At 40.0% G+C, this 72,089-nt stretch overlaps 1 protein-coding gene across 2 annotated transcripts; it reads right to left on the bottom strand.

The window, feature by feature from the left end:
* Window positions 1–28,773: 28,773 nt before the first annotated feature.
* On the bottom strand, window positions 28,774–71,552 carry DAW1 (dynein assembly factor with WD repeats 1). Of its 2 annotated transcripts, XM_053597503.1 has the most exons (13): window positions 70,662–71,552; window positions 61,452–61,524; window positions 56,847–56,991; window positions 55,375–55,433; window positions 53,154–53,276; window positions 49,017–49,116; window positions 45,448–45,555; window positions 43,198–43,304; window positions 42,236–42,338; window positions 41,374–41,488; window positions 33,288–33,364; window positions 31,188–31,350; window positions 28,774–28,985 (listed from the first exon to the last, which is right to left on the bottom strand). In XM_053597503.1, the coding sequence occupies exons 1-13, from the start codon at window positions 70,945–70,947 to the stop codon at window positions 28,951–28,953; spliced, it is 1,494 nt and encodes a 497-aa protein (XP_053453478.1). In that variant the 5' UTR covers window positions 70,948–71,552; the 3' UTR covers window positions 28,774–28,950. The 2 variants fall into 2 exon arrangements, with proteins under 2 accessions (XP_053453478.1, XP_053453479.1); XM_053597504.1 differs by lacking the exons at window positions 28,774–28,985; window positions 31,188–31,350; window positions 33,288–33,364 and adding an exon at window positions 38,272–41,296.
* Between the last annotated feature and the right edge of the window lie 537 nt (window positions 71,553–72,089).

Raw genomic sequence — 72,089 nt, 5'->3', positions numbered from 1 at the left:
TAGGCTATATCAGTATTCATTCATTCACTTTTTTCATTCATCCATAAATCAGTTATTAACTATTTACAGTGCTCTAGCCTGCCAAATTCTTAGAGAAGCTCAGAATAAAAACAGAAAATGTGTCTTCAGGTGGTGGGACCAGCTTGAAAAGTGACGATTACTCTCCTGCAGTTGCAGGTGTTTCTGGACATGACTGAGGTCCTGTACCACCTTCTAAGAGCTTCAAGGCTCATTCCAAAGATCGTTAGTCCCTGTGAGAGGAGATGGACTTTTGTCAAGACTGGGGATGTATACTTACCAGATCTTTCTCTGACCTTATCTCTACCCCAAGGACGTGTGCCCAAACCCTGGGCAGAAGAGGCAAACATAAAAGAGTTTCATCATAAAAATCTTGGTGAAAATGTGGAGGATGATGACGAAGTTTCTTTACAGCCCCAAAAGCAAACTACAACACAGAGACAGTGCCAAAAGGCACTTGAGGAGATTCTAAAATATCTATCAGAACAAGAAAAGTGAGGGTCATGATGGATGGAAGTAGGAGAACTTGTCACCTCACCTACATCCTATTTTGGAAAGGAAAGAATGTCTTCCAAATCCCAAGTGGTCCAAGGAGAATTCAAAGGCTACTTGCTTGGTTCATCTTGAAAGACTTTCCATTTTTCCCTAACCTCCTTATTTACATGTCCTCCAAACAACTTCCATGTCTTCCTCTATTGCTGGTTAGTCCTCTCATGTTCTGTCTTTATTCATTGCATTGCCCATTGAATAGTGAGCCAACACTGCTATTCTCATTGGAACTCTCAAGTCTGAACTCCTATCCTCTGTCCTGGTCTCTCTATAAACCCCCCAACCAGGGCCAATGTTACAATGTGCCTGCTTCACACCTGCACCATACAGCCAAGCACCATGGGAAAGAATCACACAATCACAATGCTGATAACTACAATAAATCTTTAGTCTTCCACCTTGGCTGTATGGTGCAGGTGTGATGCAGCCCATCAGCCCTTCATGATTCTCTTCAGCGACTATCCAAAGAAAATTGTTGCTATCCATCTCAGTCTTTAAGTACCTACCCTTTGGCAGACAGCCACACAGGAACCAAGGTCATCGGGCATTAAGCATCCAGGTGCTGCTATTGCTACTGGCCTGATACTCAGAGTTAGGCCAGGGTTTTCTTCAGTTGAACATAAATTACTTCACAGAACTTCACAGAAACAGGCTATTCTATGTAGATCAAGACAAAAACAAGACCATTATGCAGTCATGTCTTTACACAGACGAAATACAAACATTGTCCAAGCCATAGAAATGAGTGACAGCTGTTCCTTTGTGAATTACAACTTAATCCTTGCTCGAGTCTGCTTTCCCTATGGATAATTTATGAAGATATCCAATCATATAGACTTGCCCTCCCTTCCTGACCCCATGCTATCTAGACTAACTAACCTAACCCACCAGCACAAATTCTATAATAAATCCTTTCTAACAATCTCCCTCTGAAGACACTCCCATGGTTCCCCAGTGAGTGCATTCTCCCTCCAAGGAGCAATCACCCCAATGTTTTCATCTATAGACATGTTCCTGGTGGTCTTGGTTTGGAGGCATTGGCAATAGGACCAAGAAGTATTGCTATTATGGCTTTTGTTAGGTTCTGTACTAAGTACTTTACATGTGTTATCCAACTAACCCTTTAATGACAATGATGATTTTTACCCATTATAGACCTGGAAATGCTAAGATCAAGTGAGATAAAAAGCCATACAAGTCTCAGGTCCAGAATACTGGAAGGGGGGAGGTCTCGCTCCAGAACTCATGATCCTAATGATTTTAGAAATAACAAACTACTAATTTAGCAGCACATTCCCTTCCTCACAGCCTCCCCTCCAGTCTCAGAACATGAGTGTTTCTCCCTCTAATGCCAATGTCTCCCTCTGTTGACACTTTGAATCCTCTTTTGTCTCCTTTAGCAACTGGTTCCAGCAAATGCAAATTTTCTTCTAATTTTTCAGCATTTCTTTCTCCATTAGGATGATCTCCTCAGTCTAAAATCAGGTGGAAACCTTCATCTGATTCCCTCATCTTTTCCATCTCCAGCCCAACTTCTGGAAAACAGTCTACAGTGGCGAGAAGAGCATGATTAAAAGGCATGCACAAACAGAATTTGGGCAGACTATCTTTTCCAGTGTGGAGGAATGGGAATGGGTGAGAGAAACTCAGAAAAGAGTACAGGAAAATGATGATATCAGCAGTAAATTGTAAAGCATGAGGAGGGAGTGTAGGTGTTCGGGGGTCCTGGTTCATAGAATCCAGTTGACCTGGTTGGATTACTCAGCTGAGCTAGAAAATTCAACTGAAGTATGGTGTGAATTGAAAGCTAAAATGAATAGAAACTGAAAATAGAACTGTAGCAGCCTGGGCAGCATGAATAGAAAGTAAAAGTAACCTGCACAACTTTCAGTGTAACAAAGAGAAATTTTATTTAAGAAGAATAAGGAGAAAGCTTAGAGCATTTCCAAAGAGAGTTGGAAGTGGGTGCCTCTCATGAAGGAGAGAAGGTCAGAGATGTACACGAGAGCAGTGCAGAGGTATAATAAACACCTCGTCCTCTCGGTTTGAAATTCGTTGTAAGTCTTTCATTGGTCTCCTTGCACCACCAGTATTTTTCTATTGGTTGAGTAGCGAATGATCCTGTGGGCCCTCCAGAACCCTTGTTCCAGAGGCCAGGCTTTCCTCCCATCCCCCTTGACGCCTCTTTCTTGGTGTCCCTTCCCAGGGAGAACTGCCCAGTTGTAGGTACAGAAAAAACAATTCTAGAATAGATAGGTGAAAATAAAATCACAAAGAAAGGAAAGAAGGGCACATTTCTGAGACCAAATGAACAGTCCTTTCTTTTATACTCATTTACGAGGACCACCTTAACATACTACAGACTGCATGACTCAAACAACAAAAACTTACTTTCTCACAGTTCGGAAGGCTGGACAGGAATGCTTCTACCAGTCTGCTTTCTCCTGAGGTCTGCCTCCTGTGCTTGCAGAGGTCTGTCTCCTTCTCATTGTGTCCACACATGGTCTTTTCCCTATACACTCCCATGCCTGGTGTCTCGTTCTCTTCCTGAAGAGCACCCACCATATTGGTTTAGAGCCCACAGAACTACCTCTTTAAAGACCTTGTCTTCCAATATGATTACATTCTGAGGTACTACGGGTGAGCAAGTTAACACATAAATTTTAGGAGGGAACAATTCAACCCATAACATCTAGAGTATAGGGGAGAAGGAAAGAGTTGTCCACAAATGTAGATTAGGATCAGCTCACAAATGCCTTACAAGATAAAACAATGAGAAATTTGAACTTGTTCTTTACATAGTAGACTATATAAACCCCTGACATAACATGCTTCACCTCATTGGACTATTCAAAGTTGAAGGTTAAATTGGCTAATGTGACTTCTTACAAAGAAATTAACTATGTATGGTATAATGTATGTTTTGCAACAACAAAATTTCCTCTAACACACATTCTTCTATTATTCTATCCCCTTCTTTCGAACCAAATCTAAAAGGAAGACCATATAGATATTTTAAATATTATATGAAACAATTTTTTTACATTCAGCCAATGCTACAAAAAATGTTTTGATTAAAATTTGTGAGCATTAGCTGAAATGCTTAGCAAAGCAGATGATGCTATTCTAAATATAGACCATATAGATATTTTAAATATTACATGAAACAATTTTTTTACATTCAGCCAATGCTACATAAAATGTTTTGATTAAAATTTCTGAGCATTAGCTCAAATGTTTAGATAGAAGATGATGCTATTCTAAATATACTCCCCTGCTTTCCCCAGGGGAGTCAGAACAACCTGAGCAAGTGACTCAGAGAAGCACGATGGAGGAAGGAAAGCTCTGTGCTGCAGCATCAGCAAAAGGCCTTCAGGAAAGCCAAGGAGCTGCCCTGTGCTCTCCAGGAAGGCCAGCTCACCCAATATCGTCTTTCCCATCACACAAGGCAGCACTGACTCCAACCTTGCAAGGGCACATTCTCAGTGGAGAAAGGGAAGGGCAAGAATACTTATCTGCTATCGACTGTATTTTTCTTCAAGTGTATTATCTCATATCATTCTATTGTTATATTTCTATTTTATCGACAAGGAAACACAAAATCAGAAAAGTGAAATGGGTTGTTGATGAATGATAGAATGATATCTTATTCCACGCACCATGTGAAGAGAGTTTTCTCTTCTGCTATCAGGAATATCAAGATGCCTTCAGCCTTTGAATTCTGCCCTCAGCCCCCTGTTAAACACCAACCTGCAATAATTGGGAATGGCCACTATCAATGATCTTCTTGAGGACAAGCCTTGGCAGAAAATCTCTCACCCTGCACAAAAACAGGACTATATTAGGTTGAACCATATGCAATTATATTTATAGGCCAAAATTTATCAAAATTAGCAATTTCATAGGGTTTTAAATTAATTGCCTATGCTGGTAACAACCCAAGAGAACTGCAACAGTTAATCTACCATCTGTTGGAAATTTTCTGGCCAAGAAAATAAAAATGTACGTGTGCTTTTGTCTCAGGCACACTGGAAACTAGTCCCTCTTGCCTGAGGAAAAATGCCCAGTTTCATCCTCCACTCCTCCAGGCAAACAGGGAAAAATCATATCTGAATTAAGTATAAATTCAGGCATTATTGCCATAGTTAAAGACAAGGGAATGTGTCCTTGAAATACCTTCAGGTAATGAAGTATACATGAAAAGAAATCCAGGAACATGCTCTGTGGCAACAGAGAGTTTCAAGAGATCCTCACATGGGGAATGAGCCAACAGCTGGAAGGCTGAAGGTCTGCACACTGGAAGTGTCATGTGAAACCTGTCTGTGGGCATTTATTCTGAAGGGGTCCTGGCTTCTTTTATTGAAACTATAAGCCATTACAATTCAAATTTGGGGGCATTTGTCAACTCCTGTAATATGTGTGAATCACTGAAATTCAAATACTGGGGGATATTTCCACCTTTGACATGTTTTTAACATGTTTAATAAATTCCTTCTAATTTTTCTAATAAAACTGGAAGACTACTCATCTCAAGTACTAGGAAAAGGGTTTCAAGAATAATTTTGAAATTCCACTTAGTTAATGATATTCACATCTTCCCCTCACCAACAGTGACTTCCATTTCTGTGTAGGTTACAAAAGACGCCCTGTGCTCAGAAATGCAACTTTGCAAAGGGGAAAAGGCATCAAAAAATGGGGCTGATTCACTCACAACCACCACATGTTTATTAAGCTAAACTAAAACGTGTTGACATCCTTGAATACATAAGCATTCATGAATTGTAAGTGCTCACATTATTCCCTGCTTTTCTTTTGGTCCCCTTTGGTTTCCTAGAAAAAAGTATAGTGGAAGGTTTTATGTCTTTTATAAAGATACTCCAAAAACCATATATACTAATGAAAAAAAATTGTTTTAAATGTACAAACTCTTTCTTAGCTCTTAGACCCATCAAATCAAAGCTGCTGAAACTCTGTACACAGATAATATTGGCTACCATTATTAGGATGCTTACTGTGGGTCAGGCTCTTCAGATATCTACTAATTTATTTAATCCTCACAAATTGCCCCCTATATTATTAGTCCTATTTTATAAATGAGGAAACTAAGTCACTGGGTGTTTAAATTCTCAAGGTCCCAAAGCCAAAAAGTGGTGTAGCATAATATTAAGACAGACATTTTGATTCTAGAGTCCATATTTTCAATACCAAATACTGTCACTCATGAGAAATTGGCTATCATGGCAGCCACCCCTTCCCCAAAATAAGGACTACTACTGATGTCGACAAAACACTCACTCATTCCTGGAAACAGCCACCACAGAAGACCCGCCACCCATAACATTGAGCAATCCTTCCTCTCTTCCTCTTCCCTCCCCATCCCTCTCCTCCCCTCCCCTCCCCTCTCCTCTCCTCCCCTCCCCTCTCCTCTCCTCCCCTCCCCTCTCCTCTCCTCCTCTCCCCTTCCCTCCCTTCTATTTCTTCCTTCCTTCTTTCCTTTCTTCCTTCCTTACTTTTCTCTCTCTCTCTCTCTCTCTCTCTCTCTCTGGATTTTATTTGCATTTTAGAGCTTGTCAAATGAAAGATGGGTGATCCAGTTTAGTGTGCACTTTGAACCACCTCAAAGAGTAATAAAATACACAACCAAGTGAACGTGGCCGTACTTATCCACAAAGTATTTCACATAGCTGAAATATTTAGCTGCCTTTTTTCAATAATAAACAATCCTATCAAAAGGTAAAAGAAAATTCAAAAGAAAACTTCAACTAAGATCATCTATTTTATAATAATAGAACTTTTCAGTGAAAATCAAGCAACTTGATATTGAGGTTGGTAATTGGGATACAGTGGTCATTTCAAACCATATTCAAGGATTTTGAAAGCCAAATATCTGAAAGTAATTAAGCCAACAAACCATTTCTGCTAAATTTTACATCTCCTAAATACTGGAGATTTTAAAAATGGTAAAATCAACCTTCTTCTTTTAAAATGTCCCCAAACTTAGCTGGGCATTGTGGCAGGCACCTGTACTCCCAGCTATTTGGGAGGCTGAGGCAAGAGAATCACCCAAGCCCAAGAGCTGAAGATTGCTGTGAGCTGTGATGCCACAGCACTCTAATCAGGGCGACAAAGTGAGACTCTGTCTCTTAAAAAAAAAAATTTCAGTGGCTTCCCATTACTTTGGGCGGTGCCTGTGGCTCAAAGGAGTAGGGCAGAGGCCCCATATACCAGAGGTGGAAGGTTCAAACCCAGCCCCAGCCAAAAACTGCAAAAAAAAAAAAATGTCCCCACACTGCATGCTTGCCCCCTTGCAGTCACCCAAGAACAGCCAGATATACCTGAAGACCAATCGGAAAGTATCCTGGCTTCCAAAGCTCCTATCTCAACAGGACACTTGTCAATGAGAGACCACCCAGTATTTCCTCTTTCAACTCATAAAATTGAATTTCTGCTGTCTTGCTGAAAGGAACGTGACATTGCATGCCTTCCCTGTTTATTTAATAAGCAACCGTTCTTGTCCGGTCTCAGACTTAATTTTTATTTCAGACAAACAAATACAAGTCAGTTGAACTCTAGGTTTACAGACAGATAAAAATAATAAAATCCAAAGCATTCACAATTCCTACATTCTCAATCCATTCAAAACACAATAAACTTTATCAAAGCAAAAACAATCCATGCTTACTCTCTGATCAAGTACTAATATTAAAAGACATAATTGAGTGTTGGACTCCTTTATTGACTGGTTTCCAACAGAGAGACTGTAAAGAAAAATTGAGCTATCTCCTATTCATCTTACTGGTCTGGGTCCTCACAAATAAATGGGAAAATATCTCTGCAGTCCACCAGTCATGTCATGTGCTCCAGATCTGCCAAGATAGTGCTAAACTTTAAATTACACCATGGCATGAGCATTGTTATATATCTCTACATAAACCTGATCTGTAAGGGGCATTGGCTGTAAAGTTTACTCTTTGAACTCTTCATTTGTAGCTCTGAGGAAAGAAGAACTTAAATGTCTAAAGATAAACACTGCCACCTGCTGAGATAAGAGAACAAATACAAGTGGACAAGATTATGCACTTCTAAAACGTAGCAGTTTTCTAGTTTTCATTAGTTAGAGCAGTAGAAAGCACTCTCTTCGTTATTCAGTAAAATGCAAGAACATCTGACTTATGGAAATTACATGATTAAAATCCATAGTCCCAAGAAAATAGTAGCAAAAACAACTTTATTCAAAGCGTTCAATCCAACATTTTCCAATAGGTAAAACAAACAGTCCATGGCTTCACTGTATTTATAGCTGTTATGGAATTGGCATCTCTTGCATCATCACAAATAGTATAATTTTTAAGCTTTTAGGTAATACGATCTGAAACTCTAAGCACAAAAAGAAATTCAGGACTAGAGAGACACTGATGGTTTTACCTGATGTGCATAGTGCTCCACTCCACAACTTTATCATGTCCCCTGCATATTCTAAGTCAATATCTGTCCTGGGAATTTCTTATAAAAACCAAGGTGTTTCAAAAGAAATGAAAGAAGAGGACGGTGGGGAAAGGTACCAAACAAAGGGGTAAAAGACTCGAAGTGAAAATATCTCCTAAATACATTTGTGCATCAACTCTAAATTCCTACTTCCTTCCTTTTACTTGATAAACTAATGTAAGAAAAAATCTTTTAAATTATAAAATTACACAAATATTTGACTTTTTTGTTTATGTCAGAAGGAAGTAATCTGACAGAGCAGCTTACTTCACCTAACATAATATTCTCCAGTTCCATCCATGTTGTTGCAAATGACAGGATTTCCTTCTTTTTAAGGCTATATATCTTGAATGGTGTATATATACCACCATTTCTTTATCTGTTCATACATTCATGGACACAGGTGGATTATAAATCTTGGCTATTGTGAATAGTGATGCAATGAACGTGAAGTGCAGATATACTTTTGATACACTGACTTCCTCTCCTTTGGATACCCAGCAGTCATGGTACTGTTTTCAGCTTTTTATGGAGTAACTTCCATATTATTCTCCATAGTAGTTGTATTAATTTACATTCCCACCGTTAGTATACAAGAGTTTTTCTTTCTCTACATTCTTGTCAGCCATTACTGACTTTTTGACAAAAGCCATTTTAACTGGAGTGATGTCTCATTGTAGATCTGATTTACATTTCTCTGATGACTAATGATTTTTGAGCTTTTTTTGTAAACATTTTGGCCATTTATATGTCTTCTTTTCAGATATTTTGCTCATTTATAAATCAGATTGTTTGATTTTTTTCCTATTGAGTTGTTGTGAGTTCCTTATACAGGGTGACCATAAAGTTCTTGTGCAATAGTTGTTATTGTTTGTTGTAGTTATTTCTTTCTTTTCAGATGGGTAGTTTGAAAATATTTTCTCCCATTCTGTGAGCTCTTTTCCTTGTTGATTGTTTTCCTTTGCTGCACAGAAGCTTTTTAGTTGAAGTGATCCCATTTGTCCAATTTTGCTTTGATTGCCTGTATTTGGGAGGTATTAGTCAAGAAGTTATTGCTTCCTAGACCAATGTCCTGAAATGTTTTTTGCATGTTTTCTTTTAGTAGGGTCATAGTTTCAGGTCTTATGTTTAAGTCCTTAATCCATCTAGATTTGATTATTGTATATGATGAAGAGATAAGAGTCTAGTTTCATTTTTTACGTATGGGTGTCCAGTTTTTCTAGCATCATTTGTTGAAGAGACTGTCCTTTCCTTACTGTAGGTTCTTGGCAACATTATCAAAGATAAGTTCACCATAGATGTGTGAATTTTTTTCTGGTTTCTCTATTCTCTTTCATTGGTCTAAGTGTCTGTTCTTATGCCAATACCATGCTGTTTTGGTTGCTGTAGTGCTGTAGTATAATTTGAAGTCAAACAATGTGATTCCCCAATTTGAAGTCAAATGATGTGTTCTTTTTGTTCAGGATGTCTTTGGTATTCTGGGTCGTTTGTCGTTCCATGTAAATTTTAGAATTAATTTTTCTATCTCTATTAAGAATGACATCAGTATTTTGATGGGGATTACACCGAATCTGTTTTTTACTTTGGGTAGTATGGACATTTTAACACTATTTGTTCTTCCGATTCATAAACATGAAGTATCTTTTCATTTTTTATGTCTTCTTCAGTTTCTTCATCAGTGTTTTATAGTTTTCATGACAGAGTTCTTTCACTTCTTTGGTTAAGTTTATTCCTAGGTCTTTTATTTTGTCTGTAACTATTGTAAATGGAATTACTTTTTTGGTTTTGTTTTCTGATTGTTTACTGTTGGCAGAGAGAAATACTATTGATTTTTGTATATTGATCATACCCTGCAAACTTACTGAATTTTTTTGTTGTTCTAATAGGGTTTTTTTTTTTTATTCTTTAGATTTCTTTAGATATAAGATCAGATCATCTGTAAACAAAGATGATTTGTTTTTTATCTTTCCAACTGTGATGCCCTTTATTTCTTTCTCTTGTCTAATTGGTCTAGCTACAACTTCCAGTACTTTGTTGAATAACAATGGTAAAAGTGAGTGTTCTTGTCTCATTCCAGATCTTAGAGCAATGGTTCTTGACCTTCCTCATGCCGCGACCGTTTAATACAGTTCCTCACGTTGTGGTGACCCCCAACCATAAAATTATTTTTGTTGCTACTTAATAACTGTAATTTTGCTACTGTTATCAATTTTAATATAAATATCTGATATGCAGGATGTATTTTCATTGTTACAAAGGGGTCGCGACCCACAGGTTGAGAACCACTGTCTTAGAGGAAAGGCTTCCAGTTTTTCCCCCATGCATTATGATACTTGCAGTGACTCTTTCATGTACGACTTTTATCATGTTGAGGTAAATTCCTTCTACATCCAGTTTTCTGAGACTTTTTATTGCGAAGGGATGTTGGATTTTATCAAATGATTTTTCCACATCAATTGCAATGATCATATGGTTTTTGTTTTTCATTCTATTGATATGATGCATCGCATTGATTGATTTGTATGTGTTGAACCATCCTTGAATCCCTAAGATAAATCCCTTTTGATAATCATGAATCTTTTTAATGTGCTATTGAATTCACTTTGCTAGAATTTTGCTAGAACAAACAATTTTTGTTTGTTCATCAGAGATAGTAGCCCACAGTTTTCTTTTTTGTTGTGTCTTTGTCTGGTTTTCATACCAGAGTGATACAGGCCTCATATAATGAGTTTGGGAGTAGTCCCTTATACTCAATTATTTAGAATAGTTTAAGTTGGATTGGCATTAAATCTTCTTTGAATGATTTGTAGAATTTTGCAATAAGGCCATGGTGTCCCAATTTGCTTTGATGGCAGGCTTTTTATTACTGCCTCTGTCTCATTACTTGTTACTGGTTTATTTCGATTTTAGATTTATTATTGGTTTGATGTTAGTATATTGTATGTGTCTAGGAATTTATTTATTATAGGTTTTCTAATTTATTAGTATATAGTTGCACACAGTAGTCTCTAATGATTCTTTGATGTCTGCAGTATCACTTGTAATGTCTACTTTTTCATCTCTAATTTTATTTATTTGGATCTCCTCTCTTCTTAATTAGTGTGGCAAAAGGTGCATCAGTTTTATTTATCATTTCAAAAGTCAACATCTCATTGCTTGGGTCTTTGGTATGTTTTTTGTTTGTTTCAGTTTCATTTATTTCTCCTCTGATTTTTTTTATTATTGAATCATAACTGTGTACATTAATGCAATCATGGGGCAACATACACTGGTCTTATAGACCGTATGACACATTTTCATCACACTGGTTAACATAGTCTTCCTGGCATTTTCTTAGCTATTGTGTTAAGACATTTACATTCTACATTTACTAAGCTTCACATATACCCTTGTAAGATGCACCGCAGGTGTAATCCCACCAAACCCTCCCTCCGCCAACCTCCCTCCTCCCTCCCCTCCCTTTCCCCCTTCCCCATATTCTTAGATTATAACATAACTTACTTTCATAGTAAGGCTGAATACATTGGATACTTTTTCTTCCATTCTTGAGATACTTTACTAAGAAGAATATGTTCCAGCTCCATCCATGTAAACATGAAAGAGGTAAACTCTCCATCTTTCTTTAAGGCTGCATAATATTCCATGGTGTACATATACCACAATTTATTAATCCATTAGTGGATCGAGGGCACTTGGGCTTTTTTCACAACTTAGCAATTATGAATTGGGCTGCAATAAACATTCTGGAACAACAGCCTCCCTGCAACTGGGAACAGCGAGTCTGGGGAGACAAGACTCCAGGCATCTCTGGCTTGTGGGATCTGCCTATAATCATCCCTTTGAGGATACAGGGAGTCAGCAAGGGACTTCTGGACCCCAAGAGGAGGACAAAAACACTGGAAAACTGGCAAGTGCTTGAATGTGTACGATTGACCTAATCATGCCGGCAACCATAAGTACAAGCAGCAGTGAGACTGCAAACCGGAAAGGCCTTACCTGTGAACTGTTTCCGTGTTCTTGGACTTGGCACTCAGTTGAACTGCCTTGGGGAGAACTTGAGCAGGAGTGCAGAGAACTTTGAGCATTGTCTGGGGCCCCAAACTGAGCCACTGAGCTGGGCAAAGGAAGCCATTGTGAAAGAACTGCACAGGCAGCTCCGCCCTCAGGGTCTCAGAGCAAGGATTGGGTGGGTCAAAGTAACCTACTGACTGAGCAGCCTAAAGGCGGGGACTGAGCGGCCTTACAGCCTTAATCCTTAGGGGCAGAGGGAGACGGTTTTGGCACACTGGAGCCTTGGGCTGTTGCCCTGGGTAGAGTGCCGTGACGTCACAGCTCATAGCAACCTCAAACTCCTGGGCTTGGCGCTGCCCAGACCTCCATAAGAGCTGTGCAGTGACCCCCGACTGGTGACCCGCACCCACTGGGCCTCTGCATTCCCTGACCAGGAACTGCGGGAGCCACGCAACCCTGCATCCTCCCTCCTGTGTCCTCCCAGCTTCCACACTAGCCCGTTCATCTGGACAGGGACTCTGGTAGCTGTGTGCCCCTTGGAGCCCTCCCTGCCTCTGCGCAGAGCTCTTCTCCTGGCCAGAGACTGCTGGAGCTTTGGGCTCTCTGTGCCAAAGTCACTGGGCGCCTGGCACTCCCAGAACCATGTGCACCAACCCCAGCCCTGTTGCTGGATCCAGGTGTCACAAACCGGAGCTGCTTCCACAGCAAAAACTCCCTAGCTAGAGCAGCCCCAGAGGAACTACACAGGGTCACTCCCTACAAAGATCCAGCAACAATAGAATGATCCCACAACAATAGAGTGATCCCTCTGGGGTCTAATCTTGGAAAGACACCTCCCCAACTCTGAGGACAGCCAGAGGCAACGGTGAAAAATAATCATGAGGTGAAATCAACAGAAAAACTCTGGCAATATGAATAATCAGAGTACATCGACTCCCCCAAGGATCAATGGGGCAGAAACAGCACAAGACCCCATGCACAAAAAAATAGCTGAGATGTCAGAAATTGATTTCAAGATCTGGATAGCAAATAAGATCAAATTAGAATTCCAAAAGTTATCTCAAGAATTCAATGGAATCAAAGACCAAATGACCAAACATTTCGACACATTGAGACAAGAAGTTGCATCCTTCAAAGATCTGAGAAACACAGTAGAATCCCTCAGTAACAGAATGGAGCAAGCACAAGAAAGGATTTCTGACATTGAAGACAAAGTTTTCAAAAGCTCCCAAACCCTCAAAGAAGAAGAGAAATGGAGAGCAAAAACAGACCACTCTCTCAGAGAGCTCTTGGATAATTTGAAGAAAACCAATATTCGTCTTATAGGGATCCCCAAAAGTGACGAAGTGGCTTCACAAGGCACAGAGTCTCTTCTCCATGAGAGTATGAAGGAGAACTTTCCAGACATGACAAGAGATTCCGAAATTCAGTTAGTAGACAGTTTCAGAACTCCAGCACGACTCAGCCCAAATAAGACATCCCCCAGACACATCATAATCAATTTCACTAAACTTAATATGGAGAAAATTCTGAAAGCTGCCAGACGAAAGAAAACCATTACCTACAAGGGGAAAAATATCAGAATAACTGAAGATCTCCCTGCTGAAACCTTTCAAGCTAGAAGAGGATGGTCATCGACTTTTAATCTCCTAAAACAAAATAACTTTCAACCCAGGATCCTGTACCCAGCTAAACTGAGCTTTATTTATGGCAGAGAAATTAAATACTTCAACGACATTCACATGTTGAAGAAATTTGCTACAACTAAACCAGCTCTCCAGGACATTCTTAGACCTATCCTCCATAAAGACCAGCATAATTACTTCCACCACAGAAGTAAACCCACCCAAAAAATTTTTGATCAAATTCCAACTTCCACAGTCGCAAAAGGATTAAAAATGTCCACCGGTCTCTCAAAAGGCTTATCAATACTCTCAATTAATGTGAGTGGTTTAAATTGTCCTCTAAAGAGGCATAGGTTGGCAGACTGGATACAAAAACTCAAGCCAGATATCTGCTGCATCCAAGAATCACATCTTACATTAAAAGACAGATATAGACTCAAGGTGAAGGGATGGTCTGCTATGTTCCAAGCAAATGGAAAACAGAAAAAAGCAGACATTGCAATCCTCTTTGCAGATGCAATAGGCTTTAAACCAACCAAAATAATTAAGGATAAGGATGGACACTTCATATTTGCTAAAGGTAATACTCAATATGATGAGATCTCAATTATTAATATTCTGCATCCAACCACAATGCACCTCAATTTATAAGAGAAACTCTAACAGACATGAGCAACTCGATTTCCTCCACTTCCATAGTTGTTGGAGATTTTAACACCCCTTTAGCAGTCCTGGATAGATCCTCCAAAAAGAAGCTAAGCAAAGAAATTTTAGATTTAAACTCAACCACTCAACATCTGGACTTAACAGACATCTACAGAACATTTCATCCCCCAAAAAACTGAATACACATTCTTCTCATCAGCCCACGGAACATACTCCAAAATCGACCACATCTTAGGCCACAAATCTAACCTCAGCAAATTTAAAAAAATAGAAATGATTCCTTGCATCTTCTCAGACCATCATGGAATAAAAGTTGAACTAAATAACAACAGGAACCTGCATACTCATACAAAACATGGAAGCTAAACAACCTTATGCTGAAGGATACATGGGTTATAGATGAGATTAAGAAGGAAATCACCATATTTTTAGAACAAAACAACAATCAAGACACGAATTACCAGAACCTCTGGGATACTGCAAAGGCTGTTCTAAGAGGGAAATTTATACCACTGCAAGCCTTCCTCAAGAAAACGGAAAGAGAGGAAGTTAATAACTTAATGGAATATCTCAAGCAACTGGAGAAAGAAGAACACTTCAACCCCAAATGCAGCAGAAGAAAAGAAATAACCAAAATCAGAGCAGAATTAAATGAAATTGAAAACAAAAGAATTATACAACAGATCAATAAATCCAAAAGCTGGTTTTTTGAAAAGATCAATAAAATAGATAAACCTTTGGCCAACCTAACCAGGAAAAAAAGAGTAAAATCTCTAATTTCATCAATCAGAAATGGTAATGATGAAATAACAACAGACCCCTCAGAAATTCAAAAAATCCTTAACGAATACGACAAGAAACTCTACTCTCACAAATATGAAAATCTGAAAGAAATCGACCAATACCTGGAAGCACACCACCTACCAAGACTTAGACAGAACGAAGTGGAAATGTTGAACAGGCCTATATCAAGTTCTGAAATAGCATCAACTATACAAAATCTCCCTAAAAAGAAAAGCCCAGGACCAGATGGCTTTACGTCAGAATTCTACCAAACATTTAAAGAAGAACTAGTACCTATACTACTAAACCTCTTCCAAAATATAGAAAAAGAAGGAATATTACGTAGCACATTCTAGGAAGCAAACATCACCTTGATCCCCAAACCAGGGAAAGATCCAACAAGAAAAGAAAATTATAGACCAATATCACTAATGAATATAGATGCTAAAATACTCAATAAGATCCTAACAAACAGAATCCAACAACACATCAAAAAAATTATACACCATGACCAAGTGGGATTTATCCCAGGGTCTCAGGGCTAGTTCAATATACGTAAATCTATAAATGTAATTCAACACATAAACAAACTTAAAAATAAAGACTATATGATTCTTTCAATTGATGCAGAAAAAGCTTTTGATAATATCCAGAAGGGACATTTCTTAAACTAATAGAGGCCATCTACAGCAAACCCACAGCCAATATTGTATTGAATGGAGTTAAATAGAAATCATTTCCACTTAGATCAGGAACCAGGCAAGGTTGCCCATTATCTCCATTGCTCTTTAACATCGAATGGAAGTTTTAGCCATTGCAATTAGGGAAGAAAAGGCGATCAAGGGTATCCATATAGGGTCAGAAGAGATCAAATTTTCACTCTTCACAGATGATATGATCATATATCTGGAAAACACTAGGGATTCTACTATAAAACTTTTAGAAGTGATCAAGGAATATAGCAATGTCTCAGGCTACAAAATCAACACCCATAAATCTGTAGCCTTTATATATACCAATGATAACCAAGCCGAACAAACAAGTCAAGGACTCTATTCCTTTCACAGTAGTGCCAAAGAAGATGAAATATTTGGGAGTATACCTAACAAAGGACGTGAAAGATCTCTACAAAGAGAACTATTAAACTCTAAGAAAAGAAATAGCCGAAGATGTTAACAGATGGAAAAATATACCATGCTCATGGCTGGGAAGAAGCAACATTATTAAAATGTCCATACTGCCCAAAGTAATATATAATTTTAATGCAATTCCTATTAAAGCTTCATTGTCATACTTTAAATATCTTGAAAAAATAATACTTCATTTTATATGGAATCAGAAAAAACTCTCGAATAGCCAAAACATTACTGAGCAATAAAAACAAAGCAGGAGGAATCACGCTACCAGACCTGAGACTGTACTACAAATCCATAGTGATCAAAACAGCATGGTACTGGCACAAAAGCAGAGAAGTAGATGTCTGTAACAGAATAGAGAACCAAGAGATGGATCCAGCTACTTACTGTTGTTTGATCTTTGACAAGCCAATTAAACACATTCAGTGGGAAAAGATTCCCTACTTAACAAATGGTGCTGGGTAAACTGGCTGGCAACCTGTAGAAGATTAAAACTGGACCCACACCTTTCACCATTAACTAAGATAGACTCTCACTGGATAAAAGATTTAAACTTAAGACATGAAACCATGAAAATACTAGAAGAAAGTGCAGGGAAAACTCTTGAAGGAATCGGCCTGGGTGAATATTTTATGAGGAGGACTCCCCAGGCAATTGAAGCAGTATCAAAAATACACTACTGGGACCTGATTAAACTAAAAAGCTTCTGCACAGCCAAGAACATAGTGAGTAAAGCAAGCAGACAGCCCTCAGAATGAGAGAAAATATTTGCAGGTTATACCTCCAATAAATGTCTAATAACCAGAATCCACAGAGAACTCAAATTTATTAGCAAGAAAAGAACACATGACCCCATTTCAGGGTGGGCAAGGGACTTAAAGAGAAACTTCTCTAAAGAAGACCGATGCAAAATCTACAAACACATGAAAAAAAGCTCATCATCCTTAATCATCAGAGAAATGCAAATCAAAACTACTGTGAGATATCACCTAACCCCAGTAAGAGTAGCCCACATAACAAAATCCCAAAACCAGGAATGTTGGCGTGGATGTGGAGGAAAGGGCACACTTCTACACTGCTGGTGGGAATGCCCACTAATACGTTCCTTCTGGAAGGATGTTTGGAGAATACTTAGAGACCTAAAAATAGACCTGCCATTCGATCCTATAATTCCTTTACTAGGTTTATACCCAGAAGACCAAAAGTCACAATATAACAAAGACATCTGTACCAGAATGTTTATTGCAGCCCAATTCATAATTGCTAAGTCATGGAAGAAGCCTAAGTGCCCATCGACCACGAATGGACTAGCAAATTGTGGTACATGTATACCATGGAATACTATGCAGCCTTAAAGAAAGATGGAGACTTTACCTCTTTCATGTTTACATGGATGGAGCTGGAACATATTCTTCTTAGCAAAGTATCTCAGGAATGGAAGAAAAAGTATCCAATGTACTCAGCCCTACTATGAAGCTAAATTATAGCTTTCACATGAAGACTATAACCCAACTATAGCACAAGACTATGGGGAAAGGGCCAAGGAAGGTGAAGGGAGGGGGAAGGTTTTGGTGGAGGGAGGGTAATGGGTGGGGCCACATCTATGGTGCATCTTGGAATGGGTACAGGCGATTGCACTAATGTACACAGCTATGATTTAACAGTAAAAAATATATATATATAAAAAGAAAAACATTCTGGTACAAATATCTTTGATATGATGTAATTTTTGGTCTTCTGGGTATATGCCTAATAGAGGAATTATAGGATTGAATGGCAGATCTATTTTTAGATCTCTAAGTGTTCTCCAAACATCTTTCCAAAAGGAATGTATTGATTTGCATTCCCACCAGCAGTGTAGAAGTGTTCCCTTTTCTCCATATCCACGCCAACATCTCTGGTCTTGGGATTTTGTGATAGGGGCTAATCTTACTGGAGTTAGATGATATCTCAAAGTAGTTTTGATTTGCATTTCTCTGATGATTAAAGATGATGAGCATTTTTTCATATGTCTGTAGGCCATGCACCTGTCTTCTTCAGAGAAGTTTCTCTTCAAGTCCCTTGCCCAGCCTGCGATGGGATCACTTGTTCTTTTCTTGATTATACATTTGAGTTCTCTGTGGATTCTGGTTATTAAACCTTTGTCGGAGACATAACCTGCAAATATCTTCTCTCATTCTGAGGGCTGTCTGCTTGCTTTACTCACTGTGTTTGTGGCTGTGCAGAAGCTTTTTAGTTTGATCAGGTCCCAGTAGTGTATTTTTGAAGCTGCTTCAATTGCCCGGGGGGTCCTCCTCATAAAATACTCGCCCAGAAGGATTTCTTCAAGAGTTTTTCCTGCACTCTCCTCTAGTATTTTCATAGTTTCATGTCCTAAGTTTAAATCTTTAATCCAGTGAGAGTCTATCTTAGTTAATGGTGAAAGGTGTGGGTCCAGTTTCAGTCTTCTACAGGTTGCTAGCCAGTTCACCCAGCCCCATTTGTTAAATAGGGAATCTTTTCCCCACCGAATGTTTTTAATTGGCTTGTCAATGATCAAATAACAGTAAGTAGCTAGATTCATCTCTTGCTTCTCTATTCTGTTCAAGACATCTACTTCTCTGCTTTTGTGCCAGTACAATACTGTTTTGATCGCTATCGATTTATAGTATAGTCTTCAGATCTTTGAGGGCTGAAAATTCTTGCTTCAGTGCGGGTCAAAATCTTTGTGGTTTTTGTCTTTAAATTCGTTAAATTCTTGAGACAACTTTTGAATTTCTCCTCGAATTTCTAATTCCAACTTTTGAATTCCTCTCGAATTTCTAATTCCAAATTTTCCTCCATTTTATTAATCTTGTTTGCAATCTAAATTCTGAATTCAACTTCTGACATCTCGGCCAGCTGTTTATGAATGGGATCTTCAGTTACATCTGCCATATCGTTCCTTGGGGGGGGTCGATCTATTCTGGTTACTCATGTTACCAGAGTTTTTTCCGCTGATTCTGCCCCATGATTGTTTTACACCATTTGATCTTTCCCCTGGAGCTTTGTCAAGGACCCATACAGTGCTATGGCCTGAAAAACTGGGGACCTGTTTGGTGTGGTGGGGCTAAGTGGTTCTGTCTTGTTTTCAGCTGGTTTCTGTTCAACCCTAGTGAAACAGTTCCTCTGGGTTGAAGTCTCAGCTGTGGAGAAATACCAGCAATTAAGTCACCCCACCCCCCATAGGCTACAATTGGAAAAGGAAAATCAAACCTTCCTACAACCACACACCCAGGGCACTACCTGAATAGTCCTCGGGCGATTGGCTCAGTTCAAATGGTCCAACTCAATTGTCTCAGTCAGCACCTGTCTCAGGTGGGAGAGTTTAAAAGGTCCCTGGCAACTGGATCGCAGGGTTCTGGTGACTACTCAGATATGGCTTGTTCCAGTGCTCCGTGGAGTCAGGAGGACCCACCCAGCAAATAGATCAGTCTGGGAAGGTTGATGCCTCTTTCCCCACTTTGCACCTCTGTCACACGCAGTCACTGATAGTTCCACAGGGCTTTGACCCAGTTGCCTGTAGTGAACAGATACTCCAGGGTTTTGCACCTGCCTGAATCACAAGGAAATCTATTTCTGCTCAGCCAGGCCATTGCACTCTGCCTCTATCTAGCAGGGAGAGGTGAGGCCTGACAACCTCAAGTGCATGATGGAGGCTGGGGGGTGTTCACTCAGTTCCAGCCCCACCCCTGATTGATGTTACTGACAGAACAAAACAGAACAACTTTACGGGAATTTGTTTCTGTCCCTGCTAAATTCCCCTAAAGAAGAGAAGCTGTTTTGAGTTCCCAGATCCTGCGCCTTAGGACCTGTCTTTGCTCCTGCGGGTTCGTATTCGGTTACCTGTAATTTCTAGCCTCCTGCCTTCCTTTGTCTATAGGCTGATGATCCCCTGAAGGCTGGTTGCATCTTAGGCTCAGTTAAGAGGTCCTCTGGGTCAGCCCTGCCCTGGGAACTTCCCGGCTCTGCACATGCGTTTCTAGTCCCCGTGCTCCACCGAGGCAAACCCTTTACTCACAGGGCCTGCATTTCCGTCCCAGATCTGTTCTGTGGTGGTTGCCACCTGAGTAGATGCCTGGCCTCCTCTGGTTGCCCAGGGAGACAGGGGGTGTGGCTTCAGAATATCCAGGTGTGAGCCCTATTGTTGCCAAAAGACGGCTGCTGCTCTGCGCCTCAGGGCACCACCCCTCCGGTGTGGTTCCCTCTCAGCCGACCGTCCTCTCCTCACTCCTGTGCAGTAGAGTCAGCACTGACCAGCTGCAGTTTAGGCCCTGTCCACACCCCTCGAGAAATCACCCAAGTATCTGGAAACCTGGGGGACAGGCCTCCAGACCTCTGAGTGAGAGTGGAGGGGAGAGGAGTGCTGGGAGCTCAGAGTTGCAGGTAGAGAACATATACAATTTTACACAGTTTTATGCCTGGAAGGAGAACACCGTGGCACCCTAGGAGGGGAGGTAGGTCCAGTTTTTAGAGGGTCTCGCCCATGGAGTATAGTGGGAGGACTTTTGTACTCTGCTCTTTTGTTTGTGGGGCACTCCGAGCCATTCTCATGGGGGAGGGGACTCCCGTCCACTTGGTGATGGATTTTGTACCTTTTGTTTGTATCCTTGGGGTCGCAGCTCACCTCAGCGGGGTTGATGTGCGTTCTTCAACCTTCTCTCTTGGTGCAGCTCTAATCTACCAGGTTACTTGCTAAATTTCTGTCCTTTAACTCTCCTTCTGGATGGGAGCCTCTGTGGAAAGCTGGCTTCAGTCATCCATCTTGTCTCCGTCCCCCTCTGATCCTTATTATTTCTTTTCCTCTACTAATTTTGGATTTGTTTTGCTCTTGTGTTTATAGTCCTTTGAAATACATTGTTAGGTTGTTAATTTGAAGCTTTTGTATGCTCTGATGTTTGCACTTACTGCAATAAAATTTCTTACTGCATTTTCTACACCCCATAGATCTTGATATGTTTGTTTGCATTTCCATTTGTTCAAGAAATTTTTTAATTTTTCATTTTAAAATTTCCTTCTTAATCTCTCCATTGATCCACTGATTATTCTAGAGCATATGTTTTAATTTCCATGTATTTTCATATTTTCTAATGTTTCTCTTGTTATTGATGTCTAGTTTTATTCCAGTATGGTTAGAGAAAATACTTAGTATAATTCCAATTTTTTTTATTTTTCAAGACTTGTTTTGTGGCTTGACATGTGGTCAATACTTGATTCATTAGCTGAGGAGAAGAATGTGTACCCTGCAACTGTTGGCTAAAACATTCTGTAAATATTTCTTAGGTCCATTTTTGTCTACAGTGCAGCTTAAGTCCAATTTTTCTTTGTTAGTTTTCTGTCTGAATGATCTGTCCAATGCTGAAGGTGGAGTATTAAGATCTACAACCATTATCGTATTGGGATCGATCCCTCCCTTATCTCTGACAATATTTGCTTTATATAGATGGGAACTCCAGTGTTTGGTTCATATCTATTTGTAATTGTTATATCTTCTTGCTGAATTCACTCTATTAACATTATATAATTACCTTCTTTCTGTCATTTTTATATTTTTGTCTTGAAATCTATTTTCTATGATAGAATTATAACTACTCCAGTTCTTTACTTTGTTTGTTTCTATTTGCATGGAATGTCTTTTCCATCCCTTTCAATCTATATGTCTCTTTACAGGTGACATGTGTTTATTGCAGACAACATATAGTTGCTTCTTGTTTTTTCATTCGTTCACCACTCAGTGTCTTTTGATTCAAGAGTTTAGTCCATTAACATTCAATATTATTATTGATAGGTAAGAAATTATTCCTTCCAAGTTGTTGATTTCTGGTTCTTCAGTGTTCCTCTCTTTTTTCCTTCCTTCCTTCCTTCTCCCTTCCTTTCTTCTTTCTTTCTTTCCTTCTTTCCTTTCTTCCTGACTTTCTGTCATCTTTCCATTGTTAAAAGTTATTTTCTCTGGTACTGTTTTAATTTTTTTATTTTTATGTTTTGTGTATTGTAGGATAATATTTAGAAATAAACATATCCTACATCAAGCACACAAAGTAAATTCAGTGTGAGTTAAAATGACTTGCTTTTCTTCCAGAGGCTGAAGAGACCTGGACCCCCCTGGGTTACTCACAGGGTTAGGTTTTTTTGGAATTGTAAATTCCTTAGGCCTTTTCTCTGAAGCTGTACACCCCATAAAGCCTGAGATCCAAGGGCATGCCACCCTTCCTCAGAGATATGGGCCAGAGGGTTGACATATGTTAACAACATATTGTCAGAGGTCTGTAGGTGCTCTGCCCTGAAGGAAAGACACGGTTATTACTTCATACTGAGTAAACTGAGTGAAAGCTTGAAGATATTCAATTCCCCTGTGGCTACTTTCGTCTTTGTGACCTGCTCGGAAATTAGTCACTGTTTAGAAGAAGAGACTTACTACACAGGTGATTGCATTGATATGATAAGTATTTCCTTTCAAGTTAAATTTCAGATATGTAAAAAAGAAGATAAGATGATGATGAAACTAATAGATAATAGATTAAGTGTGTATGTGACTGGAAGAGTATAAAACTAAAACTTGGAATAAAAATTTTTGCTATATGCCATCCCACGGTGTATAGTCTGTTTCTTGACTTAATAATTACAGGAGCGAGTTTACACCCACGGCAAATCTGCTGTTCGTTCGCGTCTCCACTCACACAACAGTGTATCTGTTGTAGATTTTATGATTTGAGGTTAACATGAGGCTTGCAAAAACCACTTTGTAACCAATTATCATGTTTTAAGTATATGACAGCTCTGTTTAAAAACAAACAAACAAGCAAAGATAAACCCAGCAAAAACTCTATCCTTTAAACTTTCCCCCTTTTTTAACCTTTTGTTGTTTCTGTCCATATCTTTTTATACTATTTATCTATTAAAACATTGTTATAGTTACTTTTAATAGGTTTTTCTTTTAGTATTTCTACTCAACATGTCAGTGGTTTGTACTCAAGACATCAAGATATCACAATTACAGCAACAGAGTATTTTGTATTTGTGTACTTACTGTTAACAATTAATTGTATACCTTCAGATGATTTTTCATTGTTCATTAATGTCCTTTTATTTTACATCAAAGAACTCTTTTTGGCATTTCTTGTAAGGCAGGACTGGTATTGATAAAAATACTTCATCTTTTCTTTGTCTGGTAAACTCTTTATTTCTCCTTAATGTTTGAAGGATATTTTTGCCAGATATAAAGTTCTAGTATTAAGATTTTGTTGTTGTTGTTTGCACATTGAATATGTCATGTCACTCTCTCCTGACATGTAAGGCTTCCTTCAAGAAGTTTGCTGCCAGATATATTAGAGCTCCTTTTGCATGTTATATTTTTCTTTTCTCTTGTTTCCCTTGGTGTCTTTTTTTTATCCGTAACCTTTAGAAGCTTAGCTTTTAAATGTTGTCAGGTAGTCTTCTTTGGGTTAAATCTGTTTAGTGTTCTATGATTTTCTTTGACCTAAATATTGATATCGTTCCCCAGGTTTTTAAAGTTCTGTTATTAGTTCCTTAAATAAACTTTCTACACCAATCTCTGTCTCTATTCCCCTTTGAGGGCAATAACCTTTAGATTTGACTTTTTGAGGCTATTTTCTAGATTTTGTAGGGATGCTTCATTCTTTTATTTTCTTTTTTCTTTTCTGACTATGTATTTTAAAATAGCCTGTCTTTAAGCTAATTCTTTCTTCTTCTTGGTCAACTTCACTGTAGAGAGACTCTGATGCATTTCTCAGTCTGTCAGTCAAATTCTTCAGCTCCAAAATACCTGCTTGATTTTTTTGTATTATTTTAGTCTCTCTGTTAAATTTCTTTGATAGGCTTCTGAATTCCTTCTTTATATGTCCTGACATTCACTGAGCTTCTTCAGGATAGTTATTTTGAATTTTTTGTCTGAAAGGTCACCTATTTCCATCTCTTCAGGATTGGTCACTGACACCTTATCCAGTTCATTTGGTAAGGTCAAGTTTTACTAGGTCAGCAGTTCTCAACCTGTGGGTCTCAACCCCCAGGAACTGTGTTAATGGGCCGCAGCATTAGGAAGGTTGAAAACCACTGTTCTGGGTGTTCTTGATGCTTGTGGATATCTGTTAATGTCTGAGCACTGAAGAGTTAGGTGTTGAATCTTCACAGTCTCAAGTTTAAATCCATTCTTCTTGAAAAGGCCGCCCATGTATTCAAAGGAAATTGAGTATTATGACCTAAGTCTTTGGTCACTGCAACCACATCAGCACTGGGGGTGCCCCAAGCCCAGTAATGCTGTGATTCTTGCAGACTCCTGGTAGTACCATCTTGGCAGACTTGGATAAGATATGGAAGAATTCTGTAAATTACTAAAGTCTGTCACTCCCTTCCCTCACTCTCTGTGCTGGGCTGACTATTGGAGTTGAGGAGTGATGCTCAACTATTGGTGCTCCTTCAAAACAACCACAAAGGAACCGTGCAAAGTCATGCCTGAACCCATCCCAGTCTCACCCGAAGACAGTGGTGACAGTTTCCTGGCTACCTCTAATGTTTATTCCAAGTCCAAGGGCTCTTTAGTGAACAGGAAATGGATCCTACCAGGACTGAGTCCTTCCCTTCAGGAAAGCAAGTACCCGTCTGGACCAGAATACATCCAGAAGTGCCTTCTGAGAAGTAAGACCAGGACTCAGATGCTTCAGGGTCTACTTTGTGCTTTATTTTACTATGGCTGAGCTGGTGCCCAAGTTGCAAAGCAACATCCTCTGAACTTTTTTCTTTCTTCCAGTGGAAGAACATTCTCACTGCACTGCACAGCCTGAATTTGAGTGAGTGGGGCTTGACTGCTACCACTGGAGTCTCTCTGCGTCTATGCTCCTCACATCTACTAGCTCCCAACCAGCACAGCCATAAGACTTGCCCAAGGACTGTGGCCTTTATGGTCTAACTGCCTTAAGAATTTTGTCTTGGCCCCAGGCTGCTTTTTGTCAGGCAGTGGTGAGGTTATTGAGAACTCAGCTTGCAGGGCACAGGATTTCTCTTTAGCCAGGTTGGTCTAAATGCTCCCTCCATGGGCACCTGCAGAGTTCCACTTTCCAATGCAAAGTCCCACAATCATTTCACTCTTCTTCCACCAGGCACACAGATTTTCTCACCACTGGGTGTGCTGTCACAGCACTGCCTGCAGATGGGGGAGGAGTCGCCTAGAACATGCAAGACTGTCTTTTCTGTTCTCTGCAGTGTCTCTTCCTTTACATCATGTCAACAGCAGGTAACCAGATTGCTCACCTGACTTTTGGTTCTTTTGAAGAATAGTTGTTGTGTGAATAGTTGTTGACTTTTGGTGTTCATGTGGAGGGATGATCACTGGAAGCTTCTGTTTGGACATCTAGCTCTGCCCTCTTGAGGATCACTTTTAATTTCCTTCAGGAACTTTTGCTTTGCTTTCACAACTTGTCTAACTACTTGGCAAAAGAGGACTGTCTTTTGGCCTGTTTCAGATTTTGATTTGCCTTCCATCCTAATCTTAATCATTTCTAGCTTTTGATTTCAATCGAGAGACATGGGACTCTTCCTTTCACTTAAATACTTAGAGAGTATCATAGAGTTCTTCACTGGCCTAATTTCAGTATGGCTGTGTCTCAGGGAAATAGGGAGGCCCAGGAGAGAGAAAGAGAGATGAGGAATGGCCAGACAATGAAGCAGTCAGAACACACCCAACATTTGTTAAATTTGCTATCTTATGTGAATGCAATTTATGGTGCCCCCAAACAATTACAATACATCATAGGCTACTGACCACAAATCACCACAATAGATATAGTAATAATAGAAAAGTTGGAAATATTGCTAAAATTACCCAAATTTCAGAGACACAACATGAGAATATGCACGTATTGTTGGAAGAATGGCACTGATACGCTTGCTGACTAAGGGTTGCCACAAACCTTCAATTCATAAAAAACACAGTACATGAAAAGCACAAGAAAATGAACACAATAAAACAAGATATGTTGGTATACGGATATATTCAATGAAGTATCATTTAATCTTGAGGAAGGAGGAAATTCTGTCATTTGCAACAACATGGAAGAACCTGATTATGCTAAGTAAAATAAGCCAGACAAAGACAGACAGATATTGCATCATCTCACTTATATGTGGAATCCAAAATGTAGAACTCGATAGAAACACAGTAATGGGTAGTTACCAGGGGCTAGGGAGTAGAGGAAATGAGATGTTGGTTAAAGGACAAAAACCCACAATTATAAGAAGAATTAGTTTTGGAGACCTAATGTACAACATGGTGACAATAGTTAATAGTGATACACATTTAAAATTTGCTAAGAGAAGACATGTTAAGTATTGTCTCCATGGGGGGAGAAAGTAACTATGTAAGGTGACAAATGTGTTGATTAATAGTTTATAATTGATCATTTCACAATGTACACTTACATGAAAATACCAAGTCGTATACCTTGAATATACATATGACTTTTACTTGTCAGTTTATTTAATAAGGCTGAAAAACTAACAAAATTTATTTGCTTAAAAAAAAAAATACCCAAATTGTGGCAAGAATTTTCTTTGATCTGAACTCTCATTGGCTTCACAGTCTTAGAACTTCCTTATGCCAACAGCCACATCAAAGTTTTTGTTTTGTTTTGTGTTTTTCTTCTTGATCATCCATAGATGATCTATGTGGTTCTCAAGTCATCCTGATACATCTGATACTCTTCATCCTAAATCTTCTATCTAAAATGTGGTTCTCACCTCAAGTCATCCTGATACATCTGATACTCTTCATCCACAATCAAATCTTTTTTACTTAAGAACATGGTACAATGGGGCAGTGCCTGTGGCTCAGTAGGTAGGGCCTCATACATTGAGGGTGGCGGGTTCGAACTCTGCCCCGGCCAGCTAAAACAGCAGTGGCAACTGCAACAATAAATAGCCGGGCATTGTGGCGGGTGCCTATAGTCCCAGCTACTTGGGAGGCTGAGGGAAGGGAATCGCTTAAGCCCAAGAGTTGGAGGTTGCTGTGGGCTATGACGCCATGGCACTCTGCCAAGGGCGACAAAATGAAACTGTCTCAAAGAAAAGAACATGGTACAATCCTTGCCTTCTAAAAACAACTTTAACAGCTAATGTCTGGATGCCTTGCCAAATTTCTTAGTTCTTCTGTGACTCACCCGGCTCACTTTTAAATCAGGGTTTTTATCTACTCGGTAACAGTTGCTGGGAAGATTAAGTGAGATGATGAAGATGAAGTGGTGTAGCATTATTGGTACACAGTAGGGACCCAACCATATTGTCGACTACTTACCTTATTTTTAAAAATGAGAAGCTGGGTGCAGCGGCTTGTGCCGATAATCCTAGCACTGTGGGAAACCAAGGCAGGTGGATTGCTTGAGCTCAGGAGTTCGAGACCAGCCTGAGCAAGAGCAAGACCCTGTCTCTACTAAAAATAGAGAAAGCTGGCCAGGCACTGTGGCAGGTGCCTGTAGTCCCAGCTCTCAGGAGGCTGAGGCAAGAAGATTGCTCAAGTCCAAGAGTTTGAGGTTGCTTTGAGCTATGACACTGCAACATTCTACCTAAGGTGACAGCATGAGACTCTGTCTCAAAAAAAAAAAAAAAGAGTTCTAGACTAGTTCTAGAGATCTGCTGTACAACATAGTACCTTAGTTCACAAGACAGTATTGAACACTTCAAGATATGGTGAGAGGACAGAGCTCATGTCAAGTGTTCTTACCACAAACAACAACAAAACACAGTAACACAAGGAAATTGTTGAGGGTGATAGATGTAGCTAAAACCTTGATTCTGGTGATGGTATGAGAAGCATAAATGTGCATCTGCCCACACTTACGAAAATGTATCATTAAATACGTGCAATTCTTCTATATTCATTACATGTCGATGAAGTTTTTTTTAAAGAAAATGATTTTATAAGGTCTCACGCATTCTTTTGCTTTAGATGTAGGCATCGTTAACATTACTTTTAATATTTATTTGTGCATTTTTTTTGCAAAATAGCCTTTTTAAATCCTTTAAAAAATATTTTAGCAGTACTCAGGCCTGCGTGTGATCATTTTCTCTCATACTTCAATTGTTTTCCACTCAAATTTTAAAATTCAATAGTTTGTCTAGTCTGTTTAAATTTTTCTTAGAAATAAGCTTGCCAACATTTTTTCAGTCAACTATCTATCCTGCATATATTTACTGTTAAATAAGAACCAATTTGTTTTCCTTATATCGTCCCCAAAACATACATTGTAAATACAGATGTACAATTCACATGGAATTTCCTCCAAAAACTTTATTCAATAGAAATTAGAACAACAGCTTTAAAGTAGAATCTAAGAAACATTATTAAATCACTCTGGTTTTATTCATCGGCATCCTGATTCTATTAAAAAATAAGATACAACTAAAAATAAATGAGCTAAAAAGAATGCTGTTTTGTGTATCCTGTCATCCCCATCAAATAATATCAAGAAATGATATAACTTCACCAATTTTAATGGTCTTATCAGTGAAGTTAAGGACACAATATATAAATATTATAGTTGACTTAGAAAAAGTAGAAAGTACATGAGACATTAAAATAGCCTGTTGTCTGTGAAGCTCAAGTTCCTGATCACTGTTGCTGGCAAGTCTGCTCACAGACCGGCTTCCTTCAGTCAACGCCAGATCCTACAGGTATTATCTTTGCTGCCTAACAAAATAAATTTCACAGAGTTAATTTTTTATTTCATTTCATTCACTTCACTCTCTCTTTTTACAAGTTGACATGTCCTGAGTCACTGGTAATTAGCAATGTGCTAAATACACTAGATTCTCAGAGACTAGCTACAGACCCCTGAAGCAACTCATGTATTTTTCAAGCAGTTTTTTTCCGCTGGTTGCAAATGGAGCAGGTTCACATCCTGCTCACACCAGCAAGATTCAAGGGATCTTAGACTTGAGGAGGGTCTGAGAATGCAGGCACTTCAGCCACCCCTCTGCCCCTACCTCAAACATCATTACCCAGTGGAAATACAGTCACTCTGAAAATCCCCACGTTTGTGTGATAAGCATAAGAGGAAGCAGGACATCCCACTTGAGAACACTCAAAATGTCAATAGGTTTTTCTCATCTCAGTGGGAGCTGCTGGTGCTTTTATCCTTCAGGACCAGACATGTAATATATACAGAAGAGTAAGAGATATAGCAACCAGGAAAGCCTGTAAAACCTGTGCATCCCACAAAAAGACACTTCATATTTTTAAAAAGCAAAGACTATGCCAGCCACTTTTATGCCAGTTTGTAATTCTAAACCTGATCTCAGGCAGCCCACTAAATATCACCATTGCAGTTAATGACAATGTCAGAATACAAGGCAGATGATTTTAGAGTGATTGCCCTATTGATGGCCAGACACAGGTGTTGCCCTGTTCTAATAAGCTTCATCATCCAGTGAGCTAGTAGTGAGCACTTTGGTGCTTAGGAATACAGTAAATAAATCATTAACAACTTAAAAGAACTCAGGGTTTTAAGTGGCAGCACTAAAGCAAGGCAGAGATAACTAACACTCCTCCCCACCAGACTCTCTAGGGGATTCTGTGAAAACTGGTGGAGGGAAGGGGCTGCAGAGACGGCCTCGCTGAGGCTGCATTAAGCCAGCCCAGGCTTTCCTCCTCCCCACGTGGCAGCTGCTGCCTGCAGGGGCATCCTGCATCCTCTATCACAGGCCCTGCTTCTTTCCTCATTGTGGGGAAGGAATCAAGAGTATGTCCACAATAAAATAATATGGCTCATTATGGCCATGCTTTACAAGTACCTACATCTTAGTGAACACTTGAAAATCATAAACCAAGAGGAAGCAACCTATGGTTTTAGAACTTACTAATAATTAATTAAAAATTTTAGGCTGTAAACATAACTTTCAGCATCCCTGAAGTTATGTGTAAATCATTATCAAAGTTTTGAAATATACAAATAACAAGAAACATAAAATCTATGCAGACAGAAACAGAGGAAGCCCTGCCAGCAGCGCTGATAAGCTGAGCCAGCTGAAACTTACACAAGATGATCAGGAAGGATGCTGTCAGCTGTGTGTCTTGGAAGTGAAATAATGGATCATAACACAGTCGGTCTCAAAACTTTCATACTGACACTTCATCAGCCAATATGCAAAGCCAACCTTGGGTATGTGACATCTACCTTATTAGACTGCTTTGGAGACTTTAACTTTGCTGAACCCAAGGAGGAATCATGGGTAACTAGGTGACCCGGTCTTCCATGCTGGTTTAGGGCACCCCTGACTGTGGCACCTGCTCCCTGTCAAGACCTCCCCCAGAGGCACTATGCTAATATTATACCACAATTGTGTCACTCTTGACACCTTTCCATAATCTCAATTAACCTGTTCTCAATCCAGTTTTTATAAAATACTGAGATTAATTCTCTATAAATTGTTAAGGTTTGATAAATGCTCAATACATATTCTTTCCCAAAAATATTAGTGCTTTAGCAAAGGACATCCAAAGAGAAAACAACTTGGGTCAAAGAATAAATCTCTAGTAGGCTCAAAAGCCACCTGTGGAGAACTCTGGTCCTGATTTGTCTCTATTACTAATACTTACTGGCATCAAATGTTAACCTTCAATTGATGGATGACACCTGGGGAAACTGAGCAACCTGTAAGGCAGGCTATTAAATTGTTACCTTACCTATAGCAACTATGCCTCAGACTCAAAAAGCCTTGTACTCAATGGCAGAAGTCATTACCATGGGTTCTGATGCACCTAAAATTCATTAGTAGAAACAGAACAGCCAACCAAGATAAGCCGAGGCCAAGGGGAAAGGGTTGGAGTGGACTCCTTCAGAATTCAGCTTGGGGAACCCTATAGCAATTATGGCTCTTATTTCTCTCACACCTGTAATGACGATGTTGCCTTCATAGTTGAAAGCACATGAAAAGATTTCATCCGTGTGCCCCTCGAGAACCTGGAGGCACTGGCCAGTCTGAGCATCCCAGATTCTAGCCGTTTTGTCGGAGCTGCCAGTTAGAAGACGGTTCCCTTGGGGGTTGAAAGAAATCTACAAAAGAGGAAGGAAAAAATTGATCACAGGTTTATATAATAGGTCCAATGTATTTTTTATCAGTAAAAAAGGGGACATTACTAACACCTGTCCTGTTCCAAGCCTGGTATTTATTATTACACAGAACAATTTCTTCATGATGGAAAAAATATTACAGAGTCTAATACATGAAAGTCAAAACCCAGAGAGGAACATTTAAGTGTCTGCTCCTCACAATCCTAAGAATAAAGAACAAAGCACCATTATAAGTGTTTCCCACCCAGTTTCTTCCCAAAGACCTTAATGCCCTTCTCTGTGCAAAGAGTCAGGTTTCTATGTATCCAAATTCCAATGTCCTCTTTGTAATCAAAAACATGCAAATCCCCCTTTAAGCTGTGCCACAGAAAAAGTGAATGTCAGGATCAGCAAGGAAGGGCACTGCCATCTACTGGTACCCAAAGTACAGATAGCACTTTCCATGAATAGGAGTTACCAAAGGAACCCACTAGTCCTCCATTTCACTGGACATCACACCCATATCCCTCTCTAGTTGATATGGGCCACCCCCCTCCAGGACCGGAGGTTGTACCCATGTGTCACCAGTGCCTACACGATGCTAGCACAGTGCGTGCTCTCTGAAGTATTTGCTGACTGCATAAATGAATTAATACTTTAGCTTTGCACCACAAAGAAATGCCATCACTAGATGACACTTCCATAAATAATATATTCACTTAGCAAGCATAAAAACAGATGTGTATTTGTTGGGGAGACTTGCCACAGCTGTCAACAGTTGCCACACTCAAACACAGTCAGGGCTCTCTCCTCAGCTTGCCTCCCACATGCCCTTTCCCATCCCCTCCTGCTGCCCCTACACCTCCTAGCATGGGGTGGACTGCCATGGAGCCCAAACCTGACTGGCCAGAGGGCCACAGCCACCAGCAGCCGGTACAGAGGCAAGCGGGGTAAGAGAACCACGGGGGGCAGTGCCGGGGTCTAGATAGAGCTTCAGAGACCTGAAACCATCAAGCTGATATTTTACAAGGAAGGAGCAAATCTGATATCAGATATAAGGCCAAGGAATTGAGCTGAGCTGGGAGGTGAGAGACACCAAGTCCCAAACTACTCTATAATTTTCTGATAACAGGGCCAGGCTCAGTGGTTCATACCTGTAATCCTAGCACTCTGGGAAGCCAAGGCAGGTGGATTGCCTGAGCTCATGGGTTCGAGACCAGTCTGAGCAAGACCTCCTCTCTAAAAATAGCTGGGTGCTGTGGCAGGTGCCTTTAGTCCCAGCTACTTGGGAGGCTGAGGCAAGACAACTGCTTGAGTCCAAGAGTTTGAGGTTGCTCTGAGCTGTGACACCATGGCACTCTACCGAGGGTGACATACTGAGACTCTGTCTCAAAAAAAAAAAAAAATTCTGATAACACATCCAAACTTCAGATCGCTGACAGGGTGGCCTTGCTGTAACAAATCTTTTAGTGGGACTTAATGTAAAGTCCTAAGCTACACCTTTGGAGCTTCAAAATGGATATCTTTGTATGTACTTTAATTGTTAAATATTCCTAAGAAATGCTCCCTTGATCACCTCTAATTTGCAGAGCACTTGATACTTGCTACACAGCCTGCTTTTGAAAAATACAAACTTGTGCATTTACCAGCACTAGAAAATGCACTTCATAAACTCTTCAAGTTGCTGTTAAGCATTTTCAGCTAAATCTTTTGATGATGGTTGAGCAGAATGCTTTATACTTTTTAAAGGGTTTTTAATGAGTTTATAAATCATTTGTTATACTGAATTTGAGGAAACACTTTAAAATAAAGTCCAGGGCTGATTTCTAGAAAGAATGAGGTACCTTGGTACCTCAGTTCCAATAGAGATCTATTTATGCTGAGCATGCTGTTTATTTTTGAAAAGTAAATAAACCGCTCCAAATGTGAAAGGAACTCACCTTTGAAATTTCACCTTCATGACCTTCCAATTTGGCAATGCATTTTCTGGTGGCTGCACTGAAAACTCTTGCTGTTCCTTTTTGAAAAGGGTGGGGATATATATAAATTGATCTTAAATATAGAACTTTGGACCAATGACTTTGCATTATCTAAATTTCTATTCCTCTGATACACAAGCTCTTCTTGCCTATGGCAAGAGCCAGATAGTTAATACTTAAATGCAAGCTGGTCCCGCTGCAGAAGCAGGTGAATGGGAGCTCCTCTTTAGCCATAAGCTTATAAGAAGTGATAATTCATTCCAAGATAGAAAAGGAAATGAGAAAAAAGGAATCCAGGAGTAATAAATACATTTATGCCATTATGAGATTTGATGTGTTGATTATTTGTACAAATTGGAAAGAAGGAAAGAAGGGGAAGCAAAGAAAATTAGAAGCAGCAAGACCAGAATGCTACACCAGGTATGAATGTGAGTTTATGGGAGACAAACAAGGCCTTCTTGAGACAGAGCATCAGCCACCACTCAGTGTGAAAGGAAGAGGCTTTAGGAATGGTTTTCCACAGTAAAAGCTAAGTGCCAGAAGTGCCAGGCACATAATAGACAAATAGATGTAGGATGGATGAATGAATGGATGGACAGATGGATGGATGGATGGATGGATGGATGGATGGATGGATGGATGGATGAATAGGTGGATGGATGCATGGATGGATGGATGAGTGGGTGGATGAATGGATGGATGGATGGATGGATGGATGGATGGATGGATGGATGGATGGATGGATGAATGAATAGGTGGATGGATGCATGGATGGATGGATGAGTGGGTGGGTGGATGGATGGATGGATGGATGGATGGATGGATGGATGGATGAATGGATAGGTGGATGGATGCATGGATGGACGGATGAATGAACAGGTGGATGGATGCATGGATGGATGAATGGATGGATGCGTGGATGGATGGATGGATGGATGGATGGATGGACAGATGGATGAGTGGAAGGATGAGTGGATGGATGGATGAGTGGATAGATGGATGGATGGATGAGTGGATGTAAGAAGTTCTATGTGAATTTTCTTATAAATGGAAGACTTAAATAAGCATAAAAAAATTCAGTAATATAATAAAATTTTTGTCAGAAGAAAAGTTACAATCTATCTGGCCAGATGAAGGATGCATTCTTACCTCAAATTATAGCATGAGATACATGTAAAATACAGCAAGGATAGAAAAATTTAGGTACTTTATTTGCATTTAGAGAAAAAATATATTTTTTATTAAGTCATTTGTACATAGATCATAAACACATTTATGGCATTATGGGATTCGATGTGTTGATTATTTGTACAAATTGGAATGCTTACAGCCTACTAATCAACATAGCTTTCACTTCATTTACCCAATTACAGCATTAAGACATTTGTGTTCTACACCTGATAGATCCAACTTGTACTTGCATTGTGCTCCATAGGTGTGGTTCCCCTAGTAACCCTCCCTCTGTTGATAGAGGGGGATGGGTATAAAAAATATTTTAATAATTTTTTACTTACCTTTATAACAATGTCAACTTCAGGAGGAAATACACAAGATGATATTTTAGAATTAATTAAATTATAAAAATATAACTTGCTACTTTCTTAGACATCTTAAAAGCCTTAGAAAAGTGACCAACTTGTTTTTGAGAGTTTGTTAATAACATGAAAGGGCATGTCCTGGATAGGCCAGTACTCTATATTTTACAAAACCTTAATTTTAAAATTCAGAAAACACAGAAAAAAATACATAGCATGCAACTCTGTAATTTTTTTTAAAAAGATAGGAATGGAAATAAAGACAGCGAAAAAAAAAAAACAAAAACAGGCTTGATAATAATTCCAGTGAGGAAAGAAAAGAAGATATATAAAGAAACAGGTGTGTGCATAGGTAACTAACTGTTGAATGAGATCCAAGTTTCAAGAAGGGAATTAGGACAAAGCCTAGAGATAAATAAAAAGTATTGGTCTAAACATCAAGATGTCTTAGGAAGCACAGAATGAGAACAGGTTTATAAGACACACCGAAAGAAAAAAAGAGATTGTTTAAAGTTAAAGTTTTCTTGAGCAAGGAAAAAAATAGAATCACTGCTAGGGTGATATCAGATGAGGAAACAAAACTGGAATTGAACTTGTGTTTTATCCTCACCCATCATTGACCATTCTGACCCTCTGACTATACCTCTTTCTTATCCCACACTGCTGACTAACCTTTCACGTTCTCGCCCATCAAATGCTCTATATAATCTAACATTCTACATGAAATCCATATATGGCATTATTCATTCTTTGTTTCCCCTTCCTGACTCCATAAGGTCAGTGATTTCTATCTCTTTTGTTTACTTGTGTGTCCCACATTCCTCAAACAATTCCTGGTGCAAGGTAGGTACTTCAGTACATACTTCTGAATGAATTTTCTATACCAATTCAATTATATTTGAAACAAAAAGGGTGGACTAATTACAGTTGGGGGATAAGTTTTTAAAGCCAAGATTGGGCTGCGTGTAGTGGCTCATGCCTGCAATGCTAGCACTTTAGAAGGCTGATATGGGAGAAGAGCTTGAGGCCAGGAGTTTGAGACCAGCCCAGGCAACTTAGACCACACTCTACAAAAAAGTATGACAAATTAACTGGGCATGGTGGCATGCACCTGTAGTCCCAGCTCTTTCAGGGGCTGAGGCAAGAAGATTACTTGAGCACAGGAGTTGGAGGCTACAGTGAGCTGTGATGATGCCACTGAACTCTAGCCCAGGCAACAGAGCAAGAGCCTGTCTCAAAAAAAAATAAAATAAAATAAAGGCAAGATCTGTGAGTGGAAAGCCAAAGTCTGTGAGAAAATGAAAAAGTAAATAGTTACTTTAAAAAAATCAAATTATCTGGACTCTAGGGATTTTTGTGCATCACTTTGAGAAGTCCTAGTGAGTTAAAAATTAAGCGTGCAGATGTAATTTTGAAAGGGGAGACAACAATGAAATAAAGCATAATTAAAATAACCAGCAAAATTCTGTGATTAAAACATAAAGTATATGTGACTACTTAAAAGTATGTTAATCACAAGGAAATTTCATTCAGTCAGAATTTTTAAATGAAAAGATTCTTTGTAAATACATTTCAATTTTTTAATCTTTAATTGATAAATATTGTATATATTCAGGATGTACACATGATTATTTCATATACATATTATGAAATATATTATGTATATACATATTATGTATGTGAAATTATATGTATTATTGTCACAGTCTAATTAGCACACTCATCACAACTCATGCTATCTATGCAACTTAGATCTCCACAACTTGTTCTTCTTATAACTTAATGTTTATGCCCTTTGAACAGCATCTTCCCACTTCCCCACCTCCTTACCCCTGGTAACCATTCTTCTACTTTCTATTTCTATAAGTCCCACTTTTTTAGATTTCACATATAGGTACATCATGCAATAATTGTCTTTCAGTGTATAGCTCATTTTACTTATAATGTCCTCCAGATTCACCTATGTTGTTGCAAAGACAGCATTTCCTTCTTTTATATGGATTAAAATATTCCTTCATGGGCGGCGCCTGTGGCTCAAGGAGTAGGGCGCCGGTCCCATATGCCGGAGGTGGCAGGTTCAAACCCAGCTCCGGCCAAAAACCAAAAAAAAAAAAAAAAAAAAAAAAAATATTCCTTCATATATTCTTTATATATAAATATGTGTGGTTGATATATATGTATGTATATATGCTTATATATAAATACACACACACAACATTTTCTTTATCTATTTTTCTGTCAAGGGGCACTTAGGTTGTTTCTTATCTTTTCTATATTACAAAGCTGTAGTAATCAAAACGGTACTGGCATAAAAACATACATATGACCAATGAAACAGAATAAAAAGCCCAGAAATACACTCATGCATATATCATCAACTAATCTCTGACAAGATCACTAAAAATATACAGAGAAGAAGGAAAAGTCTTTCTTCAATGAATGATTCTGGAAAAAATTGAATATCACATGTAAAAAAAATGAAATTGGACCCTCATACTATATATAAAAATTAACTCAAAATGAATTAAAGATTTAAATCAGAAAGATCAGAAACCATGAAAGATCAGAAACCATGAAACTCCTAACAGAAAATATAGTGAAAAAGTTCCTTGGCATTGGTCTTGGCAATGATTTTTTGGATATGACACCAAAACCACAGGTAGCAAAAGCAAACAAATGAGACAAAATAAAACTAAAAAGTTGGCCAGGTGCGGTAGCTCATACCTATAATCCTAACACTCTGAGACGGTGAGGCAGGTGGGGCTCCTGAGCTCAAGAGTTTGAAAACAGCTTGAGCAAAGTGAGACTCCATCTCTACCAAAAATAGAAAAACTAGCCAGGCATAGTGGCAGCGCCTATAGTCCCAGCTATCCAGGAGGGTAAGGCAAGAGGATCACTTGAGCCCAAGAGTTTGAGGTTGCTGTGAGCTATGATGCCACAGCACTCAACCCCAGAGTGACTGAGTGAGAATCTGTCTCAAAAGAAAAATACCAAAAAGTTTCTTCATAGCAAAGGGACAATTAACAAAATAAAAAGGTGATCTGTCAAATGGGAGAATATATTTGAAAACAATATGTGATAAGGTGTTAATGTTCAAAATATATATCACACGACTCAATAGCAAAAGTAAATAACCCCCCCCCAAAAAAAAAAAAAACAATTAAAAATGAGCAAAGGACTGAATGGACATTTTTCCAAAGAAGATATTCAAATCAATAGATAAACAAAAAGGTGCTCAACATGACTGATCACCAGAGAAATATAAAATGTTGTCGTATGTGGTCATCACAGAGGATGTGGACATTGGGTAGTGTCATACATGGTCATGAGGGAGATTATACACAACTCAGCACCATATTGGCCACCACAGAGATGACACATAGTGTAGTGTCATATGTGATCTTCAGGGAGATGACCTAGATATAGTGTAGTGTCAAACACTGTTGACAAGGAGATGATACAAACACAGTTAAGATTCTAGGGATGAGATATGTACAGTGCATCACCAAACATGACCGTCAGTGGTGCAGATGTACCTGTGCACTGAAGTCCACCACTGGCTTTCCTGGCTCTCTAACTTGCAGGTGACATATGGTGAACTTCTCAGCTTCCATAATCACGTGACCCAATTCCCATAGTGAATCCATTTTTGTATGTCTAAAATATGTTCTGATGGTGCTGTTTTTCTGGAGAATCCCAACTAAAACAAGCATCACAGCTGGTTGTCATGGAGACGATGTAATCATAGCATAGCATCACAAATGGAGGTCAATGAGCCAACATACTTTATCAACACACGGGGTTATCAAGTGGTCAGCATGGATAGTGTAACATCATACGTGCTTTCAATGGAAATGATCCATAATATGTACAGCATCGTATGTAGTTCTCAGTGATATGCATAACACAGGACAGTGTCAGAAGCAGATTTCAAAGAGATTATCCAGACATAAGGCAGAATCATACACTTTTCTAAAGGAGGTGATGCAGACAGACTAAGCCCTGTAGATAAGTTTGTTAGGGAGATGAGGTGGAAATATTATAGCATCAAACATGGATTTCTAAGAAATGACTCAGACATCAGATAAAATCATACCTGGTTACACAGAATTAAATATAGTGTAGCATCCTACATGATTACAAAGGGGGTGACAATGTAAACTAAGATACAGTAGTCAGATATATGACAGATCCATGACATAGACACAACAGAGTTTCGTACATGGGCATTGCAGGAATGATACAGACTCAGTGCAGTAAGGGGTGTCCTTTCTTTCTCTGCTGCACATTGGAAGAGTAAGTGTTGTCTTGGGCCACATGTTAAATACATAAACACTAACAACAAAAGCTGATTAGCAAAAATCATAAAGAGTTCGTGCATACTTTTTATGATATCCAACACCAAAGGTAAGCAAAAAAGGTCATCACAAAATCAGCATGCAGCCCAGCAGGTTGGACATCCCTGGCACTATAGTTCCATACATGATCATAAGGTAAATAATACAGATGTAATGTAATGCCATTTGTGGTCTTCAGGAAGATGACATATGGAGCTGAATTGCACTTTGTAATCTAAGTGATAACTCATAGACTAGCATCGCACATGGCATGTGATGTCATGCAATGACTAAACTTCCTGTAGCATCATGTGTGCCTGCCAAGGATGGTGCAAACAGAGCATAGTATCACGGGGTTCTAAAGACATGGTGTGGAGAGAGTGTAGAGTTAAGTAGGGAGTGGTCAGGGAGATAACGCAGAAGTCGTACAGTGTTACACGTGCTTGTCGGGAGTATGCTACAAAGAGGAGCATCATAAATACTTGTCAGGGAAATAGCACAGACATAACAAATCACCGTACGTGGTTGTCAAGGAGATAGTATGTAGTATAACATCAGACATGGTTGTCATGAAGATGAGCTGTTGTTTAGTATCATAAAATGCTATCTAGGATACGATGTATACATAGTACACCAATATAGATGGTTGTCAGTGAGATGACACAGACATCACAGAGATGATACACACATCACTTTCAATGATGTAGGCACAGTATAGCATCATATGTATTTGTCACCAAGGTGACTCACAGTTTTGCATCTTACATGGTTATCAAGGATATGATGCTAACATCATACGTGTCATAAGTAGCAACCAAGTAGAGCATAACTTCACCTGTGGCTTTGAAGACATTGCAAGTACAGTGTTTTATGACACATGGTAACCAACAATATGATGTAGACAGCGTCACACCTGATAATCAGGGAAATGGCACACACATAATGTAGTTTCTTATTTGGTGATCAGAATATGGCATAGACATAGAATAGTATCGTGTGTCATCAAAGAGAATGCAGACATTGTAGTGTCAAAAGCAGATATTTCGTAGCATCAAGTGTGGTTTTAAAGGAATGAGAGAAAACGATATAGTATTAAACCATAACTTTCAAGGAGATGATGATACAGCGTAGAATAATACACGGTCCTTGAGGGAATGAGACAGACACAGTATAAGGCCGTACATGGTAACAGGGCGATGACAGGCAAGTGTAGTGTCACTTGTGAAGTTCATGGAATTGAGGCACACCTAGTTTGGCATCCTATGTGGATATCAAAAAGATGACACAGACGTGGTACAGAATCATAACTGGCAATTGAAAAAACGGTGTATAGCACAGCATCACGTACATCCGTCACAGAGATGGGGCAGACACGATGGAGCAGGTCGTGTAGTCATACAGCACCATTCATGGCAGGCAGGTTGACAAGGCCAACACAGTATAGCATCATCATGACAGCTGACTTTTGAGCAAAATGGGCATGACCTGACTAATAACATGGACTTTCTTCTGCCTCTGCCTCTGCCCTGCCTTCCACACAAGACCAACTCTCTGTCCTCCTTGTTCTCCTCTTTCTCCTCCTCCTCCTCAGTCTACTGAACATGACGGTAGCAAGGAGGAAGGCCTTTATGATGATCCATTTGTGCTTAATGACTAGTTATATTTTTTCTTCCTTATGATTCTCTTAAAAATATTTTCTTTTTCTAGCTTACTTTATTGCAAGAATACAGCCCATGGTACATATGGTGTACAAAATATGTGTTAATCAGTTACCTGTGTTATCAGTAAGGCTTCCCAGTCAACAGTAGGCTCTTAGTCATTAAGTTTTGGGGGAGTCAAAAGTTATATGCAGACTTGCAACTGCACAGGCATTGGTTTTCCTAACCCCTGCCCTGTTTGACAGTCGACTAGAGTTAATAAGGAGATGACCAAGAACCCATATGCATTTATTTATATATGTTACCAGGGAGGTATCACAGACTTTATGTAGCATCACACAAGGTTATCATAATATGATGTGGACATACTGTAGAGACAAATATGGTCACCATGGAGATGAAGCAGTTTCCATCCCAGCTGGTCGTCAGGAAGATGAAACCTAGTGAAGCATCAGGCACATTTATCAAGCAAAGTGTAACTGCCTCTATAAATGAAATGTATAGACAGATTACCTACCATCTGCTGAAGCTGTTGCAATAAGCTTTCCAGTATAATCAAAGCAGCTATCTAGTATTTCATCATCATGGCCTGTTAAAGTTGCCACACATTTTCCATTTGTAGCATCCCATAGCTGCAATTTTAAAACAAACAAACAAAAGCCAAAAAAATCTATGATTTTCTATCTAAAGTATGAAGATGCCCAGTGGTCTTCATGACATGCTTATGGATAGTTAAATAACTATGCTGTACCCATCACATGTATAATTTTCGAATGTTCAGTTTTACCTCGATTCATTACCAGAGACCACAGTCAACTTCGGTCACAATGAAGGCCAACATCAGAAATTTAGAATCTGCCACCATATTAAGGAAAGACAAGAATCTCAAAGCGATTGCTTTACTGGTGGGAATGGACGTGGCCTCTTTTTATAGGAAGAACATCTAATAATAAGAAGCTTGATCTAACACCACAATGCCAGAAAATTAAAAGTACATGATAAGATTATAATAAATCTGGTATATAATCAAATGATAATTCCAGAGTATATGCTCTTAGCAACCATTTTTTAAAGTTCACAAAGTTAGGAGCAGGGTGACACTATAGTTGAGGCTCCACGAGGGTCATGCTGATCAGAATTTCATAAATAATCTGTCCTTTAAAATAAGATCTTTAATACGTTTGAAGCAATTAAAATTTTTTGACTACATCATAATTTCCTCTAACTTAGAAAAGCTACAACTTGAAATAAAAACATTACCAATTATTACTTATAAATTCACACCGTAATCACCTTTGAAATGTGTTAATGTTGCAACAAATACCTAATGCAGTAAAGAGTACAGACATAGCACAAGCAAAGATGGTTCTCGAGCTCACCATGCAGGTTTTGTCCATAGAGCCGGTTAATATGAGAGAACAATCCCAATTGAATACAGCACTGCTAATCTCACCACAATGACCAATTAAAGTATACGCCTTCCTGCAAAATGGAAATAATTAAAATGGGTGAAAGATATCTTACTTTAGTATATGCACACAATAGGGTAAAGCACGTCTGTGCAATCTCGTCTCAATGTTGATTTTTACAAAATAGATGACAAAACAAAATGGATCGACAATAGCTCAAAAGGAAGCTACTAATAATTTCATTCCGACAAAACTGTACTGAAATGTTAAACAGTTAAGATAACAATACTTAAGGTAAGACTTCAAAAAAGGATGAGTAACTAGTGGTAAAGGTGTCTAAAATTCCAGATGAGTGGACATTTGACTGATCAGAAACTACGTGTCACACGACAGAGAGGTCCTCCTTTCTCCCCCATTATCTGCTGCATACCTCCTGGGCAGTCGCCCTGATAATCAGCCCCTCCATCAGAACACAGACAGATCGAGGAGGGGAGCTTTCCAACACAAATATGCTAATTTGATTAACTTCTTAATAACTAGGACCAAAAATCATCTGGAAGGAAATTGAAGTTCTTGGACTAAATTAAATTTTGGAAATGAACTACGAGTTCATGATATTCATGCCTGCCACGATGGTAAGCCACTGAAATTTGATTATAGAGTACATAGAATACACGATGGCTACGTATCCGGGCTACTGCTAACGTGGCATTCTCCTTTTACATTGTTATTGGGCATTATTCGCTCGGAATTCTGAGAGAGTGCATATTTTGTGGATCAGAAATAACCTTAAAGAATAAATTGTGTTTTTAATGTGTCCTAATCCTATGGAGTCCAAAGCAGAGTTAATCGATACAAGAATAAACTAATAAATAATAGAATGTCTCAACCCTTGATCCATGTTAAAAAAGTTCTTAAGAATTCAGAATGACCTTCCAGTATCAGCATCCCACACTGCCACTGTGTGATCAAACGACCCCGTGATGATTCTGTCTCCTGAAGTGTTAAATGACAAGGAGATGATTTCAGCAGAGTGTCCCTGGAAAAAGAGCAGATGTCACGTACACCTGGAGACCTGAAGACAGAAGCCCGACGGCGAGCACACCATGTCAAGGTCTAACGGGAAGTGTGGAGAAGGGCAGGCTCTAGGGCAGGAGCTCGGGGGCCGCAGGGTAGGGATGGAGAGTGCTCACAAGCAGGCAGGAGGTTTCTTCCGGGGTGATGGAAATGCTCTGAAACTAGATTTTGGAGAAGCCTGCACAGTTCTGTAAAGTTTACTAAAAATCACTGACTTACACTTAAAGCCAATTCATTTTAATTCAATAGTGGTTTTTATTTTATTTTTTTTTTAATGAAAGAAAAAAGAAGACAGCATGCTTGGGGAAACGAGAGGGCTGCCTTCACCTTATCTTGGGAACACTAAAAAGAGCTGTGTGCTTTAAGGAGTAAAAAGTAGATGATGTGCAAAAGAAAACAGGGTATGAAAAAGGAAAAAAAAAACAGTATATGAAGTAAAATTAACTACTTTTAGAAAGGACATCCTGGAGATAATTTGATATGATATAGCCTAATAGACACCTGCCTTGAACATGACTTTCACCTGGTTACAGTTCAGTGCAGGTGAATCAAACCGTGTGGGACAACAGGCAGGAACCCCCTCCACAGTGGACTCTGCAACTCTGATGAACGGATTCCCCTGGAGTATGTATGCCCCTTGTTTCCCTAATTATTTTAGGAAACTAACATAATTATGTCCTAAAATAATACAAAGAGTTAGAAACATAAATTCATTCACAAGTGGATTTTCTGGTTGATTTCAAATGAAATGAAGTGTAGCTAAACTTTAGCATTCTAAGTCCACAGAGCAAATGTACTGCCTGATAGCAGACAGGTGCGCAGACCAAGACTCATCTTGTCAAATGCTCTGAAGCACATCAGTAGAAAGGATGATTTCAGGTGAAACTGTAGGCATTTACACGGGCATTGCCAGAAAGAAGAAGTAGTAATAATAGTGAGAAATAATAAAGGCGGAAGACATGCAGAGCACACTTGTATTACTAATGCTCGGCACTCAGTTTTAAGAAAGAAAAGCCCTCGGGTGTTACTTCAAACTGGTACTTATTTTTCTTTTTTAGTCCACTTTTTAACTTTCCTAGAAAAAGCTTTCTTAGGAAAATAATCTGGTTTTTTAGAATTTGTTTATAATTTTTTTTTATTAAATCATAACTGTATACAATGATATGATTATGGGGCATCATACACTCACTTCATAAGCCATTTGTTTATTGCAGCCCAATTCATAATAGCTAAGTCATGGAAAAAGCTCAAGTGCCCATCGATCCACGAATGGATTAATAAATTGTGGTATATGTATACCATGGAATACTATGCAGCCTTAAAGAAAGATGGAGACTTTACCTCTTTCATGTTTACATGGATGGAGCTGGAACATATTCTTCTTAGTAAAGTATCCCAAGAATGGAAGAAAAAATACCCAATGTACACAGCCCTACTATGAAACTAATTTGGGACTCTCACAAGAATTTGTTTATAATTTTGAAAGGAGAAGAAAACTGGATTCCCCATGCAGCCGTCCCCCCCAATTACATCTTTGTCGCAGTAGCTCAGCTGGGGGGAGGGGGGGAGGCAGGGCGGGAGGCAGATCACAGGGGGTGCTGGACAGCGGTGATGACAGACACAAACGCACACTCAGCTTTCACTCTGTGGATGGCGCCCTTCGGCCTTTCCCCTCCCGTCCCTTGGCCCTTGTCATTTCAGACTTTCTGATGCAGGCGGGGTCTAAGACAGGGGGGTGGAGAAGAGAGTGTTTACAGTTGTCCCTTTAAGGAATCTCTGGTGTGGTCCTCCAGTTCTGCTGCTTCCAAAAAGTGCCAGCCTACACCTATTTTTCCCTTTAGCCAGATAGATGACAATGGGTTCTAAGTTGTCCTTTGTGTGTTTTAGAGACTAAAATTAGTCAAAATAAAATGCTTAACTGACTTTCCAGCCCCTCTCCCCCGACCCCCGCATCTTTTGGATTAGCCACCAAACCAATTGGATCACTCTTCCACTGCAGTTTGAAAACCAATAGCTCTAAAACATCTGACTTAGAGCACATTATGTAAGAAAAGTACAAACAAAAATGAACACAAATAGTAGGCTTATTAGCATCCTTAACATACTGTTAAAGTGAACACCTCCGTTCCGTTCCGAATATCCCACAGTTTTGCTGTTGTGTCCATACTTCCGGTAGCCACCAATGTGCTTTGAGGGTTAAATGCTAAACACACCTAAATTAAATGAAATGGAAGACATTTTAGGACGATAGAATTTCAAATTGGTAATTATGTATGGGAAAGCTTCAAGATGCAATTACCTTAGCAGATTCAGTTCAATTCTTAGCACAAGTACACAACAAAATACCAAATATGAGCGCCCTGCCATGCCCAGGCCCTCCCACGTCACACAGCTGAGGCTGGTAGAGCACTAACTCCCCTCACCACCCCCAGACCCAGAAGAACAACAAAAGCAAAGCCCACCTCCTGCGAGCTTCATACCTTCTGGCTGTCATCTTTCTTGTCACTCCCAATCATGCCCCACCTCTCTCTCACCAAGAATACTGGCTACTGGCTCACAGTCTCAATGACAATCCCTAGGGGCCCTTCACGTTCACTCTCCAGACCCAAGCCCTTGGGCTTCCTTCAGTAACCACTCCCACGGCCACAACCTAAACCTTGACATCACCTTCTCTAGAAGATTCACCACCAATTCATCAATATCTGATCACAATTCCCTGTAGTTTCAGCTTCCTTTTTCCTTCCCACTACCTGCCCCAGGATATCTTGCATCTCACAGAGACGCCTGCCTTTTCTGCTGGCCCATCACCCCCATTCTACTGACACACAAAAGCATCCTTCTGCCAGCACCCTCAACACTCTTAGTTCCTATCTTTCAGACACACCCTCCACAAAGTCCTAAAATTAACTTTGATAAAGCCAGAATTTTATCCAATCATCTGCTCTCCCTGTCTGATCACATAGTTAAGAAAAATGCACAGAACTGGTGTAGCTGGCCCGTGCCTGTGTGCTCAGTACAGCCCACCCTTCCCCAATTTAAGATGCTTCTGGCTCATTCTCCCTTTCCGTACTCTTGCCCTAACTTCGTCACCTTTCTCAACAGACAACCTGGAAAAACTCACCTGTCAAATGGGAACTTCCTCACCTGGCCCTTCCTCTGCTCCCCTTCAGACTCAGATGCAGAGGGGTCCCTTCACACCCCTGAAACCCCTTACCTGCACTCCTCAGGAGATGCGCTAACTTTGCCTTCCCTCTAGACTAGATCTTTCCCAGTGGGCTGTACATATACTTGAGTTTCTCTCACATTAAAGCAAATCCTCCCTTGACTCTAGGTACCTTTTTTTTTTTTTTTTTTTTTTTTTTTTGGTTTTTGGCCAGAGCTGTGTTTGAACCCGCCACCTCCGGCATATGGGACCAGCGCCCTACTCCTTGAGCCACAGGTGCCGCCCGACTCTAGGTACCCTTTTTAACTTCCTTTTTCCCTTTACAACCGCATTCCTTGGAGAAATCGTCTACCACCACCAACTGCCCATCTTCCACTCTCAACTCCACTGAAACCAGCGTGGCTACATGTCTACCCAGGAGGCTCGGTCAGTTGCTTCACTGAACTTCATGGCCCTGCAGTGGTGACTCCTGTGTTCGCCATGGATTCTTTCTGCTTGACAGCTTCGACAACTCTCTTATTTTCTTCTCATTTTTATTTTTCTTTTAATGTCCACTGATGGCTTCTCTTCTTTATCTTCCCAAGAGTCTGTCCTCCACATACCACCTTTTCTTTTGTGCAATTTCAGTTGCTCATTGGTTTCTACTGCCACCCAAATGCCAGTGACTTAAGCTCTCTAGGCCTACTATTCTAATCTGCAAAATGGGGAAATACCTACCTCTTAGGTTTGCTATAGGACACAACTAAGCTATTAATCTGTTTATGTCAAGAGCTGAGGACAGTGCCTCTCCATCATGGGAGTGTCCCTAATACCTTGCAAAGTACCTTGAACTTGAGTTCATCATCCAGCATGAGTTTCTGATGGATGAACATATCAAAGGATTTTAGGATAACTATAGACACATTTAATTTCTAAAATGAGATGCCTATTTTTGTTCTTGTTTTCTCTAAGGTGGGTATAAATTAATGGGCTAGAGGACCCTTTCCCAGCTTCAGGCACCTTCCTTACCCCTCAGAAATGCTTCCAAGCATGCTGCAGTCTGTTCCTAAGTTTCTTGTTTCTAAGATCCAGGGCCAGGCATTAGCCCCAAAACTAGGACCCTGCTGGCATAGGGGCTGTCACTGACTCTTCACAAAGGCTGTCACCACTGCAGGTCACTTCCCTCTCTCCACCCCTAACAGGTTCCTATTTGCTTTTTCTGGTTCACAGCAGATTTATCTTTTTCTACTCAACATTGAGGTTAAAGGGCCCATGACTCTGTTATCAATTTCCCCTCTTCATCTAATCATAGTTATTAGATAGTTATGTCTCTTTTCAATTCAAAAGGGACCGAGCTAGAGTTCCCTACTGCCAACTATGGGAAGAAGCAGTTACATGTTTTTCCTGCTTTAGCTCTTTTTTTCTTTGACCCTAAAAGTCCCTGTTATTTTTATGCCACTAGCGCATTGATGAAGTGGATGTACCTATTTGTGGGATCCCCTTTGGTGCGGTCCACTTAATAGTAATTTAACTGTGTCATTTAACTCAGTTCACTTACTGAACATGGTAAGTGAACATGCTTCAGTTGCTTGGTTCTAGGGTGGCACCTGTGGCTCAGTGAGTAGGGTGCCGGCCGCATATACTGAGGGTGGCAGGTTCGAACCCGGCCCCGGCCAAACTGCAACGAAAAAATAGCCAGTCATTGTGGCGAGTGCTGTGGTCCCAGCTACTCGGGAGCCTGAGGCAGGAGAATTGCCTAAGCCCAAAAGTTGGAGGTTGCTGTGAGCTATGATGCCAGGACACTCTAACAAGGGTGACAAAGTGAGACTCTATGTTTAAAAAAAATAATGGTTCTACCTGATAAAGACAACACATGAAGGATAGGGGTGTTCCCCATAAACAGGTCACAACATAACCTGAGAATTATTTAAAGTCCAATAAAATTGTCCTTACTTACATCTCTGATTAAAACAATATGAAGCACTTTAATTATTAGGAGGAGAAGCCTGTTTATTTTTAAGAGCTACCACTTGTTCTATAGCGTGCCAATTATCTTACTAATTGTATAAGATGTAACACAGAACTGACCAAGGGCAAGGGCTTTCCAACAGCACAAGCTATTTTGAGCATCAGATTATCCATGAAAATTTGAGTTATAACCAGAGAACAATTAGCCTAGATATCTCATATAACAATTAAAAGTTATTTTGAAAGCTATTTTAATAAATTTCATTGACCCTCATTAAGTCATAATTTTAAAAGATAATTCAATGAAAAAGAAAAATTTTTAAATTGGATATAATACTCACGTACTTATATATCTACTTAATCGTGCAGGATACAATTCTTTGATGATATTTGCAAGATATAAAAATTGAAGTAGTTTTTAAAATATGTCAACACCACCATATAAGATATATGCAGAATAAAAACACTGGGATAGAATTTGAAAATTAATTATGAATGTAAAATTAAATGGAATTCTACAAAGAAACAATAAAATAAAATATATAATAATATAAACATACTCACTATTTCTGCTGTATGGCCCCTAAAGGTATGGTAACATTTTCCTGTCTCCACACTCCATAGTTTACAAGTCTTATCAAAGGACCCAGTGGCAATTTTGTCACTAAAATTTAAAAACAAAACATGGATTATAAAAAAAAAGTTCAGCCACATTTATTAATACACTGAACTAAGACAAAATATATTAATACATGGATCTCCATTTACTTAAAATCATTTTTGAAACTATAAGCAATCCTAAATTTGTTTCAGTAGATAATAGACTACAGGTCTGATTTTTTTTTTTTTGAGACAGAGTCTCACTATGTCACCCTCAGTAGAGTGCCGTAGCATCACAGCTCACAGCCCTCATGGGCTTGATTCTCTTGCCTCAGCCTCCCAAGTAGCTGGGACTATGGGTGCCCACCACAACACGTGGCTAGTTTTTTCTATTTTTAGTAGAGACAGAGTCTTGCTCTTGCTCAGGCTGATCTCCAACTCCAGAGCTCCAGTGATCCTCCACCTTGGCCTTCCAAATTGCTAGGATTACAGGCATGAGCAACCACACCTGGCCCTCATCATTAAAGAGAACACTGAATATAAATGAAAAAAATCCCGTTAACCCTATAGCTCATACAATTTTGAGAAGTTAGACATTGAATGTCTTCTCAAGAAAATCATGCCCATATTACAGCAGTTGTAGGAAGGTTTAGAGGGGAAACTGGGGCAGGGCTCCCAAGAACACTGGAAAAGTGAGAGTAGATCAGCCTTTGTGACCCTGGATCTTGGAACTAAAACCTTTTCTTTCGTCCCTGGTTCACATCTGTCCTTTATAGCATCTCAATAATATGTTCACTCAGTGAGGTAATTTATAGTAAAACCTTATTGTTCAAAAGTGTGAGATAGCTTAAGAACCAAAACACATATCCTACAGCAAGTTACAAGTGCCCGGCAGGGTTGCAGAACCACTCCACACAGACACTGACGTCTGGCTCCCTCCTTTGTTCCCAAGACACCCGCATTTCTGTGGTCTGATGCTAAAGGAAAGCAGAGAGGCCCTTTCTCTCAGTGCCCCAGGGGCAGCCTCTCCTGAAAAACACCCATCGCCCTTCCCGAAGCGTCCTTGAGTTCAAGGTTGGTTTGCCCCCCAGCATCTCTGAGCTGCGTTTTCCCTCTGCCATCAGTCTAGGCCATTTCCCATCAGTTGCCCACATCTTTCAGCTTCTGCTGGAGACAAACTCAATGCCCTGCGAGCTCTTTATCAATCCCTTATTCCATTTTTTCATCTTCCCTGCCCTTCGAACATACTAGTCTTGAGTTGCTATTGTTTCTTTATAGACTTCTGCTCTCTATATCCACATGACACCACATCATAAAAGACATTACTAATGTCAGTGTTTCTTAGAGTTACTTTGTTGAACCAAAGCTTATCCCTGCTCTAATACATAGAAAAGATAAACACTAAACTGGTCCAAGTTCTCTCTCTCCCGCCCTCATTTCCTCTCTTCCCTCATATCTCTCTCTCTCTCACACTCTCACACACACACACACACACACACACACTCCCTCTTATTTTTGGTGGTTGTCTTGAACTCACTTTGTTAAAACCCCAGTAACCGCGCAAGTGCGATGAAAACATCAGCCTAAGGTAACTTATCGGACAGGGGGATTTTCATTAGGGGTTCTTGGTAGAATCCACCGTAAGGGCCAAATTCCTCCCCTCTCCACCCATAAAAAAAACCTTATTCTCAGACTGAAGCTCCAAAATATTATATCTGTTAAATAAGACTATGAAATGATACATTATTATATCACACAGAATATCCTTTAAATAGTATTGCAATGAAAGTTGGCTCGGTGAGTAGGGTGCCGGCCCCATATGCCGAGGGTGGCGGGTTCGGACCCAGCACTGGCCAGACTGCAACAGAAAAATAGCCGGGCGTTGTGGCGGGCACCCGTAGTCCCAGCTGCTCGGGAGGCTGAGGCAAGAGAATCGCGTAAGCCCAAGAGTTAGAGGTTGCTGTGAGCCGTGACGCCACAGCACTCTACCTGAGGGCTGTACAGTGAGACTCTGTCTCTACAAAAAAAAAAAAAAAAAGAAAGTTGGAATTATACCAGAAGTAAAATAGTGTCATTTATAATTTCAATAAAGTCTCTCTCTTCCACAAGTTGGAATAATAAGGTATTATGAAAATTGTCATTATCTATAATGTAAAAAGGCATAGATCAAAGTAAAATTTTCTATAATTTAATTGGAATATTTAATCATTTTAATGGACAAATTAAGTTTAATAGTGCCATCACAGTTAATGTGTTTTGAAAGGGCATTACACTTTAAAAAGATATAATGGCACTAACAACTTAGATATAAAGGTTTTAAAAAACTGTAGTGTAAAATATCTACTCTAAGTGCATCAAATCTTTATAAAAATTCCTCTGTTCCTTCTGCCCCTATTCTCACCTCCAACCTCTGACCCCTTATTTCTGCCAGAACAATCCTTGTATTTAAAATGGCACTTTTGCTGTCCACTTCTTTGTTCATTGACTCTTAAGGGCAACTCATCCTACGGATAGAGCTTAAGCTCCACAGAATGCCCCGACCTCACCCACTTACATTTCTCACCACAAAATGTTCACTAGAAAGATTGACCCCTGAACGTACCTGACAAATTCACCCCTTAAAATGCTGAGCTGCTGAGGCCCCTCACTCAGCACCACCCCCTCTCCTCCCCACATTCCATCCCTCAGGCTAATGCTTCAATCTCACATCGACTTTAGAGACACTTTAATGAGGAGAAATCACCATGGTCTCTTTCTCTTCTTAATTTTTAAACCATTGATTGTTTTTTTCTAGTCATCATAACACTATAAAAAATAAGCCATATTTACTGAGCCAGCTTCATTAATGGAAAAAGTCCTTTAAAGTGGGCAATGATGAAAAAAACATCTGCTTATCTAAAAATGTTTACTCAAATACGGTAGAACCTCTGTGAGTTGACCACCCAAGGGACTGTATCGAACTGGTCAAGATACGGAGGTGGTCAACACAAGGAACTAGCCTACTGTACTAATACGTAGATGTGGTGCATGTCCAGTCTATGAAAATGAGATCAACGTAAGGAGGTGGTCCCTGTAGGGAGGTGGCCCACTATAGAGCTTCTGCTATATATGTAAATACATGCTTCTTTGCCAATCTTTGCCCAAGAGGTCAAGGTCTTTTCTTTGACTATGAGTCAGCTAATTGATTCATCATCTGTCTAACAGAAATCATACCAAAACTAAATTTCTAGTTTTCTCGAAGATGGAATGAGAACTTAAAGAACTTAAAAATGCTTACAGAACAATCTCAGTGAGAATTTTGGGGATGTTTTCACATTATGTTTCTAACTTCACAATGATCTCATCTACAGCTACATTTTGTTACAATTTTTTTCAAAGATTTTTCTTACCTATGTTTTCATAGAAAACCACATCTTTATTTTCACACTCTATTTCATTAATTTATGTGATATTTAAGTAAGTTACACAATTGCACTTGAAAGCGCAGCCAACATAAGCAGGCTTGTGGACAAACACAGCTAGATCTTGATGAGCTTAGACACTGACCAGTGGGAAGAGAAGGCTCTTGTCAGTGGGTAGCCTGGTAGCTACAAACTCTCAGAATGCCGCTGGGCTCAGCAGTATGTCGTGTGAAAAGACAGGGAATAATGGTTAATATACTGAGTCAGTTAACTAGAGGTTGGTTTCACGATGCTTCCATGGTACTTGGTCCTGTTGTTTAGCATGTCACCACACCACCGCCCTTTTCTTCTACCTGGCGAGACTGTAAAGTCACCTCTAAGCGAAGTAAACCAAGTTACTAAGCCTGGTGTCTCATTACCCGTGATGCACCTCACCAGGAACTGCCTACAGGTCAAAGTCAAGTCTTTACTACAGTTTGACCCTGGGAAAAGTACTTGAACTTTGTTTTCTATAGGAGGACAGTTAGTAATACCCATCTCAAACGCTCTTTTAAGCATGGAGGAGGTATTTAAAAGGTTTCCAAAGCACATACCCAGAACTCAAAAATTTTTAATATTCTGCCCACTTCCCTTCCTCTGCCAATAGACGGAGGGGTGAATAAATGAATGAATGAAGAGACAAGTGGATGGATGAACAAACCCGTAAGGATTGTTGAAGGCTATGGCATAAACGACGTTCCTGTGGCCCTCCAGGGTGTGCAGCTCCTCCCCAGACGCCGTGTCCCACAGCTTGCAGGTGCGGTCATAGCTTCCTGTGATAAAGCTAACACAGAGCGTGTAAGCGTGTTGGGGGGAGAATGGCAGTGTGAATAATGGTTTCACTTTTTACCTGTAGGATAAATAACTCCATTTATTTTATCATTTACAATAGAAATCATGTATACAGGACAGTTAAATTGAGAACAATATCTAAATCCTTTAACTCAGAAACTTAAATCAATTTTACCTCAAACCCAAAAAGGCGCTGCCAAATAATGAGTAATCTTTCCAATAATGGTCACATTCCTATAATGTACATAATTATATAATTAAGTAATATGTAAACTGATCAGTGATGTTTTCTGAAACTCCAGTTCTCTCTCTGTGATAGCATCCTTCTCCCCCAGTTACCAAGACCATAAAATCTTGGCATCGGCACGGCCTCCTCTTTTTCTCCCAACCCTACACACGGTCAGAAAATTCCATTAGTGAAATCTCAAAACACATCCCTCACATGGCCACTTCCCAGCAGCTCCATCGACTCCATCTCTTGTCTAAACAGATGGAAACTTCTTCTCTTGGCTTATGCATGGTCCTTAAAAATCTATTTTCCTCTCATAAACTGGGGCTATTTTTTCAATCTTCATTAAATGGTTCCCTGGCAATGGAGAGGGAAATTGAAACTTCTGCTTCTGGTCTATAAGCCCAGCAGCCGCTCGGACCCTCGGCCTCTGCCCACAGCACACCCTCATCAACTGTGCTCGGATTCTTGCTCATCTCTGAAGGACCAGATGGTTCTTTCATCCGTGCCAGTGCTTCTGCCATCGGTCTACAGCATCTTCCCAGAACCTAGGACAACGCCTGGCATGCCAGTGTTTGATAAATACATTCTGTTTAATAAATAAACGAGCATGACTACGCCACGACATGAAGAGTTGATGCACTGACATCTAATCTTCTAATCACAGGTCACTATGAAGGTTTTGAGATGCACTGTGCTATGCTCCATTATTTCCTTTCCAAGCAACGCAGTCGACTGTGCCTTCTGATTCCCCCACGCCAAGCGTCAACTTGCTCGGCTTATGGGTGTTGCTGGGAGGGCTTCGATTATTCCTGTCTGTGCAGATCTTACATTTCCTGATTTTTGTGCATCTCTAAACTTTTGTAATGGCCCACATAATGTGAAATAATAGCATCTTAGTCATTCCTTAAATGTTCAAAGACTGTATTTTTAAATCATAAATAGAAACATTGCTGCAAAAGGTATTTCCCCAACACAGGAAAAAAGTACACAAAATTGAAAAGCCAATCTGAATATCAAGTGGTAATGATAAAAGGTGAAAACAAATCGTTACTAAAACTAAAACTCAACAGGAAGGTTGACAACCAGTGGTGTCTTTGATTTTCTCCAGACATTTCTTTCTAGCTTCTTTTCCCTTCCTCTACCTTTGGATAAATTTAGACCATTTATAACTATACATATCTCTACGACAGACATTATGTGAGTTGAATTGTGCCCCTAAAAATGCATACGTTGAAGTCCTAACCCCAGTACCCTAGAATGTGACTTTATTTTGAAACAGAGTCATTACAGATGTAATTAGTTAAGACAAGGTCACACCACGATAGGGTGGGCCCCAAACCCACAGGGAATAGGGACGCAAACTCACACACTCACGGAGAAAATCTCCTGAAAATGAAGGCAGAGGTCTGGGTGATGCTTCCACCCACGAAAGATTGCCAGAAAACAGCCAGAAGTGAGGACAGAACATATTCTTCCATGCAGCCCTCAGAAGGAGCCAGCCCTGCTGACAACACACTGAAAACCACTGAGCTAGATGGAAAACACCACCTCATCCTAATCAGTCAAGGCCGAGGAGAGCTGACCCCACCCAGCCCATTCCTGAGTCAAGTTATGCAGCATCTCCCGTGTTTGCTGAGATGCCTACACACCTCCCATTTGCAATGGCACAAATATTATAGAAAACCCAGAATGGTGTGAGAAAGGGCTTTAGATATTTCTCCTCAATACTCAATGGGGTACTGAAATCAGAGAAATGAACACATTATATGCTTAACTAACTAGAATCTTTGACAAGTAAACACTTCAAAGTTTTTTGGCCCTTGATTGCTAAGGATTAGAAATGAAAAGGGAATCTTACCATGAGCCCGATTTGTTAAGTGCAACGTTAGTCAGTGGCAATATATGTGCCCTGAGGACCTTCAATAAGAGAAAACACCATTTTTCAGACTCATGGCATATTAAGTTTAATTCATTCATTTTAATTTCAAATCAAAGATACTCAATAGTGCCTTAATTATGTCATAAATAGATAATATATAATGTCCAAGAAAATGAGAAAAATTCATTGTACCCTCTATTACTTAGGCAAATAATACAATTGACACTTACGGGTAATTACAAACACATAATTTGCTCTATGTTTTCATCAATTTAAGGTAAATTGTGACTATTAAATAAGATACCAAATAGCACTAATTTGTAACATTTTCTTTTCCATATTTTTTATAGTTTCATATATATGTATGAATAGTATATACAGTAAATATACTGAACATGTTTAGAACATGGATTTTACAACATATCATTACTCTTTGAATCCTAAAGTTCCTTCAGAGTCAGGATATGCCTTATTTGTCTTACCACCCTACAACGTCTAGCAGATAGTGACTGCTTCCTGAATATTTATTGAACAAATATATATATATATTGAACATATATATATATATGGGGTGGTCTATTAGTAGAGTTATTGGCTAGGTGGGGACAGCCCAGTTGAGTCTGCTGCCAGAGCACAGCTATTAATAGTATCCACTTTCACTATGGAAAATGTTCGTCTGGTGGATGAAGTAACAGATCCCAGGAGCTGGAGACCTCATATTTGCAGTTAAACAGCGCCATCTTCTGGACAAGGAGATATTAACGTACACCCTCATCTAGAAGCTTGAATGGATGGGTGGCTACCAGAGTACCTGGATATTTTGTATCAGACAGAATGTGTGATTATGTAGATATTAATAATATTTATATTTTGTCAAAATAATTATATTTAAATCACACAAGATAAAATCAGTACAATATGAATCAATTCTGAAATAAACTATTAAATATGTTTAAATGATAAAATATAAAAGCTTGTTCTGAAATACTAAATGACATTTAGTATATTTTTAAGTTAATCGGCAAAAAATGGTACATAAAAACAAATGAATTTAAAACACATTAAAATTTTATAATTCATACAAATAAATACTTTACTGTGTTGTATTTTAAATTGCATGAAAGCAGACTATATGGAATGTTCATGTACTTTAAAAGACAACTTCTTAATCTTACTTTAACGAAAAAAATTTTAATTTTTTAATAACATCAAACAACCTTAATAGAAAATGATAATCCTCTAAATTTGTCATTTATTTCACTCATTTGTTTAACAATTATTGATATTTACTCTTAGCAAATACCTGATAGGCACTGAAATAAATTGCTCATAAACTTTTTTGTGTAAAATATGCTTTGGGAGAAAGAAAAATATTTTTAGAGAAAGACATTAATAAAAATCAACTATTTCACTGAAATTATACTATCTAGTATTTTAAAAATATGTATTACCTTAAAAAGATAGAATTTGTGGTTGCCGTGCTGGCCAAGTTTCTCTTGTAATCTGTGTATTAAAAATTTGACTTGCTCGGTTCGCGAAGCTGTGATTAGAGGTTCTGCTTTGCGGATTTCTTCAACTAAAGCATTGACATCAGTGCTGAAATTAACCGAAAAATATTAGTTTATTTCACATAAAAAATAGCATATATGTTTATTACATGAAGAATCGCACTCCTTTATAAAGCACATTTATAAAATGTCAAAAACACCACCATCTTTCCTAAGAGATGCCTGAGAGAAAGGTCCCGTAGACAGCGGGGGGTGGGGGGCACCGAACTAGGGAGCTTCCGTTTTCTGTAACTGATACTCGACTCGAGGAAGGAAAGCTGAGATTCTGATGTGCTCGCCCAGGACTGTGGTCCGACTCTTTGCAATTCCTCCGAAAGTCATGGTGAAACTTTATCAGCCATGTAACAGTGTTAAACGGCGAGGCCTTCCAGAGGTAACCAAGTCATGAGGGTGAAGCCCTAATGAATGACGTTAGGTTCCCTTAAAAAAGGGCCTGATGCAGGGAGTTTGTCCTTTCTGCGCTTCCACCTCTGGCCATGTGAGGACCCTGAGCTCCTCCCTGACAAGAACACAGACCAAGGCTAATGGAAGCCCAAAGCAGCCCTCACCAGAAAACAGAACCTGCTGGCACCTTGATCTCGGACTTGATAGCCTCCAGGCCCGTGAGAAATACATTTCTATTCTTTATAAATCACCCATTCTTGATATTTTTGTTACAGCAGTACAAAAAGAACGAAAACCCCGAGGAAAGCCAAGAGCACGCACCCTGACTCTAAACGCCGTCTCTTTTTCTTTGCCTCTTTCCTGTGTCTTTTAAATGACTACCTATTGGAGGTGCCTGGTCCTGTATACTTTTCACTTTCACGTCTTCTCGTCTTTCATCCGGTAACAACCTGCTAATGTAATGTTCTTATAATAATTATCTTGCAGGGGAAGAAACTGAAGGTCAGAAAGGTAAGGTTTGAAATATTTTTAGGGAAACAGATCATGCCTAATCATAAAGAATGATAAAAATTATTAATATTTCTTAGGAATATTGATATGATTTCCCTAAAAAAAGAAATGCTCTGAAAAAAATGTACAGTAGATCAAATGTTCCCCAGTATTCAAATAATCCACAGAAACTCTGGTACATTTTGCAGGGCCAGAGTAATATTTGTTCAAGAAAAGCATTCATGGGGCAGCGCCTGTGGCTCAGTGAGTAGGGTGCCAGCCCCATATGCCGAGGGTGGCGGGTTCAAACCCAGCCCCGGCCAAACTGCAACAAAAAAATAGCCGGGCGTTGTGGCAGGCGCCTGTAGTCCCAGCTACTCGGGAGGCTGAGGCAAGAGAATCGCATAAGCCCAAGCGTTAGAGGTTGCTGTGAGCTGTGTGAGGCCACGGCACTCTACCGAGGGCGGTACAGTGAGACTCTGTCTCTACAAAAAAAAAAAGAAAAGAAAAGCATTCATGTATATATCAAGAGACATCCAAAATAGAGCCAGTTTTGTAACAAATGTGTCTGGATGGGTGCAGACATACAGTTAGATAAGAGTAACGAGTCTGAATGTTCAGTAGTACAGTAGGGTGACTATAGGTAACAACAATATATTGCATTTTCCAAAACAGTTAAAAGAGAAGATCTGAAATGTTCCCTACAAAAGGAAATTACCAGTGTTTGAGGTAAGGGATACCCTAAATACCCTCTCTTGATCATTTCACATTCTATGCACAAATACCACATATATCCCATAAATAACATACAAATATTATGTGCCAATAATTTTTCTTAATTTAAAAGAAAAAGAGAGAACTCACTCGCAGCTACAGAGCAGAGGAGAAGCTTTGCTGGCTGACAGTCTCCAGCTGTAGGTCTCAGGCTTTGCTTCAGCACAGAGGCCAGGGCAGGCTCTTCCCCAGGCCCCCAGCCCACCGCTGGGGAGCAGGAAGCAAGGAGCCCAGCGACCTCTGCCCCCAAGGGACGCCGCTCACTGGCACACTTTGCTCCAGAGTTCCCCTTCAGATTGCCAGAGATTCTCCCATCCCATCCCGCTGCGTCACTATCTTCCGATGGGTCCTACTGCCAGATCTGTTTCAGGCCCTGGACTATCAAAAGGGTCGCTGCCCAATTAACATTTTACCCACCCACCTCTGTTTCAGCATCTGCTTCTCAGAAATGCAATGCCTGATAAATCTCCCTCTTCAACTCATGATGAAACATTCTCTGAGCTCCAGTCTTGTGCCAGGCACAGAGCTGGGAGCTCACTCTTTCCATTATTATATATTGACTGGCTACTATTGGTTAAATGGTGGAGTTTACATGATCCTGTCTTAGCTCTCAAGAAATACAATCCACTGGAGTAGGGGTGAGTATTTTGAATGGAAATGAATCAGAAACTGTTCACAGAGATGACTTGGATAAACTCTAAGATATTCAAATGTCTAAAGAATTATACTTTCACAAGGATTAAAAGCATAAAATTACCTCTTGGAAAAGTTTTGAACAACTGATATGAGAACCTATCTCCTACCAAGATCCAAACTAATCAGGTAATTAATGCAGACACCCCGGCCCTGTAATATTCTCATTGCTGTTTCCTCATCCTGTAACTCTGTGTGTTGTCAATGAACCAGGTGTTTTTATAAGCACAATACTTCCGAGTCTGTTTGCAGAATCACATACTTTTTTTGAGACATTTATTTACTTTCCCCCATCACCAAACTGCCATGATTATGGTAGATACAACTTACGTCTCCTCCAGGAAACACAGCACTATCACGGGACTTCTTACAGAGAACTTCAAAGGGTCAAGACTGTCTGGATTCACTACCCAGAAGCCCTTTTGAAATGACTTAGGGACCCATATTTGTTATGTATCAAACCCATGTTTTTGCTGAATGCCTGGCTGGAGGTTATTCGCTTATACAGAAGTTTATCTATACCACCTGGGTGGTGTTTTACGTTGTACAAGTTGTAGCACCTGGGTTACAATTAGTGTCTTCAGAGCTTCTTCATATAATGGATCCGAGAGCTCCCCATGTTGGCAGAGCACCCACATAATTGCTGACTAAATAAGTGAACATCTATCCAAGAAACTTTCTGCACATTAGCAGTCGCACAATCGGTAACATGTTTCATTTACAAAAACAACAAGTTAGGTTTGATCCTGAGCCTCATCTCCCTTGAAAGTAGATTAAACAAGGATTGTCGTAGATACAATTCAGTGACACTATTTGTGCCACAGTTTCTTCTTAGATTTAAAAAAAAATAACCGGGCAGCGCCTGTGGCTCAAAGGGGTAGGGGGCCAGTCCCATATGCCAGAGGTGGCGGGTTCAAACCCAGACCCAGCCAAAAAAAAAAACCGACAAAAAACAAAACAAAACAAAAAAAATAACCTATTGAGTAACTTTTCTGCATCAGGCACCTAGACTAAACTTGGACCCTACCTAGACCATCATCCTCTGAGCCATGCTCTGTTCTCCCTCTAAGACAAGTGTCCCCCTGAAATGCCAAGACTCTAAAGTGGCAGCAGCTTCCAGATTGGGAGAGTCCTTCTCACCAGCTGTGGTGCCGTTTGGCCCATTTTAAAACCATAGAGAAACCCTTTTGTAACCTACAACCTAGAAGAGGGGTCCCTTGGCCAACAGTCACAGGCCAGAGTCTAAAACACAATATTTTCATTCTATTTTTTGTTTACATGCATGCATTGAGTATATCTCACTTTATCTGAAGTTCACCTCCCACAAATATAGTCACGACTCTGACTCAGTCTCTTGAAGTGGGTGTTCGCATAAGATTTCCTAAACAGAAGAAACTCCTGGCGTTATCACTTCCTGGGGGACTTCCTCTGGGCTCACACCAAACTTCAGAGATAGACGTTACGTTTCCCAGGTCTGCACCATGACAGTGAGGGAGGAGGGACATATGCAGTCAACCTTGTGAAATATTTATTTACTACAAAAATAACAGGCTTCGTAATAGTCTTAAAACTCAAATAACAAGTGCGTTAACTCCAAATGTTCTCAAAAAGGTTAAGGTTGTCAAAATTAAGGAAGGTCTGAGAAACGGTGACAGCCGAAAGGAGCCTAAGAAAACGTGACAGCAACTATCACATGGGATCGGGGTCAAAAGGGAATAGAGTGTGGACCTTAGCTAATAATTCTGTATGAGCACAGGCTCATCTGCCATGACAAATGTGCCGGATTAACCTGAGATGTCTTTGATAAGAGGGGAAACTGGGTGTGAGGCATCTGGGATCTCCACCTTCACAATTTTTCTAAAACTGTTCTAAACTAAAAGGTTTCTTTTTAAAAAAAAAAAAAAAAAAAAGACGTTTTTTGAAAGAAATAAAACAGCAGAGGGATGGCCCTTTTCCTCCCCATTCAACAAAATGGTCAAGTACAACTCACTGCAATAAACAGAAAATAATATACCACAGAAGAAAAGTTTTTCAGAAATACTGTATTATCTGCAGCTCATGCAGCTTATCCCCTCATCACTCCGTGCCAAGGTTTTCCAATACAAAATATGCATCTGAAATACTGGTTGCATGATATAGCCAACTTACCTGGGCTCAAGATCAAGCAAATCTATGGATTTGGTCTTCAATTCTCCGCTTTTTTCATATTCCAACATAATTCCTATTAAAAAAAAGAACATGTTCTAAAACACTTACTATGACTCCCTATGCCAAAAGTTAATCTGCTTTGCCATGAGTTCTTTCAATATTTATTTTTATTTATTTAAAATAACTTTGTATTTTTAAAATGTTAGATTATTTATTTTTATTTTTTTATTTTTGAAATGTTTAAACTTTTTCCAAAACATATGCAGTGATGTCTGCTTCCAAAACAAGATTGTGGTGATTCACTTTTCTCCAGTCCTTCCCTCTAAAGACAACTAAATGCCCTTGAAATTGTTTGACAGACAAGGATAGTTGAGAGTTGGTAGAAGAAGATGACCCGGCTAGAGGCATCAGGACGTGAAGAATGACACGAAGGTGAGACCCCTGGACTTTCTTTTTTGTTCCTTACACATCTCCTGATGGGAGCCTGGGGAACCTAAGTCTGAAAGCACAAAACCCACAGCCTAAAGATGTCACAAAAATGTTTCAACAGTCATTTACAAATTCTCTTAAAACAAATGAAAAAAGTGGAAAATCTCAGAAAATAAAGTTATTAAAATAAACCAAATGGAAATCATAGAACTGAAAAATATCATCACCAAAATTAAAAACTTATTAAATAAGGTCAATAGCAAAGGTGACAGGGGACAGAATCAGTGAACCTGGAGACAGATCAATAGCCTGTACCTGAACACCACAGAGAGAAGTGACCAGAAAAAAAAAAAAAAAAAACCCTGAGCAGAACCTCTTTGTCTTTCATTGGACTAACTCTATGGATAGGGATGAGTAGATCTCAAAAATGGCCTCGGGACCAACTTACTGAGTACATTGAAAAGTTTTTTGTTTTTATAATATTTTATTTATAATATTTTCCATATTAAAAACTAAAATTGAGGAATTTTTAAGATATTAGGTTATTTAAAAATAATAAATATTCAGGTTGGCATAAATAGTATAGTTTTATAAAAATAATCATATTTACTCCTTCACAAAGGTAAGAACAGCACCATGTAGCCCAACTCTCTAATATCTGGCTTAATCAAACACAGCCGGACCATCTCTGCTTCTTCATTCAATCTGCTCTTATATGTTGTTTCCAATAATGTACAAGAAAAAAATATGGTCATACGCAAACATATAGTTGGAAAAGAAAGGAGTTTTTAATTTTTTTTTTTTTTGAGACAGAGCCTCAAGCTGTTGCCCTGGGTAAAGTGCTGTGCTGTCACAGCTGACAGCAACCTCCAACTCCTGGGCTCAAGTGATTCTCCTGCCTCTGCCTCCCAAGTAGCTGGGACTGCAGGCGCCTGCCACAATGCCCGGCTATTTTTTTGGTTGCAGCCGTCTTCGTTTGGCGGGCCTGGGCTGGATTCAAACCTGCCAGCTCAGGTGTATGTGGCTGGTGCCTTAGCCACTTGAGCCACAGGCGCCGAGCCAGAAAAGAGTATTTTAACTGCCAGTTAAGATAATTATAAATATTCTTTTTATATTCTATTAAAATTCAGTAAATGATCATTTCTCGCACTATAGAATCCGAAACCATATAAGTGGACTTTTCCAAACACTGATACACTAAAATCCACTGCCCTGTCTTGTCCTGTCAATGAATCTTTCATCCAGGCATGACCAATACAAAATCTTGCACTGGACATTTGAAACATGTAGGTCTATTGAGTTATGCATATTTTCTAAATGTTGACATATTTCATCATACAATATCAAAACACAAATACTATCACTGCCAGTATCTGTCATAAGAAAATTCTTACGGTTGGTCAGCTGTTGAGTTTTGTGTGGTAAAATGAGAGTTTTCTGAAATTGTAAGTGTTGCTTGAAAGCTCAAATTTCTCACTGTTAAGAAATGCTGACAGTTTTGCTTGAAAGTTTCAGACCTGGTTTGTTCATTTTCAAAAAAAAATAAAAAATTTCTTCCAATGTACACATTTGAAAACCACGTTTGTTACTCAGTCTTTCAAGTAAAATTGTTCTTCCAGGAAAAAAGAAAAGGTTGATTCATTTCAGAACTCAAGCAAACACACAGATTTTCCTTCCCTAAGACAACCATTAGACCTCAATGTGTGTAAAAGTTTAAGGGTACTTCCTATTTTATCACACAGAATATTTTAAAATACATGTACTTGTCTGTTGATATTTCACTATGTTAATTTTTACTGCTGTATCAAGGGCATTTTTAAGTGAAACGGGGTTTAGGGTTTTTTTTCTCTACTATGAATGCGTGACAGTGATGAATAAAGTGATGATTGTAAGAGTTGGATGTGAGTAAAGCACCAGCGGTCTCACCTTCATTGCTTCTGTAACATTAGTGACAATGTCAGCACAGACAGAAAAGCAAATAACATCATATTGTTATAACGAAATTAAAATTTGACCATGAGACCCTGCTGAAAGCACCCTAAACTTTGAGAATCACTGATGGAAAATCAATGATCAATGAACACATCAAAACGAAGTTCCCAACTTTATCAGTAATAAAAAAACACAAAATATAATAGATAGAATTTTTCTCTATTAGATTAGCGAAGTTTACAAAGACTGATAATATTCAACATTAGCAGGGTTGAAGAAACAGGCATTTCACGTTGCTCCTTCTAAGTCACTGACTCAGTCCTGACGATCTTTGTTTTTTAAAGTGTAAAATCCCTAGTTCTCTCCCCCTAGAGAAAAAACTAAATAAACCTCAATTAAACTAGCTAATACTCTGAGCACGTTAAAGGTTTCTATTGATTGAATATGATCTAAGTAAATAATACTAACATCATTGATGCAAACTCTATTAATATGGGCCATCCCCCTTTCAAGGGGCCATCTCAATTTCAGAAGGATAAAGGGCAATCTTAGATATTCTTTGTTTTTTTCATGATTTGGCTATGAGTAAATATTTTACAATCCAAAAGTAAGAGAAAAATAAGAAAATGGAGAAAAATGGGGTCACACCTGTGGCTCAGTGGGTAGGGCACCAGCCCCGTATACTGAGGGTGGCAAGTTTGAACCCAGCCCCGGCCAAACTACAGCAAAAAAATAGCTGGGAGTGGTGGCGGACACCTGTAGTCCCAGCTACTCAGGAGGCTGAGGCAGGAGAATCCGGTTGCTGTGAGCTATGACGCCACAGCACTCTTACTGAGGGTGGTAGAGTGAAACTCTGTCTCTAAAAAAAAAAAAGAAGAAGAAGAAAATGGAGAAAAGTGATAAAGATAAGCATTATAAGAATATAAACCCTTGAAGATCAAGATCCCTATAAGATGATTTAAAAATTCAAATAAGATACCTACTTTAAAATATGCAAAATCTATATCAATGCGAGGTGTCATTGTCATCAAGAACTGTTTCTTTCCTGATCTGTAATTTTAATTTTTTCACATTATACATAAGAATATTCAAATGTACTATTTATTATTGAGAAAATAAATATTTGAAGAAATAAATTATGGACATAATTAATAAGCAATATAACAATAATTTGTAACTCGGTTTTAGGTTGGAAAAAATTAGCACTTGACAGCTCACACAGCATAATCTAATATCCAAAGACAAGGCATTTTTTAATTTTAGCAAACAAATTAACAAACGTCTGCTTTCTCTATTCACTACTATTTTGTTCCAAAATAAAATTTTTTTAATGTTCAAAGTCTGTAATACAAGTTCTAAAAACTAGTTGGGATGCTGAACAAATTGATCCAGAGAATAAAGTGTAAAATCTAAAACATGAACCTCTGACTTCTTCACTGGGACAAAACATCAAGGCAATATGTTCATCTGTCCCGTAGTGACTGAGCTCCGACATGAGCAAAAGGCTTTGATATGTGATATGAAGAACAGAAACAGAAAATAGACAAAGATGCTGCCAGAATATATTGTTTCCCACAGTGTCTATTTTCTTACAGACAGGGTCTCACTTGGTTGCCTAGGCTACAGTGCACTAGAGCAGTGGTTCTCAACCTTCCTCATGCCACAAACCTTTAGTACAGTCCAAAGGGGTCATGACCCACAGGTTGAGAACCACTGCACTAGAGCAATTATAGCTCATTGCAGCCTTGAACTCTTGGGCTCAAGGAATCCCTCTGCCTCAGCCTCCCAAATAGCTGGGGCTACAGGCATGTGCCAACACATCTGATTTTCTTTTTTATTATTTTTTGTAGAGATAAGGTCTATCTATGTTGCCCAGGCTAGTCTCAAACTCCTAACCTCAAGCAATTCCTCCACTTTAGCCTCTCAAAGCAGTGGGATTACGGCCTCCCATAGTATTTAACAGCCTTGATCTTCTATTATGTAATAAATATTAATTTCTGAAACACTTAGGTGAGAAGTCTCTATTCTCAAAATTCTTTACTATATTAAAAAGGTATGCTTCAAATGATACTAGAATTCTACTTAGGTCATATTCAGTCAACAGAAACCTTCAAAGTGCTCAGAATATTAACGGGTTTAATTCATGTTTAGTTAGTTTCTTCTCCTCATCAAAGAACTGAGGCCAGAACACAATTAAATTAAATGTCTACACACGCTAAGCCATGCGACCCCATTAAAAGATAATAATTTAAGCAATCGTGGCAAATATGAGTCTAAAGATTTACTTGAATCTAAAATTGCTATCCAAACACTAGACTTTAGAGCTGAAGAGAACATCAAAGATCCCTCTTTCACATCTCAGGAAGAGTCAAAGGCATTCTTCTCAGCACACATCATGTCATTAAGCTCATCTAGTCAACAAACATATCAGTGTTTATTTTATGCATCATACTCTCGACGCTACAGACACAGTAGCAAACAAAATAAACCAAGTCCCTACCTTCACAAAGCTTTTTGCTTCTAGTGGGGAAAACTAAGCAAGATAAATGAGTAAAATTATGGTCTGTTGAGACAGTGCTGAGGAGAAACAATAGATTAGGGAACAGGACTGAGAAATATCTTGAGACAAACATAGAAGTTCTAGAAAAGGCCATCTAAAGTTTTACTTTACACACGTTTGAGAAAAGCGTTTTTAAAAATGTTGGGGTATGAGCTATGCATATGTCCAGGGGAAGATTATTCCAGGTAGAAAAACCAGCAACGGCAGAGACCCTGAACGGGGACATACACATGTCATGTCAAAGAACACTAACAAGAATGGAAAAGCAGGTATCCAGCCTACTCTGTGCTAACATGAAACCAGTATATGAATAACTGCATTCAAACAGGGAGGGAGGGAGGCGGGAAGGGCTGTGGTGTGCCCTCACCTAATGGGGACCATGTAGGGGTATATGGCACACCTCATGGGTGAAGGGCTCAGCTACCACTCCGACTTTACCTAATCATTTGTACCCTTAAATCAATCTGAAATAAATTTTCAAAAACGAAAGAAAGAAGAGTAATGTTGCAGGCAGAGGAAGTAGGAAGTGGTAAGGTCCCAGAGGCGAGGCAGCAAGGAGATTCTGCAGGGCCCTCGGGGTCAGGACACCTTTACTTTAAGTGAGGTGAAAAGCCGTGGGAGGGTCAGATTCACATTCTAACACAGTCATTCTGCTGCTGTACAGGCGGAAGTGGGAAGTAGAGGGAAGGGAACATTAGCCCTAATGGGAATAGTAGTGTCCGAGTGGGAAGAAGTTGTTGAATGCTGTCTATATTTTCAAGGTGGGGCTGAAAGGATATGTCATTGGACTAGATATGGAGTGGGAAAAGATGAGGCCAGGATGAGTCCCAAATTTGAGGGTGAGCAAGTGGAGAAATGAAGCTGCAATTTACTGAGACAGGGAAGACCACGGGAGACCCCCATCTAATGTGTACACAAGGCCAGAACTACGGCTTGCCCATAGATTTAGCAACGTGGAGATCATTGGGGATCTTGAAGAGGGTAGGAGGTTCCATGAGCAGTGAGGAAGAGAACACGATAGGAATGAGGTCAAGAGAGAAACTGAAGAAAATACTCCTTCAAGGAGGTTTATTTACTCTGAAGGCAAAGAATTGTGTGAGATAGCAGCTGGAAGGGGTCAGGAGACCGGGGAGGTGTTGCTATTGTCACCCTCTGACCCATGGCGTGACAGGTCAAAACACATTACTCAAGGTAAAAATAATAATAATAATAATAAGTTATGCATGGTGAGAGCCAGTCTTTCTGATCCCAGAGTCAGCTTCTGAACCTCCGCTCCACAACAAAGACATGAAGAGCAGACCTTCATCTGTCGTTCTACTTTTGGGATAAGCACTGGCTAAGGGCAAGTTTAGCCAAAAAAAACTACTTAAAGGGAATACGCTATTACTCTCAATTTAAAATTTCCTACATACTATATATCTGCATATAATTTAGATTTCCTAAATACTTGCATATCTATAGTCCTTTTGGGTTATTTTAACTGGAATTCAATAAGAGAGAAAATGAATGCTTTTTTGACAATGTTCTCTTACACTGGAAATGGTTGCTCTCCAGGCCCACTCTTGCAGGGAGGCAGAAACAGCTGTCTCTCCCTTTAAGTACTTACTCACAACAACTCCCATGCTTGAAATAACCTCTTTCATCAGACCTATTCATTTATTCACATATACACTCAACAAACACACCTCCTGTGTTCCAGGCTCTCTTCTGGAAGCTGAGGATATTACAGTGAAGAGTTTGTATCTCACAATAACTAAATCACAAATGTCTTGGCACAAAAAAATAGGTGATGTAATGGTTATGTTAATCAATATTATTTAAGCATTCCACATTGTATATTAAATCATCACACTGTGCCCCATAAATGTATATACAGTTATGATTTAATTTTAAAAATTTGAAAAAAGAAAGAGGCAGCCATTTGAAAGATGGTAAAGTTTCAGAAATGACCCCAAAAATAATAAAAGCAAAAAACTAAAAAAAAGACTCTACACCATAGAATAAAATTGGTGTGTGCTACTTTGAATGAGCAGGAAAGGACGGTCTAGGTGGTTGACGTTGAAACTGAATAAATGGGGTGGCGCCTGTGGCTCAGTGAGTAGGGCACTGGCCCCACATACCGAGGGTTCAAACCCAGCCCCGGCTGAACTGCAACTAAAAAATAGCCAGGCGTTGTGGTGGGCGCCTGTAGTCCCAGCTGTTCAGGAGGCTGAGGCAGGAGAATCACTGAAGCCCAAGAGCTAGAGGTTGCTGTGAGTCCTATGTCATCATGGCACTCTACTGAAGGCAATAAAGTGAGACTCTGTCTCTACAAAAAAAAAAAAAAAGAAAGAAAGAAAGAAAAAAGAAACTGAATAAAGAAAAGGAGCTCGGGGGCTCACACCTGTAATACCAGCACTCTGGGAGGCAGAGGCAGGAGGATGGCTTGAGCCCAGGAGTTTTAGACTGGCCTGAGCAAGAGCAAGACCCCATCTCTACTAAAATAGAAAAAAATAGGCCAGCAGCCCCTGTTGCTCAGTGAGTAGGGTACCGGCCCCATATACCGAGGCAGGCTTTGTGGTGGGCGCCTGCAGTCCCAGCTACTTGGGAGGTTGAGGCAAGAGAATCGCCTAAGCCCACGAGTTGGAGGTTGCTGTGAGCTGTGACACAACGACATTCTACTGAGGGCAATAAAGTGAGATTCTGTCTCTACAAAAAAAAAGAAAAAGAAAAAAATAGCCAGGTGTAGTGGCAGGCACAGCTACTTGGGAAATTGAGACAGGAGGATCATCTGAACCCAGGAGTGTGAGGTTGCTGTAAGCTGAGCTGACACCACAGCACTCTGTCTAGCTTGGGCAACCGTGTGAGATTCTATCTCAAATAAATAAATTAATTAATAGAATGTAGTTATTCCTAGGTCTGGGGAAAGCTGGGCCCAGAAAAAGAGCAGTGAGTGAAAAGCCTTCTCTTCAGTCTTGGAAGAGCTGCTGAGGAAGGCTGAGGAAGGCTGAGGAAGGTGTGAGTAGAAGAGTAAGGTTCTAGAACAGTGGTTCTCACCCTTCCTAACCTGGTGGCGCTTTAATACAGTTCCTGTGGGTCACGACCCCAGGTTGAGAACCTCTGTTAGAATCAACTGTGCAGGCTGAGCCAGATCCTGCAGAGTGACGGGGTTATTCTAATCACGATGGGACACGGATGGGGAGCTCCAAGGCAGATCTTTCTGCCTGCTAGTGGCAGACGGACTGTAGGGATGAGGAGTGAGATCAGGAATCCAGTTGGCCAGGCCAAGAAGTGGCCCAGCCAGAGGAGACAGTGGCCAGGACAGAGAGGTGGACTGGGTTGGTAGCTGGAAGGGGTGTTGAACCAGAAACCTGTGCTATGGAATGAAGGATAATCTGACGGATTCGCACAATATTTTGGAAGAAGAGCTGACAGAATTCGCCAATGGGATGGGTAGGATAGCACAGAGAGGGGAGTGAGGGATCACAACAGAGAAAGAAAGGATGACCACCAAGGTGCCTGCCAAAAAACTGGACGTGCGATGCCAGCTCCTCACAGGGCCAAGCCCGAGGAAGCAGCAGGATGAGGCTGGGATTGGTAAAAAGGAATCTTGAACGCTCTCTCTGACAGCTCGGCGGAGATGTTAACTGAACAGCCAGCCGGATGTGTCTCTGGGAAAAGTGAGAAGTCTCACTCTCGGTAAAGCGATGATCCTAATCACCCTGGCCCGACTACCTCAGCCTCCTTTGCAGTTGTATCCGAGCTTTTCTTTGGGCACCCGTGTTTAGTCGTCTACTGCTTTGTGGCGAGTTTTGCAGGCGTTTTGTTTTCTATTCTTATTTTTCACTCGGGTTCTGAATTAGATGCTGAGTTCCACGTCCATTTCTGTCCCTACCAAGCTGCATGATCAGTGGACTTCACCTATTCTCCCAGGGGACTCATGTCCTCGCCTGTAAAGCTGGAGGACCAGGCAAGGACATCCGACTCTAAACTGCAGCATTTTATGGGTTTATTTCAGGACCACTTAACTCCTTGGAAGCGAGGGCACCGAGCCCACCGGGGTGCAGCAGGCCCTGGAGAAAGGAGGCCCGCTGGACATGCACCGTAAAGCTTAACGATGTCCTAGGAGAGCTACAGTTTGGAGGGACGGAGGTCAGCGTCGGGCGGGGAGAGGGGCCCCAGCTGGGAAGGGCGCGACCTCGCGCCCCACCCGGCTCAGCCCTGGGGACTCGCCGCCCCCGGGGTCCCCGCACGGTCCCCACCCACAGCCCCCCCAGTCTGGGGTCGCGGCGAAGGGGCCCGGCACGCACCTGGTGGGTAGTACCGGAGCAGGAGGCTCTTGAGCTTCATTGTCTGTCTCTGGGGTCCCTGGCCAGCCGGCCGGCTTCGTAGCCATGGAAACAGCCAAACAGCCGTGGGTCTCCAGCGCGCATGCGCAGCAGCCACGGGCCAATACGGGGGGTCGGGGGGAGGCGGGATTGGGGCGCTTCGGCGGGGCGGCCGGGGCGGCCGGGGCTGCGGCGCGGGGCGCCGGGAGTGGCCCGGGCGGTTCCCCCTAGCGTCCGCGCTGAGGGCGACCTCAGAGGAACTAAGCATAGCCGGGAACCCTCGGACCTACGACACAGTCTGGGCCGCAGGCACCTGGGTTTCCAATCAGAAGGGTGGGAGAAAAATCTCCCTCCTGATCTCCATTCCAGGTCCCCAGCTCTTAAGCTGTTCTGTTCCCATTAAAAAAAAAAAAAATCTCATACATTGCGCTGGACGGTTGACGTACCTATACTCATACAGCCCTAACAAAGGGATGTGTTACGTACCTCTTATTACCACCCCCATCTCAAGGGTGAGATCAGTGAGAAGGAGAGACAGTGAAGGGCGACCCAAGGTCGCAGCCTGAGGGGGGCCAGGCGCGGAGCTGGGGAGGCGGGCGTCGGAGAAACCTGCACCAGAGCCTGCACCTGCTCTCAGCCTGGGCTTCAGGGAGGCTCGGGGAGGCCTGCACGCCGCCTGCTCAGGTTTTTGTCAACATCAGTTTTTCTGCCAAATTTCCAGCACGAGACCTGCACATAGGGAGTCAGCTTGTGAATTTATTTTAAGGAATTTAGCCTCAACTCAAGTAATTCCTGTTATCTTCACAACTACAGACCACGCCTTCCATATCTCCCTACCTTAGAGTTTTCTTTATGTTCTTAACATTTCTCTAAATCAACTCATTTATGATACCTTACTTTTTAGAATGTAAAAGAAAAATTTTTTCACTACTATAAATGAAAATGAAAATTTTACATACATTTCAATAAAGAGCCAGTTACTATAAAAATAAATGTAATTTTTAAATAAAGCTATTGAAGGACTGCATACTATTGCCTGCCAAAGACTCTGAATCTTTCTTTCCCTTTCTTTGTATTTTTAAAGGAAAAAAATTAGCAGTTATTTGAGATCTTTAAGATAAGCTAGCACCCAACTGAGCCTTTCTACCTGATGGGCCCAGAAGATTGGAAAGATAATTGAAATGGGAAGTTCTTTGCTCTTAAATATGAAACAAATGCGCAACAAATAAAAATCATCTTATCCCACTGACAGTAAGCACCCCACACTTGGGACATGGGGAGCCACATGAAATCTAAGATCCCTTCAGCTCAAGCTTTTTCCTGATCATTAAGACACTCTGCGAAGGGTTTAGGTCGGGAGAGGCAAAGCGTTCCTTTTATAGACATGAAGAAGGTTTTTTTCCTGATTTC

Source organism: Nycticebus coucang, chromosome 7, assembly GCF_027406575.1.
Source record: "Nycticebus coucang isolate mNycCou1 chromosome 7, mNycCou1.pri, whole genome shotgun sequence".
Classification (NCBI taxonomy): domain Eukaryota; kingdom Metazoa; phylum Chordata; class Mammalia; order Primates; family Lorisidae; genus Nycticebus; species Nycticebus coucang.
The sequence above is the reverse complement of the archived record's forward strand: the minus strand, read 5'-3'. Positions and strand labels throughout refer to the sequence as shown.

Excerpts from the sequence above, each read along its gene's own strand:
- DAW1 (XM_053597503.1), bottom strand. The coding sequence starts at position 70,947 with ATGCTTAGTTCCTCTGAGGTCGCCCTCAGCGCGGACGCTAGGGGGAAC. Across the intron at positions 53,277-55,374 it reads CTTAACAAATCGGGCTCATG|CTTTATCACAGGAAGCTATG; the intron begins GTAAGATTCCCT and ends GCTCTGTGTTAG. Across the intron at positions 49,117-53,153 it reads GCCTTCAACAATCCTTACGG|TGACAAAATTGCCACTGGGT; the intron begins GTTTGTTCATCC and ends TTTAAATTTTAG.